Source organism: Brachypodium distachyon, chromosome 1 (assembly GCF_000005505.3).
Source record: "Brachypodium distachyon strain Bd21 chromosome 1, Brachypodium_distachyon_v3.0, whole genome shotgun sequence".
In the NCBI taxonomy this organism is placed as follows: Eukaryota; Viridiplantae; Streptophyta; class Magnoliopsida; order Poales; family Poaceae; genus Brachypodium; species Brachypodium distachyon.
The window spans coordinates 10,292,093-10,362,636 of record NC_016131.3 but is presented as its reverse complement, the minus strand read 5'-3'; the positions used below and the strand labels follow the sequence as shown (position 1 = coordinate 10,362,636).

General features: G+C 46.4%; 4 protein-coding genes and 2 long non-coding RNA genes across 10 annotated transcripts; 5 read left to right on the top strand and 1 right to left on the bottom strand.

The window, feature by feature from the left end:
* The first annotated feature begins 21,626 nt into the window (after positions 1–21,626).
* On the top strand, positions 21,627–25,226 carry LOC104582804. 3 transcript variants are annotated; one of them, XR_730826.2, is made up of 5 exons: positions 21,627–21,804; positions 21,904–21,961; positions 23,782–24,516; positions 24,637–24,700; positions 24,788–25,226. It is a non-coding gene; the product is annotated as an uncharacterized LOC104582804 (long non-coding RNA). The 3 variants fall into 3 exon arrangements; XR_730825.2 differs by having other exon boundaries at positions 24,637–24,897; positions 25,001–25,226; XR_730824.2 differs by having other exon boundaries at positions 24,637–25,226.
* Positions 25,227–25,229: 3 nt separating this feature from the next.
* LOC100821149 lies at positions 25,230–26,763 on the top strand. Its single transcript, XM_010233701.3, has 3 exons — positions 25,230–25,572; positions 25,648–25,863; positions 25,969–26,763. Exons 1-3 carry the CDS (start codon positions 25,337–25,339, stop codon positions 26,582–26,584), a joined length of 1,068 nt encoding a protein of 355 aa, XP_010232003.1. The 5' UTR covers positions 25,230–25,336; the 3' UTR covers positions 26,585–26,763.
* Positions 26,764–42,226: 15,463 nt separating this feature from the next.
* Positions 42,227–45,802, top strand: LOC100820847 (myosin-binding protein 7). Its single transcript, XM_003559581.4, has 3 exons — positions 42,227–43,663; positions 45,163–45,212; positions 45,326–45,802. Exons 1-3 carry the CDS (start codon positions 42,368–42,370, stop codon positions 45,417–45,419), a joined length of 1,440 nt encoding a protein of 479 aa, XP_003559629.1. The 5' UTR covers positions 42,227–42,367; the 3' UTR covers positions 45,420–45,802.
* A 2,150-nt stretch (positions 45,803–47,952) lies between these two features.
* LOC100833458 (probable E3 ubiquitin-protein ligase BAH1-like 1) lies at positions 47,953–53,581 on the bottom strand. 3 transcript variants are annotated; one of them, XM_010233681.3, is made up of 7 exons: positions 53,254–53,581; positions 51,137–51,364; positions 50,190–50,434; positions 49,848–50,111; positions 48,725–48,874; positions 48,499–48,557; positions 47,953–48,404 (listed from the first exon to the last, which is right to left on the bottom strand). In XM_010233681.3, exons 2-7 carry the CDS (start codon positions 51,345–51,347, stop codon positions 48,299–48,301), a joined length of 1,035 nt encoding a protein of 344 aa, XP_010231983.1. In that variant the 5' UTR covers positions 51,348–51,364; positions 53,254–53,581; the 3' UTR covers positions 47,953–48,298. The 3 variants fall into 3 exon arrangements, with proteins under 3 accessions (XP_010231983.1, XP_010231979.1, XP_003561716.1); XM_010233677.3 differs by having other exon boundaries at positions 51,137–51,352; positions 53,254–53,579; XM_003561668.4 differs by having other exon boundaries at positions 48,265–48,404; positions 48,725–48,862; positions 51,137–51,352; positions 53,254–53,573.
* A 2,416-nt stretch (positions 53,582–55,997) lies between these two features.
* Positions 55,998–59,397, top strand: LOC100831916 (glutamyl-tRNA(Gln) amidotransferase subunit C, chloroplastic/mitochondrial). The gene is made up of 5 exons (XM_003561665.4): positions 55,998–56,304; positions 56,406–56,446; positions 56,834–56,889; positions 58,971–59,025; positions 59,115–59,397. Exons 1-5 carry the CDS (start codon positions 56,101–56,103, stop codon positions 59,188–59,190), a joined length of 432 nt encoding a protein of 143 aa, XP_003561713.1. The 5' UTR covers positions 55,998–56,100; the 3' UTR covers positions 59,191–59,397.
* On the top strand, positions 56,892–58,198 carry LOC112270102. The gene is made up of 2 exons (XR_002962429.1): positions 56,892–56,998; positions 57,570–58,198. It is a non-coding gene; the product is annotated as an uncharacterized LOC112270102 (long non-coding RNA).
* Positions 59,398–70,544: the final 11,147 nt, after the last annotated feature.

The window sequence follows — 70,544 nt, the reverse complement described above, 5'->3', positions numbered from 1 at the left end:
GCTTTGAGATTTTGAGATGTTATGCGACGTCAGGTCCATTTCTATGGGTCCCTCTGAGTCGAGTCTCCGTGGATTCGGAGATGGATCGTCCATGGACGTCTCTTCCGTGGATTCGGGGAGTGCTTGCGTCGCAAATGTGGAATGCCATCTGGGTATCAGAGACTAGACTAGTTTCCTGTTTAGTAGCTTCCAGTACAAAGACAAGCTAAATGGGCTCTGGCTGGATGGAGTAATTAAGAAATGTGAACCCAGATCCGAGGGATTGTACTGAGGTAGTTGTGTAGGTGGGAGCGCGGGTCCCTCAGGTGGTCTGGGCAAATATGTTCTGAAAATTCTTGAAGTCGATGCCGTTGCTACTCCCCTGGGAGGACAGCAAGGGATTAACACGTCGATTTCTTGTGGGGAAGGTGTACAACCTCTCGAGAGTGTCAAACTAAGTACTTAGCCGTGTCCCCGGTTACGGACAATTATGAGCAACTAGATATTGGGGTTGTAAGGAAAGTCTCACTCATTCCAACTTCTTAAATAAAATGAATGGTTTGAACAGGATAGGGGCACTTGATGTTTCTACTCAATGTGCTCTAGGTTAATAGGAGCATGGGTGTTTCTACCCCGTGTCCATTAGTTAACTATGTTTTGCTACCACGCCATAAAGCCTGAACCCCACTATACCTCAATTGCATATACTTGGTAGGATCTGTTATAACTTCCAGGTGAACTTGCCAATACATTCAAATGTATTGACCACGTAGTGGCTGAAATTAACAATGCAGAATCTGACGAAGAGTGAGGTTCGTCGATGTTATTTGGGTCATGTGCTTACATTCCAACATGCTCTCTCCTCTTGGAGTAGATGAGGCCCTTTTGCTCTACCTTTTCTCCGCAGTTTTATGATACAATGTTATCATGGTTTTGAAACAATATTTGTTTATGCTGGCCTAAGTGGTCATGCAAGTTTGTAAGTACAATTTAAGTTCTGGATGATAAGATGTAATAAAGTACTTTTGACTTTTATATCTTGGTATTACATCTTGAACTGTGTGTGCTAGTGAGACGATCCAGGGACTAGCACAAATAAGCACAGAGATCGAACCCTGGTAAGGGGGCGGTCGCTTCAGATGGTATCAGAGCAATGTGTTGCCTGTAGGAACGTGACCCTAGTTTGGATTAGTATAAGACAGACCAAGACCAAACCTTAGGAGTATTTCTTATCCCTATCTGGTCTATATATGTATACATATAATTTATTCCTTACCCTTATTCATCTAAACCTTTGCATTTATATCTTACAAATGCATGACATATTTATTGTTTTTATTCCACATATACACCAAATACTTTGCTTTATACCACATATGCATGTTTATTATATTATACCACAGATGCATATTTTATTTATTTTATGACACCATACACCCCGTAATCATGTTGCCATGTTACCCACATAATATTATGCATCCAATTTTATATTGACATTTCCACCCTAATACTAATGTTTATTACTTCATTCCCACTTTACTACATTTACCTTATTTTATTTTATTTTATTTCATACATCCGACCATTTGATCATGTCACTGATACTCCCTTATCTACTTTCTTTGTTTCTATAGATGGGAAGCCCAACACCGTTTGGCAATGTACCGTCGTTCACCCGAGTCTACTACCCCTCCACGGACGACGACCAGTTGTTCAGTGCCCCTTTGGCGGCACTGTGTGCGTCTCTTGACCTGCCACCACCCAGGTTCAAAGGCCGAGTTGAGACCGCCGCACCCGAGGGATGGCAGCCCCGGTGGGAGATTGAGGCAAAGATCCGCGGGCGTGAGATCGCGCCTGCCACACAGGATATCACCTTCATCACCCGCTACCCCACCTTCGAGCAAGGCCTTCAGTTCGCCATGCAGTGCGCCTTCGCGCAGGTGTGCCGGGACTATCGACACGAGTTTCCTGAGGACTCCCCCTTCCTCCCTTTTGGAAGGCGGAACCATGCATGCTCGGCAGTGGCTACGACCAACGACGAAGATGCCACCCCAGTGACAACCCACTTTGAGAACATGGAGATTAACACCGTGGACTTGGAGTCTTGCCTCGAGCACGAGATGACTAGGGCCGACCTAGCCGAGGAGCAGATCGGTAATCTGTTGGGAGAGAAGACTCAGTGGCAAGAGGACAAGGCATTGTTGCAGAACATTGCCATTAATATGGAAGGAGTCATCAATCAGTTGCTGTATGAGAGGGACCAAGCTCGTTTCTACTGCAAGAAGTTCAACACGTTCCTCGAGGCCGCCACCCCGGCCGAACCCACAGATCCGAGAGAGCAGGCCCGCTGCTACAGCGAGTGGTTTAAGGCTTTCATGGTAGCCGAAGCCCCAGCAGCCGCAGAGCCAGCCCCAGCTGCCGCACCGGCACCAGACCAGGCCCCACCTCCACCACAGGATCAGGAGGTGGTACCTCAGGAGGAGGAGCCCCAGGACGTCCACGAGATGGACACCCCTGCCACCAACACCCGCTCCAAGAGGAAGAGGGTGAATGGAGCCGCGACATCAGCCCCACCTCCTTAGTCTCGATGCCTGCCAGACTTTATCATCTATTTTAGTTATCAGCTTTGCGAGTTAGTCATTGACCATACAACCTATGTGTATGGCAATGTAGATCGATTGCATTTTTTCGTACTTTCATGGCAGTACCCATCATGAACGAGTGTGTTTTTGCTATGATTTCCAAAACCTTTTATGATTGATTGAGTGCATGATTGGAATATGTTTGTGTTATATCTTGTTTTGGGGTTTAGACATCCTTAGCTCTATTCTGTCTATTATTCCTCATCTATGTTATCCTAAACAGATGCCTTCGAGACGCCAGAACCCTGCCAACAACACCGAGGCTAACAATGCCGAAACAGAGGGGAATGGTGCAACCATGCAGCAACTGTTGGCCGCCCAGACCCAATTTTTCTAGCTGATCACTCAGCAAATGGCCAACAACAACGCCACCCACCAGCAGAACCCCAACAACAACCAGCAACACCACCCTCCACAGGTGGATATGCTAACCAGGTTTCTGCGCTTGCGCCCACCCACTTTCTCCAGCTCACCAGAGCCAATCGTGGCAGACGACTAGCTCCGCTCTGTGAATAAGAACCTAGTGACTATCAACTACACCGAGGAGGAAAAGGTTCGGTTTGCAGCCCATCTGTTGGAAGGACCAGCAGCATCCTGGTGGGAGAACTACCAGATCACCACCCCCATTGAACATGTCACCTGGGATATGTTCCAAGAAGCTTTCCGCACCGCCCACATCTCAGCAGGGGTGCTTAATTTGAAGAAGAAAGAGTTTCTGCGGCTCAGACTGGGGAGCCGTACAGTGGTCGAGTTCATCGACCAGTTCAACAGCCTTGCCCGCTATGCGCCGGACGAGGTGAACACGGATGCCAAGCACCGAGAGAGATTCTTGGATGCGCGAACGATGAACTCTCTGTGCAACTGGCTATTGCTTACACTCCTACCTACCAATCGCTCATTGATAAGGCGATTGTATTGGAGAACAAGCTCCACCAGATGGAGAACCGAAAGAGGAGACTCCACCAAGGAGGCTCTCACGCGGGGCCACATCAGAAGCCTCGCATCATTCAGGACGGCAGTGGCAGTTCGTCTGTGCACAGGGCCGGGGGCCACAACGACAGACGCAGTGGAGGGTATGGCCATCAGAACCGCCATACCGGGAACAATAGCAGCAGCAAGCACCAGCACCAGCACCAACAGCAGAACCACCAGCAGCATCGCCCGAGGCACCACAACGGAAATGGTAACCACAATGGAGGTGGAAACCATATTGGAAATGGAAAGGGCCTCACCAACGGCAACCCTGGCAAGGACATGAGCCAGGTGGAGTGCTTCAAGTGCCACAAGATGGGGCACTACTCCAACGACTGCCCGGAGAGGTTGACTGGGAATGTGGTTAAACCAAACCCATTCCAGAAGGTCAATGTGAACCACATCGACGTGGAAGAGATCACCGAGGAGCAAGGTATAGTCATCAGTACATTTAGCATTAATTCATTTAAAGCTTTAGTACTGTTTGATACCGGTGCATCCCATTCATTCATATCAAGAGGATTTGTGCATCAAAATGGATTACCTGTTAGCACATTAGCCAACCCCATGAAAGTAAACTCGCCAGGGGGAGAATTGATAGCTTCCTATGACTGTCGTGGACTAAGTTTGGAAATAGGGAAGCACACCTTCCCCACGGACCTCATAATAATAGGGTCCAAGGGTTTGGATGTCATCCTAGGAATGGATTGGCTGGCCAAGTACGAAGGACTCATAGATTGTGTCAGAAGAACCATCACCCTCACCCCCCCAGAGAATAAGAGAATCCGTTTCAAGTCTGCTTTTGAACTTAAGAGACCTAAGGTCAATTCTCTTAAGGGGGTTAGCCTCGACGAGGTTCCAGTAGTGAATGAGTACCCGGATGTTTTTTCGGAAGAGTTGCCAGGTATGCCACCAGACCGTGATGTAGAGTTTCTCATCGAGTTGATGCCTGTAAGTGGACCCATAGCCAAGAGACCATATAAGATGGCTATGGATGAGTTGAAGGAGTTGAAGAAGCAGCTAGCTGAACAGTTAGCGAAAGGTTTCATCCGCCCCAGTTCATCATCATGGGGAGCACCTGTCCTGTTTGTGGAAAAGAAGGACAAGAGCCAGCGGATGTGCATCGATCACCGGTCACTAAATGAAGTGACGATAAAGAATAAATACCCCTTACCTATCATCAATGATCTTTTCGACCAATTAGAAGGAGCCTGTGTGTTCTCAAAGATCGATCTGCGATCAGGGTATTTTCAGTTGAAAATCCGAGAGATGGATATACCCAAGACAGCAGTCACCACTAGGTATGGACTGTATGAGTATACCGTGATGCCATTCGGTTTGACCAACGCACCAACATACTTCATGAACATGATGAACAAGGTGTTCATGGAATTCTTGGACAAGTTTGTCGTGGTGTTCATCGATGACATTTTGATCTACTCCAAGAGCAAGGAAGAGCATGAGCAGCATCTATGCATGGTTTTAGAGAAGCTGAGAGCGCACAAGTTATACGCCAAGTTCAGCAAGTGCGACTTTTGGTTGTCAGAAGTTAGCTTCCTCGGACACATCGTGTCGGGAGCAGGAGTAGCTGTTGACCCAGCTAAGGGATGCCACAGGTGAGCCGGCGTGGAGCCGCGCGCCTTACTCCTTGCCCCGGTGGGGCCACGCACCCCACACTCGCCACGCGCCCGCGCGGCGCTGTTGGCCTGTCTTCTGGGCCCCACGCTTGGGGCGGGGGCGTGCGCCCAGGACCCTCTGCCCCGGCAAGTCCGCAAGTCCCTTCCGGGCAGGTAGCTTGCCGGGCTGCTCATAGACACTCCCCGGGATGAGACCTTCCCGAGGACTCGGGAGCGGGGCCCACGCGTCGCGCAGCGGTGGTACCCCGGGTGCCACTGGTGCGACAGCAACCCTCGGGCGTGGGCCGGCATCACCTGTTCCCGGATGAGTCTTCTCCATGGTCAGTTGCCGGGCTACGCCCTTAACCGACGCGTGGGCCCCGACCAGTCGCGGGCCCGCATCCCTTCGCTGCCCCGTGTACGAAGCCGTTACAAACGGAGTAGTGGACGCGTGATTTCCGCCCTACCTCCCCCCCCCCCCCCCCAAATAGGGAAGTTAAGGCCACTCCACGCATTACTCCTAATGATCAGGAGTTATCCCCGCGCACCCGTAGGATACGGAACCGGCCGTTACCAAACGGCCGGACGTTATAAAGCCATTACTGTTGCCAAAAGGGGAACAGGGCTCTGCCCCCATTGCCTTCATCCTCATCCTCTTCCGCATCTTGAGTCCTTGCGCTCCTGCTAGCCTCCGCCCTCGCTTCCCATGGCGCCTCCCACCACCAGAAAGGGGAAGGAGGTCCAAACCTCGAAGAGGGCCTCAATAAGCAAGAGTGAGGCGGCAATCAAGGCGGCCGCCGCCAAGGATCAAAAGAGGCGGGAGATGCGCGCCACAGTCGCCTTCTTCCGCCCCGGCTATAATGGCGAGGCGCTGGGGAAGCTCCGGGGTGCCGTCGCCTCTAGCTTCAACAAGCACGGGGAGACGCAGATCTTCCTGGCGGGCGTCGAGCGCCAGGACAACGTTTTTCGGGTGTTCGCGCGCTTCCTCCTCTGCGGCATGGTGCCGCCCTTCTCTCTCTTCCTCCACGCACTGATGGAGTCCTACCAGCTTCGGGTGGCGCAGCTCCACCCCACGTCGTTGTTCCTCCTCGCCACCTTCCAGTTCCTCTGCGAAGCGTTCGTGGGGGTGATGCCGTCGGTGGGACTCTTCCGCCACTATTTCTACCCCCACATCGACAACGCGAAGGCAATGTCGTCGAGGGTGGTCTTCCGCGCCCGTGACCAGATGAAGTCCGAGTTCATCGTCCGGTCGGGGAAGAAGATCGAAAAAGAATGGCGGGGCGACTGGTGCTGCGTCCGGGTGGAGGCCCCCCAGGAGTTCATCCAGCCGCCGACGGAGTTGCCGCTACCCCAGAACGGTTGGCAAGACAGATACCATCGCGATGCCGACCTTTTCCCCATCGTGAAGAAGATCAAGGCGCGGCGGCTAGCGGGGCTCACCGATGTGGACGTGGCACGCACCTTTGTCAATCGGCGCATAGCCCCGCTGCAGCGGCGCTCTTGGGCCGCGTGGATGTACACGGGCTCCGGAGACAGGACACGCCTCCAGCGGGACGGCATGGACTTCGAGCCCTCAGGACGTGGGTGAGGGGAATCTCCGGCGAGACCTTCCAGTCAACGTAGTTCCCGCCGGGGGTTTCCACCCTCCATGCCGGTGTCCCTGGGCTCAGCGACATCGTCGGAGCCTACCCGCCCTGCAACGAAGGGGGGTTGATGGACGACACCCCCACCCGGGCTCCGCGCGCTCCCCCGCGGCCACCCCGCGAGAAGCAAGTGCTCGAGGAGAGCGGGGGCGGGTCCGAGCCTAGCTGGCCCTCTCTTCAGTCGCTGGACGACGAGGCGGGCCAGGTGGCGGTGCCTCCGGAGGTGGTCGCCGTGGACGACGACGACGACGAAAGCGGCGACAGCACACCCTTGATCGTGTGGAGATCGAGGGCGTTTACAGCGGCCGCAACCCTCTCCTCGACGGCTATGTCCGCCCCAGCAGAGGCCCCAACCCGGCGGCGGCGGCTGTGTCAGCGGTGCCTGCTGGCACCTCGACAGCATCCGCAGCAACTGGGGCCGCGGGTGTCTCAGCCATGGCTTCCGCCTCAGCGACAGCCACCAGCACTGCGGCGGCAACCGGTCCCGGGGCGTCCGCCGGTACCCCGGCAGCGCCAAAGCCTGCGGGGTTGCCGGTGCCCCGGCAACGGCCTTCGCCCCGGTAGCGGGGACCTCCGCGAGTTCGGCCTCCGGCGCCGCGGCGGCCTTCCCGTCGACACCGGAGTTCTCCGGGTCACGACGACTCCACGGGCGCCCACGGCACCACCTGCCCGGGGGCTCTTCCGGGGCTTCGCGCTCTGGCGCAACCCCCCAAAATCCTCCTCACCGGCGGGTGCCAGCAAGAGGGCGAGGAGCGATTCCCTGCCCAGCACACCAAGCAAGAAGGTGCGCGCCAATGCCAGCGGCGCCGCTGATCCTACTGGAGCGGGGGTCGGCAGCGACACGGGCGTGCCCCTTGGCGAAATTGCCCCGACGGAGGCAGGGCCGGTAGCTGGTATGTCTCTGTCACCTCTCGGCAATAGCAATTTTCGTTAGCTAAACTCATGGGCGTACCTTACCTTTTATTTCTGCAGTGAGCAGTAGCCCGCCCGCGGCAAGCCCCTTGGGCGCTCCCACCGATATAGGCGAGGCAAGGGAGGCTTCCCCGGCAAGCCAAGCGGCCGCACAAGGTAACCTTGCTGGTCTCCCTTGCGTGTCTTCAATAGCGCCATCCTCCGCCGATCCTCATGCTCTTCGTTGTTGCAGGCACAAGTGCGCCCCTAACAGAAGCGAGCGCGACCATGGTCGATCTTGACCCGGTCGCCGAGGCCATGGTGGCAGAGGTGGAGCCAGAACCGGCTCTCACTTCCAGCCCCGCCACGGCGGACGCAGCGGCAGCAGTGGACACCGCCGCTGCCGTGACTACGCCCGACGCCACGCCCGCAACCGCGGGTGCGGCCGGCGCGGGCTCACCCGTTGCCCTGCAGGAGGCAGCCCCCGCTGGAAGCAGGGGGCCTTCTCCTGTGCCGGGGTCCTCAGGCACAGGCGCAGGGGAAGTTGCCGGGGGAGGACAACAGGACCCCCGGGAGCAAGCTGGCGACCCCGCGCCCAGCCCCAGTTCGGCAGGAGGGGCTTCATCCTCCTCGGCGGCACTCCCCGGTACTGACCTCGGCACCCTCGCCGGGGTCGCTTGGAACCCCCTCACTTGGGATCCGAGCATCTTCGAGCGGGGGCACCGGTTCCTGGACGCCGTCAGGGACCAGCAATTGGCCTTCGTCACCTCCTTCAACGAGGTGAGGGAGCACCATACCGCCGCCAAGAATCAGCTAGGCGAGGTGCGGGAAGCCGTGGAGAGAGAACGGCGCGAACTCTCCCGGCTGCACGAGGAGACGCGCCTCGCTGAAGAAGAAGCGCGGCTGGCCCGGCAAGCCCTGGAGGACGCCCGGGAACCAGTGGTCCCGGAGGCCGAGCTTCATCGGCGATTGGAGGCCCAGCGCGTGCAGCTTCATGGGGAGCTTGACTCGATGTCGGCCACCCTTGAAGCGACCAGGAAGGAGCACGCCGAGGTGGTGGCGGGGGCCCAGGCCTGACTGGACGAAAAAAGCGTCCTGATTGCCAAGTACCGCGGCGAAATCCAAGGCCTCCACGTCATGCTGAAGGTGCAGGTCAAGTCCACCGAGGAAGCGGCGGGGGCGGCGGCCCGGCACGAGACCGAGCTCCACTCCGCCAAGGACAGGGCTGTTGGAGATATGCCCTAGAGGCAATCATGTGATGATGTTATTTTCTATGTATTCATGAGTTATTTGTCCTTGAACATCATCACTGATATGTATCAATAAATACGTGATTTGTTTGTGAAACTATGTATTCTATGATGTTGTTCTAATGGTCCCTGGTCATTGAGGTTATGCGGACACATAACCTAGACTAGCAATGTGAATCAGTGTGATGACTATGTTTCACAAGTCATAGGGCAAGGTGTTGCCGACTGATAGCATGGACTCGACAATGAGATTGTTGAATCGGACAGACCCGCACTGAAACACAACGAGATGATTGTCATTTGTTAGTCTCAAGTACGATGTATATGCCAGTCCTAGACCTGAGGTCATCGTATGAGCTTGGGATGTGAATCGGCCTACTTAGGGGTTGCCAAACGCTACTCCGTAACTGGGTGGTTATAAAGGTAGCTTTCGGGTTTGCTGAGAAGCATGCTGCGAGTCATGGTTGATCAAGATGGGATTTGCCCCTCCTGTTCGGAGAGATATCTCTGGGCCCTCTCGAGTGATCAGATTCGGAAAGCATGGCCATGCGACTTGGGTTAAGTGTTAACCCGTTCGGGAATCTGTATCACAGGAACGAGAAGAGATTCGAGCTATCCACAAGGATGACACGCACTCGCCTTGAGCTCGACACACATATCGCGAGGCAAAAGGAATGTTGCATATGACACATTGTATGGTTCGTCAATATACCTTGTGGTTACTCGGGAGTTGGCACGTGCTGCTAGGCGCCGCTACCAACTATCGACTTGAGTCGGTGCCAGTGGACGAGCAAGGTGTTACTCGGGCCCGCAGTCCGAGCTCGTAGTCGTGGCCGACTGACCGCGAACCTGAAGGGTCACACGCTTAAGGGGTGGGAACCGAGTTGGATCGGATCCAACTCGTATCGGGCTTAGACTCCTAATGGGCCTCAAGTGTTGAGCCCACTAGGGACGTCTATATAAGTGGAGGAGACCAACCCGTCTAGGGTTAACTCCAGTTCAGACGCGAGTTAGACTCGGCCGTCGCACCTCCACGCCCAAAGCCTTGCGATCGGATCTAGCAGTCCGCCGCACGGAGTTCCTCCCTGTACGTGTGGATACCTCGGAGGCGCTGCACCTGCGGCGCTTGGACGAACTGTTCGTGGGATCGGCGAGGAGGAGCAGGCTGTTCGACTACTCGGCATCGACGCGCTACATCGACTCTACTTCCGCTACGGGTCTGCGCGTCTAGTGGTAATCTCGTGATCCATTATCTACAGCATTGATCCGGGCGGAAGCGGTAGAATTTTTTTTTTTGTGCTAGCGTAGCATACCGCGTTCCCCAACAGTGGTATCAGAGCCGATGCTGTCTGTTTTGGATTCGAATTGCGTGCATAAGTGTTATGCGGTTAGTAGTAGATGTGATCTATTGCTATCTTGGTGGTCGATCTAAGTGTTAGATCGGTTTTGTACTCAATCGAAGTGATCGATTGTACTCGGGGATCATGGATATTCGATTCTGATAATCGTGATGTAGAAGGTCGTGACACAACATACTCCTACCGGTCGGATTTCCGCCATCGGAGTAGACAGTGAAACATAAATCCGGATACAATTCATGAGATCAATTCGGAATAGAAATCCATGGGACCGCCGTGCTATCTATTCATAGCGCCTTAGTTGTCGTTGCGAGTTCACATCAATTCGGTAGAATAGGTTTGTACGCTTAACTTGTTTTTGCAGGATTGATGTGAATAGTATGGCTCATATGTATGTGATGCATGTGTGTAATATTTGCATGACCTGCGTGTCATGAGTTTGTCAGCCAGGCTGGAGCCAAGGTGCTGTCTTTATAATTGTATAACGACCTGCGTGTCGACATTTGATGTCATTCTCCATGTAAATTCTTTGCTAGATACTAGGTGTAGTCATTTAGTATGAATTGGACGACGTGTGCACCATGGCGGCTTGATGAACAGGTTCATGGAGATGGAGATCACCATGAAGAACAGAGCCATACTATTTCACATGTTAATTTGATTATCTGTGATGGTTATTGCTTTGTTTACTCCTATGCATGTTATTGTGTTAGAGTAGAATGATCCCTCAAAGAATGTCAAGTTTATTTACCTCCCCAATAGCTGCAACACCACAAGACAAGTACATTTGGTGATGGGCTCATGAAATTGGGGTATCACCATTTTTCCTTGTCGTTGGTGATGTTCGTGTCGGACACTTACATGCGAAGCTTTGGTTAACTTGACGGGGCTATCAAAACGGTTTTGGGCCTCGAGGTGAAAGGAGTCGGAGCCGGGGCAAGTGTTGCCTACCGACTAACAAGAGTCGTATAGAGATACGATTGGCAAGAGTTGCCTACCGAGTGATTCAATCGGCTAGCAGTGATGCTAAAGCTCACTAGATGATTGGTTGATCTTGGATCTTGAATCACTAATGATCAATGGAGGGATGTTGATTTTAGTGGGAGTATATTTCTATTAAATTGTTTAATATGAATTACTCTTCATGAATACTTGTCTTAGTGTTTTTGCATTTTCTGTTGTAGATCAATGGCACCACCTCAATTGTCCAGTTTTGCTTTGAGATCTGTTCTTGAGAAAGATAAACTAAATGGAACTAACTTCACCAACTGGTATCGGAACCTGAGAATCGTTCTCAGGCACGATAAGAAAGAACATGTCATAGAGAACCCACTTCCAGAGGAGCCGGCTGATAATGCCACTGCTGCTGTTAGAAACGCCTATCAACGCTCATGTGATGAGTCGATTGAGATCAGCTGTCTGATGCTTGCCTATATGGAGCCCGAACTGCAGCAGCAGTTTGAGAATGTTGAGGCTTTCGATATGATCGAGACTCTCAAAGGCATGTTTCAGACTCAGGCTAGGACCGAAAGATTTAATGTCTGGAGGTCCTTCCTGGAGACTAAGCTGAAAGAAGGCGAACCCTTGAGCCCACATGTAATCAAGTTGGTTGGTTACACGCAAAGCTTGGAGAAGCTGGGCTTTCCGCTGAGCCAAGAGTTGGCCACGGATACAATTCTGGCATCTCTTCCGCCAAGCTATGCGCAGTTCGTTCAGAACTACCATATGCATGGCATGGAAAAGAAAGTCACTGAATTGCATGGGATGCTTAAAACAGCAGAGGAGGATATCAAGAAAAATACCAAGCAAGTGTTGCTGGTACAGGGAAAGCCAAAGTTCAAGAAGAATTCTTGGGCTAAGAAGAAGGCAAAGAAGGGAAAGGCTAAGGATGTGATCCCGACCCCTGCCCCTGCTGCGCCTAAGGCTGGACCGGACTCAGAGACCGTATGCTTTTTCTGCAAAGGCACCGGTCATTGGAAGAGGAACTGCAGCAAGTACCAGGCCCACGTGGCAAAGAAGGGTGGAAGTGTGACTTCTACTTCAGGTACGGTTGTTGTATATGTTATAGACATTTATCTTGCTGATGCACCTAACAGCTCTTGGGTATTGGATACCGGATCGGTTGTTCACATTTGCAACTCGATGCAGGGGCTGGCAAGGACTAGGAGCGTCGCAAGTGGAGAGGTTGACATAAGGGTTGGCAATAAAGCAAGAGTTGCAGCGTTGGCCGCCGGGACTATGCAACTTCATTTACCTTCTGGATTTGTTATGGAATTAGATAATTGTTATTATGTTCCTGCTTTAAGTCGAAACATTATATCTGTCTCAAAGTTGTTGAGTCACGGTTATGAATTCAATATTAAGGGCAATGGTTGTTCTTTTTATTTGAAGGATATGTTTTACGGCTTTGCACCTGTTGCGAACGGGTTATTCATCCTTAATCTTGAAGGAGAATCTGTCTATAACATTAATGTCAAGAGGCGCAAGCCTAACGATCTGAATCAAACCTATTTTTGGCATTGTCGTTTGGGTCACATAAGTGACAAACGCATGAAGAAGCTCCATGGAGATGGACTTTTAACATCGTTTGATTATGAATCATTCGAGACATGCGAGTCTTGTCTACTAGGCAAGATGACCAAATCGCCTTTTGCAAAGAGTTGCGAGAGGGCGACCGACTTGTTGGAACTCATACATACTGATGTGTGTGGACCAATGAGCACGACAGCTAGAGGAGGTTATCAATACTTCATAACATTCACTGATGATTTGAGTAGATATGGATATGTCTACTTAATGAAACATAAGTCGGAAACCTTTGAAAAGTTCAAGGAGTTCCAGAATGAAGTAGAGAACCAACGTGGCAAGAAAATAAAGCTTCTACGATCTGATCGTGGAGGCGAGTACTTGAGTCACGAGTTCGACGATCATCTGAAGAGTTGTGGAATTGTTCCACAGCTCACACCGCCGGGTACACCACAAAGAAATGGTGTGTCGGAAAGGCGGAACCGGACCTTGTTGGACATGGTTCGGTCGATGATGAGTCAGTCAGATCTTCCCTTGTCATTTTGGGGTTATGCTCTAGAAACCGCAGCGTTCACACTAAACAGAGTACCATCCAAGTCCGTAGATAAGACACCATATCAGATATGGACTGGAAAGCGTCCCAGTTTGTCTTTTCTAAAGATTTGGGGCTGTGATGCATTTGTCAAACGACTTCAGTCGGACAAGCTCACTCCCAAATCAGACAAGTGCATATTCGTGGGATATCCAAGGGAAACCTTAGGATATTACTTCTACAACCGGGCAGAGGGCAAAGTGTTTGTCGCTCGAAACGGTGTCTTCCTTGAGAAAGAGTTTCTCAGTCGGGAGGCAAGTGGGAGGTCAGTGCAACTCGAAGAAGTTCGAGATGAGCCAGTAGGGGATAACTTGACAGGTGATGTCAGTGTGACTGAGCCAGTCATCGTACCCACGGCCAATACAGCACCGTATCCACGAAGGTCGGAAAGACTACGTAATATACGCAATGTGTTGTTGCTAGACAATGACGAGCCGACTAATTATGCAGAAGCGATGGTGGGTCCAGAGTCCGAGTTATGGCTTGAGGCCATGAGATCCGAATTAAAGTCCATGGATGAAAACCGAGTTTGGAACTTGGTAGATCCGCCAGAGGGTGTAAAAACCATTGAGTGCAAATGGATATTTAAAAGAAAAACTGATATGGATGGAAATGTTCAAATCCATAAAGCTCGACTTGTCGCAAAGGGTTTTCGACAAGTTCAAGGAGTTGACTACGACGAGACTTTCTCGCCGGTAGCGATGCTTAAATCAGTTCGGATCATTCTAGCTATTGCTGCATATTTCGATTACGAGATATGGCAAATGGATGTCAAAACGGCTTTCCTTAACGGAAATTTAACCGAGGACGTGTATATGATACAGCCCGAGGGTTTTGTCGATCCAAAGAATGCTGGAAAAATATGCAAACTTCAGAAATCCATCTATGGATTGAAGCAAGCATCTCGGAGCTGGAACATTCGTTTTGATGAAGTAGTCAAAGGGTTTGGCTTCATCAAAAATGAAGAAGAACCTTGTGTATACAAGAAGTTTAGTGCAAACTCAGTCGTATTTCTAATCTTATATGTGGATGACATATTATTGATTGGAAATGACATTCCGATGCTAGAAGCCGCCAAGGACTCATTGAAGAAAAGTTTTTCAATGAAGGACTTGGGAGAAGCGGCTTATATTTTGGGAATCAGGATCTATAGAGATAGATCAAGGAGGCTTATTGGTTTAAGCCAGAGTACATATGTTGACAAAGTGTTGAAGAGGTTCAACATGAATGACGCAAAGAAAGGGTTCTTGCCCATGTCGCATGGTATAACTCTAAGCAAGACTCAGAGTCCTTCGACTTCTGATGAGCGAAGTCGGATGAGTGCGATTCCGTATGCTTCGGCGGTCGGATCCATCATGTACGCCATGTTATGTACTCGACCGGATGTTTCCTATGCTCTAAGTGTTACGAGCAGGTATCAGGCTGACCCCGGTGAGAGTCACTGGACAGCGGTGAAGAATATCCTTAAGTACTTGAGAAGGACTAAGGATATGTTTTTGGTTTACGGTGGTGAGGATGAGCTCGTTGTAAAGGGTTACACCGATGCTAGTTTCCAAACCGACAAGGACGATTATCGATCACAATCTGGATACGTGTTCGTCTTGAACGGAGGTGCGGTGAGCTGGAAGAGCTCTAAGCAAGAAACGGTGGCCGACTCTACAACAGAAGCTGAGTATATCGCGGCTTCGGAAGCCGCGAAAGAAGGCGTTTGGATCAGAAAGTTTGTTTCTGAGCTTGGAGTGGTTCAGGGCGCGTCCAATCCCATGGACCTCTACTGTGACAACAGTGGTGCTATCGCACAAGCCAAAGAACCACGACATCACCAAAAATCCAAACACATACTCAGGCGTTACCATCTCATACGGGAATTCGTGGAGAGAGGTGACGTTAAGATATGCAAGGTACACACGGATCTCAATATTGCCGATCCGTTGACAAAGCCTCTCCCGCAACCAAAGCATGAGGCGCACACACGAGCCATGGGTATGCGATACTTGGATGATCGACTCTAGTGCAAGTGGGAGACTGTTGGAGATATGCCCTAGAGGCAATCATGTGATGATGTTATTTCCTATGTATTCATGAGTTATTTGTCCTTGAACATCATCACTGATATGTATCAATAAATACGTGATTTGTTTGTGAAACTATGTATTCTATGATGTTGTTCTAATGGTCCCTGGTCATTGAGGTTATGCGGACACATAACCTAGACTAGCAATGTGAATCAGTGTGATGACTATGTTTCACAAGTCATAGGGCAAGGTGTTGCCGACTGATAGCATGGACTCGACAATGAGATTGTTGAATCGGACAGACCCGCACTGAGACACAACGAGATGATTGTCATTTGTTAGTCTCAAGTACGATGTATATGCCAGTCCTAGACCTGAGGTCATCGTATGAGCTTGGGATGTGAATCGGCCTACTTAGGGGTTGCCAAACGCTACTCCGTAACTGGGTGGTTATAAAGGTAGCTTTCGGGTTTGCTGAGAAGCATGCTGCGAGTCATGGTTGATCAAGATGGGATTTGCCCCTCCTGTTCGGAGAGATATCTCTGGGCCCTCTCGAGTGATCAGATTCGGAAAGCATGGCCATGCGACTTGGGTTAAGTGTTAACCCGTTCGGGAATCTGTATCACAGGAACGAGAAGAGATTCGAGCTATCCACAAGGATGACACGCACTCGCCTTGAGCTCGACACACATATCGCGAGGCAAAAGGAATGTTGCATATGACACATTGTATGGTTCGTCAATATACCTTGTGGTTACTCGGGAGTTGGCACGTGCTGCTAGGCGCCGCTACCAACTATCGACTTGAGTCGGTGCCAGTGGACGAGCAAGGTGTTACTCGGGCCCGCAGTCCGAGCTCGTAGTCGTGGCCGACTGACCGCGAACCTGAAGGGTCACACGCTTAAGGGGTGGGAACCGAGTTGGATCGGATCCAACTCGTATCGGGCTTAGACTCCTAATGGGCCTCAAGTGTTGAGCCCACTAGGGACGTCTATATAAGTGGAGGAGACCAACCCGTCTAGGGTTAACTCCAGTTCAGACGCGAGTTAGACTCGGCCGTCGCACCTCCACGCCCAAAGCCTTGCGATCGGATCTAGCAGTCCGCCGCACGGAGTTCCTCCCTGTACGTGTGGATACCTCGGAGGCGCTGCACCTGCGGCGCTTGGACGAACTGTTCGTGGGATCGGCGAGGAGGAGCAGGCTGTTCGACTATTCGGCATCGACGCGCTACATCGACTCTACTTCCGCTACGGGTCTGCGCGTCTAGTGGTAATCTCGTGATCCATTATCTACAGCATTGATCCGGGCGGAAGCGGTAGAAAATTTTATTTTGTGCTAGCGTAGCATACCGCGTTCCCCAACAAGGGCGGCCAGGCTCGAGGTCGAGCTGGCCGCCGCCCGGGAGGAGCTCGCCAAAGCCGGCAACGAGATCGCGGCGAAGACCGCGGAGCTTGCGGCGATGGAAGGCAACTTCCGCAAGGCCAAGAAGGCCGCGCACGACGCCCGACTCCATCATGGCACGTTGATCGGGCAGCGGGGGATCGAGACGGAGAAGCTGACGAAGATCGCCCAGTCACTGCGCGACCTGCTACCCAAGTTCGAGCTGCAGGCAGCGGAAGTGGACGGGACAGACGTCAATACGCTGATCCCCTTCTTCTCCGACTTAGTGGGGAAGCTTGGGGCGCTCAACGTCGGGATCGCCAAGAATGGCGCCAACGAAGTTGCCAACTGCACTTGGGAGGTTGCCGGGACCATCCTCCCGCGAATTCATCTCCGGGACCCGACAACGAGGACGAGCCCACGCACACCCAAGCAGTGTGCGAGTTCGTCGACGAGGTCGTCGAGCGGATGCAGATGAAGCCGGAGCCTGATCTCCCCGCCGAGCCCCCGGCTGAAGGCGGCGACAACTAGTTGCCGTAGCCCCTAGTCGTGCTTGTTGTTCCCACTGTGGCTTCCCTAGTTTGCTTTCTTGCAAGTATGGCGCTTAGCGCCGTTTGAACAATCACTTTTTGATTAGTCCATGTAATCATTCAGCACTCAGTTAATCAAGCTCTTTAAATTGCTTAATTTTTGTTCCTTGTTCCCGGAGCTGCTTCGCGGGGCGGTTCCTTTAGCCTTTGCGTGTTGTGCCTTGTGTTGCCGGGCACTCGCGCACGCCTCACCCTTCACCAGACCAGGAACCCGGGACGGACCCGCGGTGCCGACCTGGGGCCAAGCGGTAGCGGGGAGCCCCTCCACTTGCGGGGTAACTTCTCCAAGCCGTGCCCTTCCGGGACGGACCCGCGAAGCCACACGGGGAGCGCACTCCCCCCGCAAGCGTCCTTTTAACACCCCGGCTACGCGCAGGATCTGGGGCCACGCCCAACGAGACAGTGCTCAATTTCGTTCGGTTCTTAGTGAATTCAGCGTTCATGTTCAAATACTTAGCTTTTTCGTTCAGTCCAATGCCTCGTGACGCTTCTCGGAAAGGTGCGGCTGGGGCACCGCCTTGGCAGGAACCTACCCTGGGTACCTGTTCAAGGGAAGCGGTTTCTGAGGGATGCGGCAGGATCGCCACCAGCGGCATCCGCCGACGGCGATGCTACCACCACGCTCATGCGGCAACCCTCGCCTTCAGGAAGAAATCCGGGCTTAGGAGGACTCCACCCCGGGAGCAGCCGCAAGACGGCTGTAACGTCCTCGCCGCCGGTCGCGCACCACGCCGAGCAGCGGGCACGGGTAGCGAGGAAGTTATAGCCTCCCGGCGACGGCCCCCGCAACCGGGGAGACCTGGTTTTTTCCGGGGAGCTTGTTCCAAGGGATGTGAAAGCCCTTGTTGCCCGGGAGCAAAACTGCTCAAGGGCCGTGGCAGGGACGCAGTGATGGGCCGGAACAAGCAGCGGGCGCCGGCACCGGCGCCATCACAGCGTCCTCACAACGACCCGCGCCCGAAAAAAGGCTTTCTCGAGGGGAATGCGGCCGGGTCTCTATTATAGTGCACCCGTCGGCGCATGGCACGGATGGCATGCACTACCATCGAGTCTCCGTGGCAGCCCCTGCTCCTCGCGGAGGTGTCCCATGGAGGGGCGCGGCAAGGGCACTGCGGCAATGCACCCCGTCAGCGCCGGACGCTGATGGGATGCACCCCCACAGTGCCTCCGCGGCGACCCTCGCCCAGGAGCCACCTACTTGAGGGAGCGCGGCAGTAGCACAGCGGCAGTGCACCCGTCGGCGCAGGACGCTGATGGCATGCACTCCCACCGTGCCTCTGCGACGCCCCTCGGGGCAGGCTCGATGGGGTGATGCGGCAGGGGCGCGATGGCAGCGCACCCGTCGGCGCTAGGCACTGATGGGATGCACCACCATCGCGCCTCCGCGACACCACCCGCCTTACAGCCCCGGACCCGGCTTCGCTCTGAGCCATTCCATGGTCGGGGCGCGCCTTTTATAGGCGCGGGAGGGGGATCTGCCACCGCACACGTCGGGCTCGCGCCGCACCCGTGGCACCCCTTCCTCGAAACGCGGTACAATCTCCACCGCTGTGTTTACCAGGCAACTGTGGCACACGTGGCGGCGTCCTCCCGAGTCAGAAGCCTCGGAGTGCGGTAAGCCCCTTGTATTGCGGTCATCCCGCACCGCAAGGCACTGGCGCATAGTGCAACCCGTGGGCAGCCCACGGGCATCATAGTGCACAAAACTCCGCTCTTTCCTACAGGTTAGATTCTTACAAGGCCTGAGGTGCTGCAAAATTTTCAAAATTTACAAAAATACACAAAGCAACACTGACAATTTCCTCCTGCCTCCCAGCCCCCGGGCACAAAGAGGTCGATGCCAAACTTGGGTGTGAGCATTTCATTCCTTGCGGGGAGCCTGGCAACTGCACGTCCAGTGATGCGCGTTGCGGGAAGCCCGGCAACCGCATCTCCCGTGCCGGAACGATCCGGCGACGGGTTAACGTTTTCGAGGCTCCAACAGCCCCCTGCTCACAACCAAATATGGAAAGACACCTTTGTGCACTCAAGGCAGGAGACAGAAGAGAGAGGAACATGCAAATAGATAGGGGAAACTCAAAGCTTGGGTGCAAAACACTTATCTTTTATTCACAATAACTAGTGGTTTACACACGGGGGCTGCCCGGCTACACTAGTTCGAGAGGTATGCGTTGGCGGCATCACCTGAGGGTCGGGCTCCGCCGCTTCATGGGCAGAACTTGCGCAAGTGCTCAATATTCCAACTATTGGGCACCGGCAAGCCGTCTTCGGTTTCCAGCCGGACAGCCCCCGGCCTGGTCACCTGCACTACCTGGAAGGGGCCCTCCCATTTCGGAGTCAACTTGTTCCCGGCCTTCGTTCCTTGTATCCGGCGCAGGACAAGGTCTCCGTTCTCGAGCCCCCGGGGACGGACCCGCCTGTCGTGATAACGGCGGAGTCCCTGCTGGTAGCCCGCGGCTCGCACAGCAGCCCGGCATCGAAGCTCTTTGATGAAGTTTAGATCGTCGACCCTTTGCTCGCGTTGGCTGGTGTCGCCGTACGCGCGTACTCGGGGAGATCCGTGCTTGAGCTCTAGGGGCCGCACCGCTTCTGCCCCGTAGACAAGGGCGAAAGGAGTTTCGCCCGTTGCCCGACTAGGTGTGGTCCGGATGGACCACAGCACGGGCTGGAGTTCTTCGACCCAGTGTTTCCCGTGCCCTTTGAGCTTGTCAAAGGTTCTCGTCTTGAGCCCTCGCAGCACCTCTGCGTTGGCTCGCTCTGCCTGCCCGTTACTCCTCGGGTGAGCAACGGACGCGAAGCGCAGCTTGGTGCCCATGCCTTCGCAATAGGCTTGAAACGCCGCGCTCGTGAATTGAGTGCCATTGTCGGTGATGATGCTGTTAGGCACACCAAACCGGCACACAATGCCTCTGAAGAACTTGATGGCCGCCTGGGCGGTCACCTTCCGCACTGGTTCCACCTCCACCCACTTGGAGAACTTGTCAATGGCCACGAACAAATATTCGTAACCGCCAACCGCCCTCGGTAGCTTGCCGACGATGTCGAGCCCCCAGACCGCGAACGGCCATGAGGACGGGATGACATGCAGGGCCTGCGCCGGCTGGTTGCTCTTTTTGGAATGGAACTGGCACGCTTCACACGTCCTCACCAACTGCTGCGCGTCAGCCAAGGCCGTGGGCCAGTAGAAGCCATGCCGAAATGCCTTGCCGGCTAAAGCCCAGGAAGCCACATGGTGCGAACATGTGCCCCCGTGTATGCCCTCCAGCAGTGCGAGCCCTTCATCCTGTGGGACGTAGATAAGCTTGACACCGTTCGCACGCCTGCGGTAGAGGTTCCCATCTATCACAATGTACATCTTGGCTTGCCGTGCTACCCGCTCCTCGGCGACGTCGTCTTCCGGAAGAGCTTCCCCCTTCAAGTAGCGGGCGATTTCTTCCGCCCAGGGGGAAATCTCCCTGCCAACGCATGCTGCCATGTCAGCGGCATGGACCCTCGCTAACGTAGGGGTTCCTTCGGATGCTGGAGGGGCGTCCCCGGCAGCCAGCTGGGGGGCGACCGAAGGAGCCACTTGCTTCTGACAGAACACCCCCGCCGGAGGCTTCCGGCGCTCTGATGCCATCTTGGCCAGCTCGTCAGCGGCGAAGTTATCCTTCCGCTTGACGTCTTCGAAGCGCAAGCCTTTGAACTTTCATTCTAGCTTGCGGACCTCCTCCACGTACGGCGCCATTTGAGGGCAGTCGTAGTCTTTGTTGACCTGGTTGATCACGAGCTGGGAATCGCCGCGAACAACGAGGCGATTAATGCCGAGGGCTACCGCCGCCCGCAACCCGGCGAGTAGGCCCTCGTACTCCACCGTGTTGTTGGTGGAGTTAGCGAAGTCGAGTTGGACAGCGCACGTCAATTGGTCCCCTGTCGGTGACACGATGACGACTCCAGCGCCCGCTCCTTAAAGACTGAACGCTCCGTCGAAGTAGAGGACCCAGTGGTCCTCGTCCAGCTTGCCGGGCAGGCTAGTCTCCGGTTCACTTTCTTCTACGCCCGTGGACGTCCATTCCGCAACAAAGTCTGCCAAGGCCGTGCTCTTAATGCTCTTGGAGTTGGCGAAGTGGAGGTCGAACTCTGACAATTCCATTCTCCATTCTGCCAAGGCCGTGCTCTTAATACTCTGCAGAAAAACACGTGCTCCGAAGGTGTGGCGTGTAGCATGTGAAATCCCTTCATAGATAGCATATGTGTATGTTCCACGTTTAGGAATTAGGATTGGCAATCATGGCGACCGAGGAACAAGTATGTGGATTTTGGAATTTGTGCTGCAAGACAACATCTTCCTTTTGTTTGTCCACAACAGCAGGTGGGTACCGTTTGGCAATTTTATGTGCTTCAGCGTCATGGTTTGTGCATCTTCATTGTGATTTGACCTACTGCCTGGTTTGCCTTTTCTTTCTTGCAGGAATCTCTTTACGTTGCTGTTGCGGAGCTTAAGGACATACCGCGCCTCGGCTCTAAATGTAAGTTTCACCTTCCTGTTGTGGTGCTGATTCTTGCTTCCTGAGCTTCGATATGCGTGTGTTTCCGTGTGCTTCTCACTAAGGATGGCAGTAAGATTAATGCCCATGCCCGCCCCGCTAGTCCATTGGTACCAGGGATATACTCCCTCCATTTCACAAAGGTTGGCATATTTTGTTTCGTTAAGACAAGGCTTTGATCAATAAAAACTCTATTGATATGTATATTTTCATACATGAAATTTATATCAACGGATTCGTCTTTAACAGTTCTTGCTAATGATCATGGTTTCGTATCATATAACTTACACATTAATAGAGTAATTCTTAGTCAAATGCTTGTCTTAACGAAACGAAATACGCCAACCTTTGTGAAATGGAGGGAGTAATTATTTGAGAGAAGGATTTGCCATGCCTCCTTACTATGCAAATAGATAATAATAAAAATTGCAGATTAGCTATACTGTACTTCAAGTTTTCTTCTGTTGGAAATCATTGGCTCTCCTATTTCTTCTTCTGAACTGTTCGCAGAGATGCGACTCAGTTTTCCTTTTTGTTCTTTTTTTACATAGGAGCTCCTTCAGCTACTACATTGAACTTTACAAAGCTATGAATATGCTTGCTTGATGCGGTTTGTTGTGCAGCATTTGATTTAGAGGAACCATGTTCTTCATTTATTTGGTGATGTTGGTAATAGATGAACAACAAAGATTTGTGCAAACGATGGTCGTTACTCATTAGTACTTCAGCTGTACAAGCCGACAGATTAAGTCTATGTGGTTATGCTCTATGCTTTTAGGAGATAAACGTTCCAAATGAAACATTGGTTCAACAAACGAAAATTGCTATAGTGTGTAATTAAGCTATGCTGCTACGAGATAACTGTTTTACTTGGGTTTCATTAAGACTTATGAATTATGATTGCCCTCTGAGAAGAAAAGCTCCAGGAAGAAATATGATAGACTGCCATACTTATAATTTCTTCCATGAATTATTCTCCTCCTATTTTTTGGCCGTCCTCCAGTGCACTAGTTAAACATCTTTGATGATTAAATCCTGGCATTTATAATTCCTTTAGTATCCTTTTTTTCGTTCATAGGAAAAAATGTTTGGTTCTTTGTTTAGTTTGGAGCTATAAAACTACAGTCGTATTTTAAGTGTACTCCAAAAGCTTTAGGTGGTCCAATTGAGTGGGATGTGAAATCTTAATTTTGTTCCGAGTTTATTACCATCAGTTTGTTTAAAAAACTGTATTTTTTATCTTAAATGTCTGGAAAAAGATAAACAAACAATTCATTTTACTGCATCTGAGGATAGTCACGGTACCTCACCAAGGGCACAGCACAGCAATGCAAATGAGACTTCAGAGTCAATATTTCAGGGAAGATGTAAAAGTGTAAAACCAGTTGTCAGTATGATGCAATGAACACTGGCAGCATCCAAAATCCTAAATGTATCAATATTATTTGATTTGAGTAGGAAAAAAGACAGAAGTGTTGGATTGAAGTAGTTGGATGAACATTCCATGTGGCTTGTTTGAAGTAGTTTGATGAACTTCTGCGTTTTCTCAAGAAAAAAAAACTAAATGTATTGCAAGTCGCATGACTATTGAAGTTGTTTGAATTGAAAAATGACACTTTAAGACATTAGGTAACAGAGTTATTTGAATTGTGCTTGTTATTATTTACCAGATAAGATTTCTACATCTGCTGGGCAACTGATAGTATTCTGCATTCTTCTAATAATTTTCTCTCTCTGATGTTACTAACTCATATGCATTTGTGCATTACCATCTGACATAATGTAATATTTTTTTGTTGCAGATCTTTGGCTTTGTATATGGTGGCCCATTTGGGCATTTCCTTCACAGTGCTTGGGCTTTATCTGTAAATACAAGGAACCAAAACTGTAGCTGAGATGATATAACTTTTATCATCTGACAATCAACGCCATATCGGTTACTTCTTTCCCTGCGGGCGCTTTATATATAATTTAATTTAATAGTTCTTACGGGAAACATATGTACAATACCACAGTAGATCTTGATCTTATAAAGAATTGACTAGCACATAAATAATGGACCAGCAATGTACTATGGTTATGTATGTTGTTCTATTTCTAGCAAAATTCCTTAAATTATGATTGAAGTCAAACTAGCACTGGCCGAAAGTGTGTGTGATAGCATGTCCGAATACATGAAGATCTCCATGAAAATACCGTTATCTTATTCTACTATTGTTCAGGGTAAGCATGTAATTTGTCAAAATAGTTTATTTCATGATGCTTTACTGATTGGCATTAAGCGCCAGTGATAATTTTGAAATTGCGTTACCGATGTTTAAACAAAAGAAATGTTCTTCTAGTTTTTTTTTCTTTTTCTCAGCCATACTTTTGGTTCAAAATGTTCTTCCAGTAACCAGTTGTTTTATTTTTATCAGCCGGACTTTTGGGTTAAATTGTGCTTCGAGGTCATGAATCCGCAGCAATGGATTGTGCCAGTGGGTGCAAGGCATCATCTGGTGAGAAGAATGCACACCATGCTCTAGCATGATAATAAGGTGAATACTGAATGCAGTGTAGTGTACTTAGCCCTTAATACACACAAGTTGGTTGTCTCTAGAAGTTTGTTGCTCAAATCTAGGCAATCAACATGAAGTTGCTCCCTTTCTGCGCTGCAGGTAAGGGTAATACATTACTTCGCCTGCTGCCAGTTCTACTGTGATTTGCTCTTCTCAGTCTTCTGTGAGTTTTATCCTTTCTCTTCATGCATGCGTGATATATGTGAAACCTTGCTTTATTGTGTTAAAAGGCAGTGATATGTTTGCGTAGAGTTGAACTCAACTTCTTTGCCCGATGCCATCTTAATTACTACTATGTAATGCTGATGTTGAAAGACCAATCATATACTGTCGGTTCGTTTGGCTTATTTTTGGGACAAGGTAATTCCTGACTATGCCATCTTGTAATGATCAGTTCTTCTAGCAAAACCAAAACAGTAGGGCAACGCAATATGGCTTGTGACACGTGAAATTTCATTATTAGAAAGTAAAAGTAAGAAGCATTACGAAAGGGGTCTAGGACTGGTTTCTTCAATCTTTATTTATCACATCGGTACACTTCAGTCCAGTTCAAGCAGTCTTCCAACAGTGCACCATCAGGCAAGCATAAGTCTATTACTCCAGAAGCTGGTGATATTTTCCTTCAAAAAAGACTCGCCTTGTATCTTTGTTGAACTAGTACATGCAGGCTACAAAGATACTGTCATGTGAACAGTCCCGCTGCGTCTGCAAGGACTGGCGCGCCATCATCGACGCGAGGCGCCTCCTGCGCGCCGACCTGCTGCCGCTCTCCTTGGCAAGCATCATCATCTCTTTCGACATGCTCGATCTCTCAGACTTCTTCGATCGCCCCTCCTCCACGGGCCGGCCCGCGATCAGCGCCAGGATCCACGACTGCTTGCCGTCCACCGCCGAGAAATCTCCTGTCCGGGATCACTGCAACGGGCTCCTCTTACTCCACAACGGCTGGGTCGTTAACCCCGCGACACGGTGGGCGGTGCTCTTGCCCCCCTGCCCGGCCCGGTGCACTACGACGGAGGCAGATTTCTACCACAGGTACCTTGTTTATGATCCCACGGTATCAACCCACTTTGAGGTGTTCAGGGTTCCTGGTTTTTATTATTACCATAGACATGTAGACCATGTATTAGAGGAATCAGAATGGCCTCCATCTTTGTACACCATGCATGTCTACTCGTCGAGGTCAGGTCACTGGGAGGAGCGGTCTTTTGTTCGAGAAGGAGACGCAGCAGGGACCGTCTCTGATTCGCGCTTGCATGGGAGGAAATGCTACGCCGTATGCTGGCAAGGGGCACTTTATGTGGACTGCCTGAATCATTTTCTTAGGTATACACTTCTTATTAATTTTTTACTCTATTCTATATTGTTGAAATGCCTCCCCGCTTCTTTTAACTGATGTATTTTGCGTGCATGATTTGGTATCGCGCGCAGGATATCCTTGTCAAACAGTAAATACCAAGTAATTAAACCACCGGTTGGACTTGGATCAGGATGGGCAGTCGATCAAGAAAAATATCTAGGAAAATCAGAGAAGGGAGTGTACTATGCATCACTAGGCGATAATAGTTTCCTCAGTATTTGGATCCTTACCGAATCGTCCAATCAGATGGAGTGGGTATTGAAGCTCAATAACCTTGACACACGGAGTCTTAACTGTTACAGTCAAGATCATGGACCCTGGGTATCGCAGGATATTAACTATGAATCTTATTTTCCAAATGATGAGAAGAAAGCACAAGTCGAAGAGAATTTCGAATGGAGCTCTGACGATGATGATGCTCTTAACAATGAAAATAGGGTGAAAAAATACGACCCGGCAGGAATTGGAATACTCGGGTTTCATCCTCGTAAGGAAATTATCTTCTTGAGTAAATCCGTGCAGACGGGATATGCCTATCATTTGAAGAGCTCAAGGATTCAAACCTTGGGCAACATATACCCAACGCGTTATCAAGATATTTTATTGCCACATGAACACAACATACGAGAGTCTTTTCCATACACGCCCTGTTGGATGAGAGGGTTCCCTGAAAAAAAATTAGCTTAGACGGCCGCCTAGAAAATTTAGCATGCCTGAACCCTGTTTTTATAATTTATATATACGTGAAAATGAATAGCTGCTAGACGAATATATTTTCCATTCTTTGTATCTCATTTTCTTGTAATGAAGTTTGGATGATTCCCTGGTTTGGTCCCAAGAGAATTTAATATATTTGTCCAATTATCTGATTGAGCATTATTTCATTTTATTTTGAGATATACGGAGACAAGCTGGTGTCACGGTGTATAGATATCAAGTATTTTCAACTTAGATAGCTACTATTAAGACGAAGTACAGAATGATCCTTGGCGGAAGTTTAGAAATCATCTAGTGAGCAATCTCCGCCAGTAATAGCACAATTTCTTGCTGGGGGTTAATCTGAGATACTACATTTTTGTTGCCATATATATTACAAGAAAACTAAACAATATCACCACCATGGCCCAATCACAGCCATCCTCCTCTATGAAACCAACGAAATTTCAGCAGCGTGCTTGGGAAGGCATTTACGGTTTCATCTCATACGTACTATGCTTAGAGCAACTCGATCTAGCAGTTACCAAAAAATCTGACCCGAAAAAACGCGTATCTTGTCTTCCGAATCAGTGTTTTTCGGATCCGTTTTTAAGCGGCCGGAACAGAATCCGAAAATTGACCCAAAAACGAGGTATGCAGTATCTGTTCTGCCCGAGTCCGCGCAAAACCGAAAAATAGGTACCGAAACGTAAATCGACAGTTCGACAGATAAAAATCGACAGTTCGACAGAAACATGAAACGGCAGTTCGACACATACAGTCCTCCAAATTGCGCAAGAAAATACTCCCTCCATTTCACAAAGAATATATGGCGCACGTGCATTTTGAGTTCAAACTTTGACCAACAATTAGACCATTGATATGTACATTATATGTTAATATATTTTCTATCGTTGGAAAGGTTTTTTAAATATGAATCTAATGATGTAACTTTTGTAGCACATAATCCTCATATCATTAGTCTAAATGTTGGTCAAAGTAAAATCTTGAAATGTGTGCGTGCCATTCTTTGTGAAAAGGAGGGAGTAGAAAGGATAAATCAATCAAACATGAAATTCGTCTCCTTGGCCATCACTATTCGCCACAGCATCTCCATTTCCGCCGTCGTCGTCATGCCCGGCTGCCATTGGGGCTGCATCTGCCGCTGCCGCCTTTTCCTTCTCGGCCGTAGGTTGGCGACGCCGCATGAAAATGTCCTTTCTTTGGAGCTCCCACCACTCCCTTTGCAAGTGGATCATGGCCACTCGGATCCATGAGCATTATCTTGTTCTTCTCCGCAAGCACTAGGGTCGCTGCCTTTTCCTCCTCAATTTTGGCCTTGCGGCGTGTCGACATTGATCTTTTGGAGCTCCACCTCACAAACAGTTTCCATTTTTGCAATTTTGGTTCGTGCTTCTTCTCGGCATTGATCTTTTTGAGCTCCAATTTGGCGGCCGAAGCGATCTCTTTGGACTTGATCAATTCATCGAACTTGTCCTTCAAACTGGAGGACTCGGCTTGCTTCTTAATCTCTCTTTCTCCTTCTTCCTTCCATCCAGCCTCTTGCTGTTATGACCACTCTTTGGTGCTCATCATCATCATCATCATCCAATTGGACGAAAGCCCTTTCTTCGATGCTTCTTCTTGGTCCCTCAGACGCCATTTCTCACTATACTACAACACCTTCCAACAATGTTGAAGTGTAAATGACCTTCCCTTGGAACCCGGCATGCTTTTGTACCTTTCCATTGCAATTTTTTCCTACAAAGCAAAGATTATAGCAACAATGAACAATTGAATCCACAATTGAATCTACAATACTTCCAATTCGGGCAAAATTGAACTCACATAATCATCAATTGTGCATCCACTCGGCGGCGCATTCCTCAGTTGCTCCAGACATCCACTCCAACGGCTACAACAAGATTTGATAGTCTCGAATCAACCTTGCAGTGACCTTAAAGTGCGCGAGAAAAAGTGAAGCGACCGCCCCCGTACACGGGTTCGATCTCTGTGCTTTTAGTGCTAGTCCCTGGATCGACTCACTAGCACACACAGTTGCAAGATGTAATATTATAAAACAAAGGTCTCAATATTACAACGCATCATCCAGAATTTAAAAGTACTTACAAACTCGCATAACCCCATGGGTTAGCTAGAAATAAAACAACTGTTTAGCAACGGAAAACGGAAGATACAAGGGCTACATCAACACCACAGTGAGAGTGTGTTGGAATATAGGCCCGTAACCCATACAAGCAGAACGTACTCTTACTCGTCGTCGAAGCTTCCTGCATCATTAAACGATGCAGCCACCAGGGTCAATACATTGAATGTATTGGCAAGATTCACTTGGAGTTATATCAGAACTTACCAAGTATATGCATAATGTGACAAAGTGGGGTTCAAGGCTATTTGCATAAAAGCTTAGTCGTTTAGTCCTATCTTTTAATCAAATAGAATTTGACCACTATTGGGCATGGGGTAGACACACCCATGCTCCTATTAAACTAAGGACAATGAGTAGACGCATAATTGCTCCTAAACCCAAGTTCAAACCATTCACTTTATTAGGAAATTAGAATGAGTGAGACTTTCTTTACAGCTCCACATCTAGTTGCTCAAATTGTCCATTGCCAGGGATACGGCTAAGTACTTAGTTTTGACGCTCTCGAGAGTTTGTACACATTTCCCAACAGAAACCGACGGGTTAATCCCTTGCTGTCCTCAGGATAGAGTAGCAACGACGTCGATTACGACATTTTCAGAGGTAATTCCCTAAACCACGAGAGAATCACGCTCCCCCTACACATTCTACCTCAGTACAATTTCTCGGGTCTAGGTTCATACAACTTACTCTTGTCTCGCCAGAGCCCATATAGCATTGTGGTTGTACTGAAAGCTGCTAAATAGGAAACTAGTCCAGTCTCGGTTACCCCAGGTAGCATTTCATAGTTGCAACGTAGGCGCTCCCCGAATCCACGGGAGAGACGTCCATGGACGATCCCTTTCCGAATCCACGGGAAGTCGACTCAGAGAGACCCATAGAAATGGATCTGACGCCGCTAATCCTCAAAATCCTCAAAGCAGCTCACCCAGGATGGTTCATTGAATTAACAGTTTTTGCCTTACATCTAATAAAACATTTCATATCTCCATAGGCATAACAATATCATAATGTAGTAATTTTTCCCCACGATACTACCATAGCCTAGCATTCAACTACAATCGATGGCAATTTGGTAGCAAGGTAATGGCAAGGGTAAAAACTATACTACCTGAGATTTATAGCTAGCATAGAGGTATGAGTAATATTCCTAATGCATCTAACAAAACAACTAGTGCATAGTAAAAATATTTGGGAAATGATCAAAGTGAACTTGCCTTGTCCAAGGTTGTGGTAGTTCTTGCACTCTTCGCAACAACAAGGTTCACAATCCACACAATGTAAAATAAAAAAAAGCATACACACAATAAACACGACATTCAATACAAAAACATGCTATGATGCATATGCCATGATGATGCACACTTAGGATTACTTCTTAATGTAACATGTTTAGTTTCTATTTTGGAAAGCTTCACAAAAGATTTGGACAGATTAATACAATAATAAAGAGGTAATTACTTTGTAAAAAACAAGGATGGGCTTTAATTCAAAGCTTATTTGATTTTTGTAAAGCATAGAGCAAAATTAAATTTGTGTGGCAATATCATTTACAAAATAATTTCTCTTCTGGTCCTAATGGACAAGAGCATACCCAAATAATTTTCCAGCAAGCTAACATGCTCAAAACTAGTTTGAAATAATTCATTTGAATTATAAACCATAATTAAGCATTATGTAATTTGCTTCTAGTAAAGTTGTTCAAAACTGAAATTAAACTATGCCAAAAGATTCTAAAGGTTTGAGGATTCCAGAAAGGTATAAAACTTCAAATTTGGCCAAACGGTTTGAAAGATATGAAGGTTTGAAGTTCCAGGGGCTTTTCTGCAAAGTTATAGTTTAATTCGGCCGGGAATTAAGTTTTAATAAAATGAGGGACACGTGGCAGCATACGGTTGGCCGGTACCGGTTCGGTTCAAGATTAAAAGAGGGCCCTCGGATTTAAAGAGAGATGGACGGACGAGATGAACCCGTGCCCTTTCACTTAAGTGATTTAACTTGGGCCCTTAGATGAAGATCCAACTGACGGGATTCACCTACCTCAACTCCGGCCGGTTAGGGTTCCGGCGTGGATTCCGGCGAGTCGGGGGGGGGGCGGGGGTCGGCGGCGGCGTTCCGGCGAAGCGGGGAGCTCAGAAGATGGCGGGGTCGGAGCGGCTTCGCGAGGCGGTCACAGTAGCGGCGACGGCTTCCTCCGGGGACGCTCGAGATGGCGCCTAGGATGAGGGAAAACGGCCGACGGCGGCGGGGCTTCAGGCGGCGATGCTCTGGCGACTGCGGTGCGAGAGAGACGATTTCGTGCGCATCACGGGGTGTGCAAGCAAACAAGAAAGAAAAGGGTAGCAACCAATTGGGGCTTTTCGCTCATCGGTTAACCGGCATCGACGAAGAACGGCGGCTGCATCCGCGGGATTCCGGCGACAAAGCCTGGCGGCGAGATTTTGGTCGGGCGAGAGGGGGAAACTGCTGCAGCGGGCGAGGGCTGTAAAGTGACGCGGAGGGTGGGGAGGATGGGGTCGTGGGCGAGTCGGACGCGGAGGGGGCGTCGTGCGCGTCGCGGCCGGGGAAAACAGAGGCGGTTGGAGGAAGAAGAAGATGACAGGTGGGGCCAAATCGGGTGCGCGGCGGGGCCGGGATTAGTTCGGCCGGCGCGGGCGGTTAACAGGCCGGTTCGGCCCATTTCGCCGGGCCAGCCTCGGTTTTTCTTTTTTTTCTTCTTCTTTCCTTTTTCTTTTCCTATTTTCTGTTTTTGAACCCCAAATTTGATTCAAGGCTCCAAATCACTCCAAATAAATTGCAACAAAATTTGTAAAATCATATCTTCATATGATCTAACTTTTGGGACAATAATTTCCTCAAAATAAAATATTTAAAAATACTTTTGCCTATAAAATAGCCTTTAGGGCCTTTTAGACTATCAAAACAAATTGTTTTTCAAAACAATTTCAAAAGCCAAATTATGGGATAGCTTAATATATGAATTAAATCCCTTTTTATGCCAAAACCCTCATGGATTAAAATGCAATTATTGAAAAGCAAGAACAAAGCCCAAATTCAAATAAAAGCATTTTTGTATAGGGGTTTTCTGGGTTAATTTTAGGGTTTTCAAATGTGATCAAAAGCAAGGGTGACATGATGCTTATGAAATGCAATGCATATGAAGAGTTTTGAAAATTTGAGATGTTACAAAAAGTTTGGCGGTATCAGCCAGTAAAATTTGTCCTCAGTTTGCTGCCAATATTTTTTCTGGTTTGATCATTGCCGATCACCGCATCGAGTAAGACGCTCTCACATGCCCGAAACAACTAATGTCTTCTAGGTCACTGTAATTGGGTTGCCCTTCTTGGTTGTTTTGGTTGGGTTCCATCGAACACGCTCTCTTCAATTTCTTCCAAATCGTTTTCTTCTGCACCCTCCGCCCCCTCCGCCACCATGCCGGCATCAAAATCCTCAAGCGGTGCCGAATCAATGTTGAACACATTCTCGGCCAACAATTCTGCATACGATGAAAGGAAGCGAATCATAGTTGAAGTTACAAGAACATAAGAAAGCAATCTCATCGAATCATCCTAAATTTCGCCGGAACCAAGTCGGAGAGCTGAGAAATTTACCTCTCAGACGTATTGTCAAACATTTGAAGGCGACCGACCAGCGGCCGTCGGAGCAGATGGACGAGGGGGTGTGCCTCTGGCTGCCACCATCTTCCGCTGCCGCGTGGCCATCATCTTCACCCGCCCTCCATTCGCGTCGCGCTTGGCGGAAGGAGCAGCCGCTTGACGCGTGACGGTAGGGGCCCTTGCGGCCGAGGCTTGTCCCCGCACCGCCTGGTTTCCCTGCCGCTTCTGTTTGGAAGCCGCCAAAACAGGGTTGCTGACGGATGAGGGGAAGGCGCCGCCGGAACCCGTGGGATGAAGATGAGCCGCGGGAGGGTTGTCGCCATCGGGAACCGCCGTCAAACCGTAGTAGGGCGCTTTGGGGTACTCCATTCCGGACTTTGTGGGGTGGTGCTAGGCCGGACGGAGCTCGGGTGAGTAGATCGGCGGCGGCGATGGCGAGTGGTTGGAGCTCGGACGCGCAGCGAAATTCCCTCCTACGAACGTGTGCAGCTGTGTTTCGGTTCCGCGCGAATCCGATCTCCACCCCGCGTATATTGAGATTTCTTACCCGGGAGATCGGATCCCCGAAAACTTTTTTCGGTTCAGGATCCGTTTTCGGTATCTAGTTGGGTCCTTTTTTTTGCCACCGAAACCGTAAAGCGACGGTTATTATTACGGATTTGGGGTGTATTTCTGCTAGAGTTGCTCTTATATCGATAGACAAAGACGGTTTGGTGGGATCTGCGGAGAAAGGGGTGCGATGGGTTGAGACGGACGACAGTTTTGCGTACGATTCACGTCCGACGTTTCATATCGGCCATCGATATCGTTTTATCACGTGGGCCAATAACGCAGCAGATGATATCGTTTCGCCGTCGTACGCAGATCGGATGAAAAACTGTCGTACGTGAGTCAATTCCGTTGCGGAGGGATATCGTACTCAGCATACGATGAATTAGCATCCGAGGAGTGTACGATACCATGGCCAGCCACACGATGATTTTCTGGATGGCTGATGTGTTGTGTCGTACACGAATCAGATAGGAAATTGTCGTACGTATAGCCCAACTTGGATGAATCGGATGGCTGATGTGATGTGTTGGCCCAACTTCGATTAATCACCAACATTGAGGGAAACCTCGTAGGGCTCCTATGGGGACTCGTATCATATACGGAGTACTCCGTAGTAGAAAACTTGCTAATCACGCATCTTGGGGACATATATATAGTCGGTACGTTTGACGAGAGGAGGAACAAGCTAGCATCATAGCAGCGGCAGCAAGCTACATCTTTGGCTCCTCTCCCGTTCGATTCGATCTGCTGAGCCTGAGCTCAAACCCACCAATCGTAATGGCGAGATGGGCAGTCGTCGCGCTGGTCGTGGTCGCCATGGCGCTGGGCACGGCGCAGGCCAATCTCTTCACCTTTACCGAGGAGGACATTGCGTCGGAGGATTCCATGTGGGCCTTGTACGAGCGCTGGGTCGCGCACCATGAGGAGGTGCGCGACCACGATGAGATGACCAGGCGCTTCCCGGTCTTCAAGAAGAACGCGCGCTGGATCCACGACTATAAGCCGCAATTGCCCCCCTTCAAGAAGAACACGCTCCGGATCCCCGGCAACGGCAAGATGGTCCTCAACATCTTCGGCGATATGAGCCACGAGGAGTTGGCAAACATGACCAACTGCTGTATCGAGAAAGACTTGGAATTTCTCCTCCCTCGTCCCCTTCCTCTCTGATTTCTGTGATCAATAGAGAATTTGTTTTTGCTCTTTCTTTCTTTTTTACAATACTGCAACTTTAATGGATATTATTATTAGTAATGGAATTTGTGCTACAAGACAACATATTCCTTTTGTGTGTCCAGAAAAGCAGATGGGTACCGTTTGGCAATTTTCGGTGCTTCAGCGTCGTGGTTTGTGCATCTTCATTGTGATTTGGCCTCCTGCCTGGTTTGCCTTTTCTTTCTTGCAGGAATCTCTTTACGTTGCTGTTGCGGAGCTTAAGGATATACCGCGCATTGGCTCTAAATGTAAGTTTCACCTTCCTGTTGTGGTGCTGATTCTTGCTTCCTGAGCTTCGATATGCGTGTGTTTCGGTGTGCTTCTCACTAAGGATGGCAGCCCGCCCGGCTAGTCCATTGGTACCAGGGATATAATTATTTGAGAGAAGGATTTGTCATGCCTCCTTATTATGCAAATTGAGATAATAATAAAAATTGCAGATTAGATATACTGTACTTCAATGTTTCTTCTGTTGGAAATCATTGGCTCTCCTATTTCTTCTTCTGAACTGTTCGCAGAGATGCGACTCCGTTTTCCTTTTCTTTTCTTTTTTACATTAGAGCTTCTTCAGCTACTACATTGAACTTTACAAAGCTACGAATATGCTTGCTTGATGCGGTTTGTTGTGCAGCATTGATTTCGAGGAACCATGTTCTTCATTTATTTGGTGATGTTGGTAATAGATGAACTACAAATATTTGTGCAAACGATGTTGGTAATAGATGAACTCCAAGTTGAAGAGAATTTCAAACGGAGCTCCGACAATGAAGATGCTCTTAAAAATGAAAATATAGTGAAAAAATATTACCTAGGAGATATTGAAATAATCGGGTTTCATCCTCATAAGGAAATTATCTTCTTGAGTGATTCTGTGGAGACAGGATACGCCTATCATTTGAAGAGCTCAAAGATTCAAGTCTTGGGCAACTTACACCCAACGCGTTATAGAAGTATTGTATTACCAAATGAACACAACGAGTCTTTTCCATACACGCCCTGTTGGATGAGAGGGTTCCCTGAAAAAAATTAGCTTTAGATGGCCACCTACAAAATTTAGCATATTATCCATTTGTCTGAACCAATGTTTCATTACAGCTGCTTGACAAATATATTTTCTATTCTTTGTATCTTGTTTTCTTGTAAATATTTCTCCCTAGTTTGGTCCCAAGAGAATATTAATATGTCCTTTGTTTCAGTTTGTCCAATTATCTGATTGATCCTTATTTCATTTTATTTTGAGATATATGGAGACAAGTTGGTGTCATTGTGTATATAAATATCAAGTATTTTCAACTTGATAGCTAATTTTGTTTGCTTGATGATATCTGAGAAAACTAGTGCCTGATCCGAAGGAGTTCAAGAAGAGAAAAATATCAGGTACTTGGACTGTAATGAGCTCCGGTAATTTTGACAGCTTAACGAATAATCTTTAAATTGTCTATTATCTGTACATACAACTCCGATCCATTTGCAGACTGCGATGATTGACCGGAATAATTGGGCTGCCTCAAATTGTGTGCCAATTCTGAGCTAATATGTCAGTGGGGATCATGTTTTCACAAAAGAAATTTGAAAGCACTGAGCTGTGTAGGTGTGAACAGATTGTAGAATGAGACCATACATAATGCTTCATGTTTGTAAGTTGTAGCTAAGGAGGTCCCAAATAGAATGTTCAGCTTGCAGAATCAAACTAATATATGGTGGTTGCTCCGATCCGGTCTCCCACTTTGACTGATTGATCTGCTTTCTGAACTGTTTTTCATGCATGTGTTTTTCTCTGCTTCTGACGGAACCGGTTACTGATTTGCTTAGTGCAGATTTATACTCCTCTGTTCCTAAATTCTTGTCGTTGTTTTAATACAAATTTGAACTAAAACAACGATAAGAATTTAGGAACGGAGGAAGTATTTAGCAATTCGTAGCAACGATAAAAAAAACTGTGTAAGCTGGAATGGTTGAGATTATACATACCAAATACATTGTTGATGTTTGCCCATTAGATTTTATCTCATTGTAAAAAACACCGTAGGCTTTTTTTTAGGTTATTGCTTAACTGATTATGTCTTCTCCCTTTATATTCTTATATAGCAGATCTAGACCACACAGTAGGACTGGAGGAGTTCTCAGTAGGACTGGAGGAGGTCTTTATGTCGTGGATGATGGCATGTCGTCTGTGAGAATTTTCTTTAAATTATACAAAGCAGATTCTTAAAAAATGTGATCTTTCACATGATTTCTTATCTTACTAAGATGAATTAAGTTTCTTGATTTCTATCCCCGAGAGATGAAGCTTCTGACATTTTTGCTTGGTGATGAAGAGGTACTTCGGACACAACATGGTAGCAACCGAAACAAATCTGTCAACTGGGATCTCTTGAATATTTCAGTCCAAGCAAGAGCCGACGCTAGCCTTTTTGGATTGTAGGTTAGAGACTTGTTGGATAGCATATTTTAGCCGAAACATAATGTGTCATTCTAGCTGTTATTCATCAATTTCAGTTGTATATATGACATTACTTATGAAAAAGATGATTGTGTGTACTGCATACTTGCACCACTTACTACTACACATTTCCAATAACAGGGTTCACCGCTTGCCCCATAGGCTGAGAACGGTCAGATGTCTTCCCTTTACACTATAATTGCTATGCACTGCCGAATATGTGAACTTGTTGGATGGCGATGGATCACACGAGCAAACTCACGAGTTTGACTTGACCCCTTCATTTCTTCAGAAAAGAAATCAATTTTGTGAAGAAAGGAATACAATTATGTTGGAAAGGGAACATAAAACAAGAGTAAAAAAATATTAAAATGGCACGACATTTTGCAAGAGGAGCAAAAGAAAAGGTAATAGAAGGAAAAAAAAACTGTGAGAAGCAACAGAAAATTATGCACCAAGAAACACAAAAATCTACAAAGAAAAAACTTGGCACAATATTCTGATAAGTGAAACAGGAAAGCACAGAAGAGGACCACAAATTTGTTAAAAGAAAAGTACAATTATGAACGGATATAAAAACAAGATCAAGAAAATTTTGTGAAGAGAGAAACACAATTATATGGAAACTGAATTCTTCTGGGTCATATTCGGTGAAGTCGCTGTATAACACGCTTATTAATAATGATTGCCAATTTCGACATAAAGTTATTTGAAAGCTTAAAGTTCCTCTTAAAATAATTTATTTTGCTTGGTACTTATATCCTGGGGTGGTGCTTACTAAGGATAATTTGGCCAAAAGAAATTGGGGTGGTAGCAAGAAATGTGTTTTTTGTGATCAAGATGAGACCATTCAACATTTATTTTTTCTGTGTCCGATGGCACGTTTGGTGTGGCGAACCGTCTTTGTGACATTTAATTTACCACCGCCATCTTGTGTTACTAATATGTTTGGGCGGTGGCTTAGGGGTGTTGAGAATTTTTTTGCCTCGCTCATCTTTGTAGGGACTTGTGCAAGATGTTGGTCTATATGGAATTGCAGAAATGATTTGGTTTTTCATAACAAGAGAGTGGCTAATTTCTTGCAGGTCGTTCTTCGGGCGTCCCATTGGCTCTGTACGTGGTCCCTACTTCTTCGGACGGAGGCTCAGGAATGTATGAAATCTGGGTGCAACCATTTGGAGACGGTTGCACGGGAGTTATTCAGCCGGTTTGGATGGCGCGCGGGTCTTAGGCTGGAAGGAGTTTGATGTTTTCCTTTCACTTTATGTAATTTTCCTTTTGTAACCGGCAACTTGTACTTTGGATGATTTTAGTAACCTACGGCTGTGTGCATCGATCGATGCAGAGGCCGGGGGCTATCCTCCTTTTCGAAAAAAATTATGGTTAAAAATTAACAAAAAAAAGGTTTTTCCTTCTCCTCGTGTACTTACTTTAGCAGTCAAGATCATTTTCATCAATTTGCCACAGATAGAAGAAGAACAAATGTGTGGATAGAGAAACACAATTATGTTGAAAAGTGAATAAAAATGAGAGCAAGGAGAAATATTTAAATATGTAACATCATTTTGCAAGAGGAACACAAAAAGGTAAACGGAGTGATAAGAAAATTATGAAAATGAAAGAAAAATTAAGCACTAAGAAACACCGAAATCTACGAGAAGAAATGTCGGTATGGCCAATTACTATGGGGAATCACCGAGAAAGAGGAAGTGTCGGTATGGCCAATGACTACGTCTGGACTCGGTGAGGCGTGCTCCTAGATAATTTTGAATAGTAAGTAGCAATATCTTTCTGTGATTGGCATTTTAAAATAAGTTGCGACTTTTTGGCTTTGAAATGCACTAGATATTTTTTTTAGAATTCTCAGGTAAAGCACATTTTATTTTCCGGTTGCGTTTATGAACCCACGTTCCATTTAGCGGCCACAATAAAACTCGCTTGTGAAGTAAAATTGTCCTTTTAAGACTCTCTTGTCTTTAAATTAAATTGGGCCCTTTCGTTCTTGTTGCCGGCGTCTCTGCACCAGAACAAGAAAACGTTGTCAAACACCTAAAACTCCCAAGAAGGGGAAGAAAGGCAAGGTAAAGCATGCAGTTTTTTTTTTGGCAGCGGACGACGTCACAGGGGTTGATCGCACGCAGAGGGCAATAGCTACATATTTTTGGCATAATTTTGAGGGAAAAAAAATACCTTTCACCTAATGACTGGACTTGGTCTCATGGGCCAATTTGCTAGTACCTCGTCTGGCCAGATTCGATAGGAGAGACTGAAGAGAGAATACGCCAGGAATGCGACCAAATCCCCGGCGTGAACAAAATTCACTTCCACATAACGTAAAACCGCTGCAAGTTATATGCTGGATTAGGCGTGTCTGGCTGGTCCGGCAGAAACAACCCTCGTATGGTCATTTGCTGGCCATGGGATCGATGCAGGCAGCATGTGCCCCGCCCGAATGATAACCCAATCTGACCCAACAGCCCTTCGTGCGATCGACGTTGCCAGTTGGATCCGGTGCATGCACGTCGTCGGTCGCTCTAACTCGACCTCCAAACAGTTTGGTGGCCCCGTGGGTTCGGTCTGAAGCCTGGAGGAGAGGAGGTGTGTCGCTGCTGGATTGATAGCTACCCGTACGTCTTTCCTTTTCCCCTTTTCCCCATAGGGTACCTGTATTTCTTGGCTGAAAGCAGGGATTCCGTTTTTCGTTTCATCATTGGAGACTTGCAGCTTGTCTTTGGGAGCAATTTGTAGAGGAAGAAGCGGGCAGGCAAACCAATTAGGTCAGCCTGGTGATATCCCGAATCTCCTCGTGCAGTGGCCGTCCTGGGGTCTCGAACATGCGTGGGCGGGTACAGAGAAATGCGCTGCAGGTGATCCCATCAGAAGTTCAGAACCATGCTTCCATTGGGTACTCATGTAGTTAATGTGTCGTACGTCCAAGTGTTCGTTGTGGAATGTCACAGGAACATAACGACTGATCATGTGCCCCAATAATAATCCGTTCCATTGGCCGAGAAAAGATCCCATGGATCGGGTACGTGCTGGTTCTGGGACGTACGCGGCTGACCCACATATATTACGAATTAAGAAGATAATTGAGCACAAGGACATGCGCCTCCGGTCACGCACGCGACGATCGCCATCCCTCTGTGTTGCCGGTACGTGTCCGTTTCAAATGATCTCTCCCCCCCATGACTAGGCGACGTGCAGGGCCCAACTCAACGGCTGTGCAGTGTAAAAGTAATAAAAACATTGACAGCTGCATGCTGCTCGTTTATGCACACATTCCAACTTGTTTGGACCTGGGCAGAGAAGGAGACTCGGTCAGATTATGTTCGATCGCTATCGTCAGTAATGTGATGCTCGGTTTCCATGTTGAAATGGTATATCTTCTTCTTTCTTTGCAGCAAAAAATTAAGATGGTTAATTATATGCAAATCAGCTTATTCTCTAGATATAGTAGTGAGTAATAACTCCTCCAAAATCTTCTAAGAAACTATTGCTTATCTCAAAATCAATTGGTGATACAATATATTCCACGTGAGTGCTAGCTGGTGAGGATAAGATCGTAAGATATGTGCTAATAATAAACAGCTTGGACCATAGAAATGAATTAACAATAAATTATAGCCCAAGCAACCAATACTTATCTCTTACTTATCGCCTCAAATTAGCCAAATCAGATTTCCTAAAATGCCAAACAGGACCAACACTTATCGGAATACAATACTCCATCCGATCCATATTAATTGTCACTAATTTAGTATAAGTAAATCAGCAACAGTTAATATAGATTTTAGGGAGTAACATATTTACTCTTTAGTTTTCTCCTCACCGTCGGGGTCGAACTTTTAACCCTTCATGAAACAAAACGAAGTTTTAACCTTCACGGTGGATCATACTGAGAGAAGATACAAAACAACGAAAACAAAGTTACTTCCTCTGTACTTTTATAAAACACGTACATTCAAATTTTACTTTGAGTATAAATTATATAAAAATTTTTGGTCAGTCACATCTAAGTTATATAAACAAGATCGGTGCTCTTTTGCATTTCATCCTCTGGCATCCAACTCCTAAATTTCTGAGTGCACCGCTGCCCTCTTCTATTTTAGGCAGAACTACGATTTGAAGAAAAGAGGCAAAAATAAGTCCTCCAACTTAACATCCCTTACATTCAGCTCAAGTTACGATGAGAAACACTTTATATTATCCACTTAATCTCTGTGTGTGTTGTGTGGTATGAAAATTATACCATTGAAAACTATTTTTAAATACAAATGCAATGGTATAAATTTTATGGCACACAAACTGCATATTATGAATCTAATTAAATCAGCAGTCAAATCAAATTTTAAAATGCATGTACCCCCAATATAACATGACGGATGGAGTAACAATGAAACATGTCAAGTAGTTCAACCACTTTGGATTATTGTACGTAATACATGTTGCTACTCCCTGCATCCATAAATATGTCAAAACAACATCGTTATCGACCATCAATGTGTCATCCTCTGCAGGTCCAAACATTGCTCACGCAATTTAACATCGACCATGTCGATTGCCATACCATTGGGAAAAGAAATCTAAGACACCAATGGAACCAGCCTACCCAGATTCAAGTCCCAGACTTGACATGGGTGCTCGCATTTTCTGGATTTATTTCAGGATTTAACCGGTGTTGTGTTCTCAGTGGGCGTGACATACCCGTTAACTATGAGGCGCATGTGGTGACTTCGTCAATCTCAAGATGATCGGCCGGCCCATCTTTCGGAGGTGCTCACAGGGGTAGGGTGAGTGTGCGTGTGTTTTTGTGATCATCTGCGTGGTACTGTGTTTTCTAAAAAAAAAATCTAAGACACCATTACGAACGTAAAATGATTATGTTGCATTTCAATCATCCATTGGATTACCCAAATACTATTTTTGGCTTAAAGAAATTACCAGAGTTTCAAGTCTTTTCGAATGATGTACCACACATCCACACCTAAACTATCTAGCCATGGGGTAAAATGATCATTAGCAAATTTTGTTGTAGGTTGGCGCCTTTTTCTTTATATTTCATATAGACGGTGGCTACCGCCCGCAATCAGGCTTTTTAGTTAGTGTCTCTCAATTTGGTTAGATGCGTGCGTATACACATACCCCCTCCATATTTTGGTGGATGACACGTTTTTATGGAGTCGTAGTCACTTTCTTTTAACCGATGCAAACACATACAAAAAAATGTCATCTCCCTTTCTCCCTCCCTGATGCTCCCGCATTGCATGCATTTGCTCTTATGATTTTTCTTGCCTGCCTCATTTCCATCGGTACACTTCTCGCCTAGTGATGCTATCATCGGGTACCGCGATGTACTCTTCTGAGATCGCAAATGAAACATCATTACCATGTACGCAGAGTTGTGCATCTAATCATGGAAGAGATAAAAAAAGAAGAGGAAATGCGGAACCATGGACTATCTAATATGCCATCCATTCCTTTTAGATTTGGCGAGCACTAACTAGGCGTAAGGTGATTATCATTCATTTCTAGCATTTGTTAAAAAAGGAGAGTGAAATACTACCAGTAGTGATAAAAGTATGAAATACAAATAACCCTATCGGGTCCCAACATTCTTCGTTGTCTCCTCTTCGAGCCCCACCCTTCACGAAAAGAAGACGAAACGCCACGCATCACCAAACACACCATCGCCGATTCCCCCAAATCGAAACACACACGAAACAAAGAGAAGGGACTGCGATTTGCTCCTCCCAAACCCTCGCACTCGGTCGCCGCCCGGCATGGAGGACGACGACCACGAGTGCGACCCCGCCGCCACCGCCGCAGCGGGTGCCGGCCCGTGCCCCTGCTGCTTCTCGCCGTCTTCGGTGGTCAAGTGGCGGCGCACCGTGAAGCGGAAGCTGGACGGGGAGAAGCGGGACGTGGATGGGGAAGAGGGGGCCGTGGGGATGGCGCGGGTCGAGGCCGAGGAGGAGACCGCGGCGCTGCGGGAGGCTTTGGCGGCGGCGCAGGACACCGCCGTGCTGCTGCGTGGTGAGGTGGAGGAGGAGCGCCTCGCCGCGGCCAGCGCCGCCAGCGAGGCCATGGCCATGATGCTGCGCCTGCAGAGGGAGAAGGCCGAGGTCCAGATGGAGCTCCGCCAGTTCCGCCGCTTCGCGGACGAGAAGATGGCGCTCGACGCCGCGGAGATCGATCACCTCCGCGCCCTCGTTGCTCGCCGGGCGCGGCACCTCGCGCGCGTTCGCACCAGTCTCCGCGACTACCGACAGACGTGCCTCCGTCTCGGCATCCCTCTCCCCGAAGGTGATGAAGGCGAGGAGCAGGATCATGAGGACGACCTCTTCCTCGATGGCGACGAGGACGGTTACTACCCCGAGCTTCGCTGCTACAACGGGGAGTACTACTACGATGATGGGCAGGAGGAGAGCGAGGAGGATGCGGTGGTCGTGGATCTGGAGCACCGGATCTGCCTGCTCGAGCACGACCAAGGTAGGCACTTGCCTGAACCGTCCCTGGAAGAGGAGGAAGGAGCCCACCTCTATGCAGATGATGCATTGCCGGAGTCTTGTGCTGATGAGGTGTTACCTGAGGAGACTGCGCAAAAAAGGAGCTACCTCAGTAATGATGATCATGAGTTGCCAGAGTTTCCGATTGCTGGATGCAGTGTTGAAGAGGGAGGTAGTGATAGCGAAGGTGTTGGCAGTGGCAGCGACAGGGTCTACATGATTGACAAGGTGCATCAAGGTGTGGCAGCTCCTGCAGCCAGGGTCCTGGAGAATGAGGCGGGAGAGCCAGACATTAAGAAGCTATACACGAGACTGGAGGCGTTGGAGGCCGATCGGGAATCAATGCGGCTGGCACTGGTGGGAATGCGCACTGAGAAGGCTCAGCTTATGCTTCTTCGGGAGATTGCGCAACAGCTAGCCAAAGATGCCTCTCCAGTTGGTACTGGGGGGTTTGCTCCAGTTGTGCGCCATTTGCCTGGAAAGCAAGCCCTGGGGGTCGCAGATAGTAGGGTTAGGGAGGACAAGAAGGTAGCACTAATCAGGACATTCTACACAGCCGCGTTGTTTAAGGTATGATTATCTTTTGCGCTGATAGGACACTTATGTTGTCATTCAGTGCATGCCGATTGTTACCTATATAAATTCTTGCAGAATCAGCCGAGTCATGAACATTGCTTTGGTCTGATTGGTTCAAGCGTTAGAAAACTTATATGTTATTGAAGCATTGGGGGTTCTTTCTATAATTGATGTGGGCATCTGTGCAGATTCATTGATTAAATAGAGCAAGATTCACATATGAAATACTATCCATCGGAAATCTTGCAACGGTCAGGCATATAGGTTTGGAATGATTGTTTTTGGATGTTGCTGCGTGATTAGTTGCTATTAATGTTCTGTCCTAGTGCTGGTTCTAGCTGATTTTGGTACTGTTCTGTATGAGATCTTGTTAGTTGATATTATTAGAAACTAAATATAGCAAAAATCAAAGTTTTGGCTATTGAGTAATTCTGTTCACTACTGAATATTTTACAAACTCAAAGAGTTTTGGCAACTGTGTTTCAGATTGGTACGGAGCCAAAATAGGCTAGAAGTATTGAGCCTTTGCATGAGTGAATGCTTATCCGTGGAAATAGGGTTTTTAAAGATATTTTTACCATGCATTTGCTTCACATTAGAATTACACCAAAAAAATCATTAAAAAGGGGGAACCCTAACCTCCAGATCCCATTGGCATCTAGTTTTGGCCAACTCTTGCAGGACAACATGGTACAAGCAAGCTACTGACAACATAATTCACAAATCTGCACCTTAGGAAAGGAGATCTCAAATTTTGTGTGAGGACACTGGTATAGTCATAGTTATCTGATTCACGATTTGCTCGGTCCGCGATTGAAATTCGTTACCCCATACGGATCGAGTTCACTAGGGAGTATACATCTCCGATTCGCGAACTTGGTATTTCTGGTTTGAAATACGCTAGGAGAGGGCTAGGAGCAAATCCCAGACCAATACCATAAAAGGAAAAAGAAGTAGAAAAGGTATGTTAGTTCGGCATCAGCAACGGCCACAGAGCAGCAGTGCGCATTGAAATAAGCGAGCTGTGGCAGCACTAGGGCTACAGCCACATGGACAGGGGGTGAGGCGAATAGGCAGCATTATAAGTTCTTGATGTCCTGTCCAAGTCCTAGCCGATTTCTAGTTGATCTTGGTAGATGATTAACTCTGCTAACTTCTCAATAGTCGTGTGCAATTATTTTCAAAGTCCCACATCAGTATGAAGCGAAAATGGAGCGTAGAACCTCTAGATAGGTGAAGGTTTTTCTATGAGGATTTTTATTGTGTGTTCTTGCGCAGCAGCATGTGCGGCTCTATTACTTCGACTACTTTTTCTGTTCTCTATTTTAATAACAATACTAGTATTTTGCACCTTGAATGAATGTGCTTTGTTGTGATCCTTGTGAACTCAAGATATACTAGTCTTACAGTCTTGCTCCATGTCCATTCTTCTTGAGGATGATAAAGTAGCTTCTTGCCTGAGCCTAACTGCTTGTTATCATTATCTTTTGCAGTGGGTCATCACTTTATTTTGCTCTCAGAAAAAAAAGCGATCACAAAGCAGGTAAAGAGGCTTCAGCGGGAATTCAGTTCATGATACATGTTTATTTTAATGATACGTGTTTATTTTGTCTATAAAGCATGGCGATATTGACTGCTTATCTACTTGGTTGATAGGTACACATTTGGTTTATCAAGTAATAACGTCGGTTTGCTCATACTGCTGGACAAGTGCCCCCGGATTCAGAAAACTCTCAAGAGAACACAGTAAAACCTGTCTGAAGAAGCAGCTCCTGCCTAATGTAAATAACATAGCCATTGGTTGGGAAGTTTGCATCGAATTGCATTTTCTTATTTGAAGGTTGGTGGAGCCAGTGTTGTTTAAATTCTATAGTTGTTGATTTAGCCTTTTCCCCAGGTGGATGGGGATTCTTATGCGATGATCCAGCAACTGCTGATGTGTTTTTTTTTGGAGATGCTTTTGCTTATTTCTTCAGCAGCAAAAGCTATATGCTTGTATAGCGTTCGTATAATGCGCACTGATCGTTGGTTGTTTTGTTTGTTTCCAAACCGTTACTGACCGTTGAGTTAATGTCGAGGGTTTTAGCTGCACCTTTGTGCAAACTGTAACTAGTATTGTTCCCTTTTACTACACTCCTAGTCTCATATTAAGTGTCAGAAATTTTGTCTGGATATGCATGTATTCTGGATCTACACATGCCTATCTAAACAAAGTTGAGCCACTTATGGTGGCAGTACATAATCTGTCTATGTTGATCGTTGGTCGTTGAATCTGGGCATATCGCTTAACGCTCTCTGGTAACGGTTGGTTGAACAGAATTTCAGTGCGCTGAGTGTCATTTGTTCTGAGCGCCTGTTTGTCTTGTCTTGAGCTTCAGCTTATGTTGCTTCTGGCCATCTAGAAGCACAAGCCTAAACAAACAAAGTTTTTTTTAAGTGCTTCTACAAAGCGCTTCTCAACTTATTATACTACAAGCAGCAGAGCACGTCGGGAGGAGCTTCTTGGTAACGGGAGCAATCGCTTTCGCGTTTTGGTAATAGTTGGTTGAACGTAATATCAGTGCGCCTAGTGTCATTATTTGTTATAAACACGGGAGCAATATTTGGGATGATCCATGGATCCCGAGTAGTTCATCGAGGAAGATTATGACTAGGAGAGGTAATATTTTGGTTACAAAAGAATAACAGTTGATTGATGTGGAAAATCGTTGTTGGGATGAGCAGATGTTACACAATTTATTCTGGCCCGTGGATGTGCAACGAATTTTGAAGATCCCGATTGCTAGAACTGGCATGGAGGATTTTGTCTCATGGCAGTACTCCAAGCTCGGGATTTTTACGGTTAAATCATCTTATCATCTGGAGTGGGATCATCAACACGGAAGGAAGCTGAGAAGAACAGCCACACACGATACTTCTAATTCTCCTATCTGGAAGATATTGTGGTCTTTGAACGTTCCAGCTAAAATCAAAATCCACTGTTGGAGATCGCTGCTGGGTGCTATTCCTTGTTTTGGTGTTCTTGCTAACCGCAATATGCAGAATTTCTCTCAGTGCCCAATCTGCCAGGTGGATTGTGAGAGTATTGGACACGTCTTCTTTAAATGCCAGCGAGCAAAGCAAATTTGGGAGCACCTGGGTCTTGCACCGGCCATTGCTGCTGCTTGTGACTTGGAATCGGAAGGGGTCGTGGCCTTGGGATCTCTGCTGCTCCAACCTCAGGAGAAAGCTCCTATGCTCCCAGATGTACTACGCAATGATTTAATTGCTACTGCTATTTGGTATATTGGTGGGAGCGTCGTCAGGCTACACATGGAGAGAAAATTCAAACTCTGGCTAGGTCGGCACAGGCTATTTCGATTCTTGCCTCTAATTATTCGAGGGCAAAGAAGAAGGGGTCTGTGGGTATAGAGAGGCACGGATGGCAGAAGTCTAAGGAAGATTTTGTCAAATTAAATGTCGATGCGGCTTATGATGTCGATACAAGGGGTGGTGGTACATGCGCCATTATCCGCGAGGACCGTGGTTTCTTTGTGGCGGCTGCGAAATGCCAATTCCAATTTGTTGAGGACGCGGCCACTGCGGAGGCGATAGCCCTTCAGGATGGTCTAGCTCTCGTGGAGTCTGTTGGGTGCAACTGAATTGTCGTCAACTTAGACTACATGAAGGTGATTGAAGTGATGAAGAGAGGTGGTAATTCGCTTGGCCCTGCGGCGGCCATCTTTAAAGATTGTTTCTTTACTTGTCTTAATTTTGAGTCGGTGTGTTTTGAGCATTGTCCTAGAGAGTCTAACAGGGCAACGCATCTTGTTGCTAGTAGGGCCGTTGGTCCTGTAGAGTGTGCTTGGCAGTCGGACCCTCCCGACTTCCTCTTGGATGTAATCACGGATGACGTAACTATTTTTGCAAAGCAATAAAATCAGCCATGATGGCATTCCTTAAAAAAAAATGTCGGTGTCATATTTGAGCAAATGAGCATTGTCCTAGGGATTTTGTAGCTCGGCTAAATGCCATTTTGAGAGTATTTATTACTTTAGCTCATACGGTAGGATCCCCTGATTTTATTACTCCCTCTAATCCATATTACTCCATGTATCTAGACGCCTTTTAGACAAATTTAAGACAAATAATATGAGTCGAAGAGAGCAGTAAGTGTTCATGTCTTTTTCAAGTCCTACGGTTAAGAACACGGTGAAATGGATTGTGGGTTTTCAAAAATAATTCAATACAGATAAGCAGCTAGCTGGAGGGCTGAAAAACAGCAGCATAGACAGGCACGAAAAGCAACAAAAAAGTAGGCAACTGTGCATCATTCCAAACAAGTACAGCGGAAGGAACAAAGGAATTCGTGGGATTCAGTTCTTTCCAGATCCAACGAGGTGCACAATGAAATAAAACAATGGAATTTGCTTCCTTAATAGCTACCTCAGCAGTGTTGATAATCTCTGCTAGCCTTCGGTAGGTTTCTCCTTGGTTGGTACTACCCGGTAGAAGAGTAGCAGATAATATGCGGTCAAAAAAAAAAGAGTAGCAGACAATACTAAATAAATTTTGCTTAAGAGGATTCTTCACGCTTGAGATTCGACGGCCATCAGTGTAAGCAATGATACATGTTTGTATGTCAAGGATTCAGATCCCCATTGACAGCATCGCCTGGGAATCCCAGTATTCTTTAGATTGCTTCACCATCTCAGTCCGTTCTTCCCGCAGTCTGCCTCTCCAGTAATCTTTGCACCTGGTCAAGCCATAGATGCAAATCAGAACTAGAAAAAGGTGGTTTATTTCCCGGAATTCTGATTGGACAAGAGGGGTTGGTTAAGTTTTAGTACCTTGTTTTGATGAGCAAGTCAAGTTCATTCATATGCACAGCATGAGCAAAGACGCCAACCTGAAGGTCATCAAATACAAACAATTACCATGGAAGTTGAAGCCATGTAAGCCACAATGCATTCTTATTTAAGAAGTTGTATTATGGAATAAAATAGAAACATAAATCGAGAGCAAAAGGAGACAGATCAGAATGATACATGCAGGAATATAGGATTGCTCACATACCGCTCGACATACAGGACACTTGGCCTCTGGAGGTGCGGTCTTAACACCCTGGAAGATATACACAGATGCAGCACCACATGCACAGCCTTTGCAGAAGAGATGACCACAGCTAAGTGCATATGGGTTGAACAAAGTGTCCTGTGCAGACAACTATTAAAACATACTTAACAGAGTTGTAGAAAAGTAGAATAAGTGTCATCCTGCACAATGTGTTTCGATATTTGGATGAGTTTCATGCTCCGTGAACATAGCCACCAAAATTACCATCACCAGCTCACCGCTTTTTGGTGCCTAAATTGATTACTAACCCCACCCTATGCTGGCTTTATCCAGTGTGAACTTGATGAAATATATGTGTTTATTTTGGAAACTCTCTTCCAAGAATGTTTGAAGCAGGCTATAAAACAGAAAATTATATTTTCAGCAATCTTTCTTGTATGTACAAACCAGAGGCTCCTCCAGACCAGAAGCCCCCACATTACCGAGAGCAGGATGAGCTCTATATTACCACTTAAATTGGAAAAAATATACCTATAAATTACCGATTAAATTGTAAGGGAAACATTTATTTATACATTAGGATTACTGTGAACTGGAAATTTCAAAATGAGAAAGAGGAAACTGTAACTGAAATTTTGTAATCAGCATATATTATCAATAAAAAGAATTATTTGCACTTCTATGAGCTTTTAAGATGCGCAAATAACTAAACCCTAAAGTCGAGCACCCACCCTTGCATGTACAAAATCCACTCTCTTTAAATAAGATATAATTTTGCTATCATTGTTTACACAAAGTAATAAAAAATATTAATAGTAATATATACACATTCTGCTCATGCAGATGTTTGTGTCGACAGCATGTAATACTAAGTTTTATACCAATTGGCAATAGTCATGTCAAAATCCTATTTCTACAGTTTAAGGATCATTTAGACAAAACTTGTACTATGTTGTAGCAATGACGTTGGGTACTCAACAAATATGTACTGCTGGTGCAAGCAACTGCTAAAGATAATGCCTGCTGTTATTTTAAAAAATTACTAGGTTAGCTATGGCCATTTTTATACATAGTATAAGATAATTAAAAGAATAAGGTGGAAAATTTAAGAAAAACATCTCACCAAGCAAATCGGACAAGTTAGACTGTACTCATACTTCATAGTTTCAGAAATGGCCATAGTCATTACTGGCAGTGTTCCTATCAAGTCACAAGAAAAATTCTTGAAGAATCCATTCTTGAAGAACCCTACAGGTTCATCAATATCCGAACTATCACAGTTCAGATGGAAAGCGCCCAGTTCTATCAGCCAAGGTGACTGCAACAGTTCAATATGATCAGTTTGCATCTTGCTCTTGAAATCTCTACCACTCACAGAACCATGTATCTGCAATTTCAACAACACATTAGCAGGAAGATCTCAAAGATGTATAATGACAATTGGGAAATGAACTACTTAACTTACTTTGTCATATTTCTTGAGAATTTTGCGGATAGCAATAGCATTCATGGTCACATAATTGATTAGAATTCTCCCTTCTTGAACCATGATTTGTTGATCATCTATGAAGCATTGCCGTACACGCCATATATACCGTTGTAATCCTGAAGGAACATGAAGATGTAGAAGGCGCTGTACTCTAGAGCTGAAACAGCCAGCTATATCTGAAGCCTCCTTGTTCAGTTCTGTAAAGAACATTTGATCACACACTGAACAAAAAGTATAACAAGTCAGGATATCAGTAGCACAAGCAGTTCCGTACCAAAAAAAATACTCCCTCCGTCCCAAAATAAGTGACTTGGATTTGTATAAGAATCTTATACAAATCCAAGTCACTTATTTTGGGATGGAGGGAGTATAAAACAGTGAAGAGTAATATAAAAAAATTCAATGGAAACAAATGATTTCAGTCAAGATAACTAGTTCTGCATGTAAAACTAAATCACCAGTATTTTCCTTCACGGTATATCATATGGATGACCAGACTTCAAAACCTATAAAGTTTGAAAAACAGAGAACGCATTCTACAGAATGAAATTAAATTCTCCCGATCTTTCACAGAAAGTACGAGTGATATAAACGTAGAACACCAGTTTGTACAAATGAAAATTAGACTCCTAATCTTTGATAGAAGGAAGAATGACTATTGGATCGTGTGTTTATAACTTGTATAGGTTATATAACATAAGCTTAACGTTTTCAAAAGGAGAGTATGGTTTCAAAAGCCATACTCTGCTTTTGAAGACGTTAAGCTTATGTTAAAAAATAAAGATTTGGAGTTCTGTGATATAGAGCACAAAGGGAAAAATGGCATAACTGGTAACCATGACGGTAACATCAGCTCACAAGAAAGATGAAAGCACAACACAATGATCCATAGTCTATATATTTTGTCTAGAGACTGAGCATACATGTGCAGGAATTGCATTCGCAAATGTCTGAAGAATCGTCGCTCCCGTCCTGCAGTTGGTCGCCATTGGTGACATCTGCTTGCAACGAGCGATCAACTCGACATCGCTTCAGTACCTTCTTGAGGCGTTTGTACTCTACATGGGAGCATTTTGCTAGATATTTGTCCTGCTCTGCCCTGAGGTACTCCTCATACATTGAACCAAACTTCATCTTGCCTACAGAGAAACCTGAAAAATTAGCTCAATCCAGTTGTTCTTGAGGATATAAAAACACTATGTTTGGAAAGCTAAAGTACAAAATAAACAATGAGTAAATCATACTGTACAACATACACAGAATATAGTTTGTTGCAAATTGCAATATCATCTGTATTTACCAATGCAGTAACCATTTAATTGAATATTTTGATTCCCAAATCCAACTAACCAAATGAAAACATGCTTGCTCAGGAAAAATAAAAACCATTTTAACAAGGAAGCACACCCTATTCAGGAATAGCACACTGATGACAGAAACACAGACTTGCATGCATTGACTGAGACAGGTTATGGTAATACAGAGAAAGCTTACCTGATTTAGCAGCCATATTGTAATGGCCATAAACAGTAACTAACAAAATAGTAAAACTATGTGTGTAAAGATGTAAAAATTCTGATCCTATTCAATACCCGGAATCACTGCACGTACGACATTTCAGTGTCCAAACCGTGTACGATAGTTGCATCGACGGCTGGAGCCTGCTTAACTAAAGCGATGGATGGCTGCTGTTTGTTGTATGAACATCGTACATGGAACAAATAATTGAACCTGCGGCGACTTAGCCACAAGCATACCCTCATAGTGATAGCATTGCTGCATCTACTACCTTAGCTAGTCATCTACCACCAACACCAACCAGCACCAGGCATCAGTCGGCCTTCAGGTAATATAGGTGCGTCCATATCATCATACTATATATGTTGCCCTCAACAGTCAGTATCACTGCCACACTATTGTTGCTACCAACTGCCAAGTGTCAACAGTTGAGCTTTCAGTTGCAGTTCGTGTTTTTTCTCCATTTTCTTTAGAGATTATGCAATGTTGCTGATAACATAGCCATAATCCCCATTGGAGCTGGGAAGGCGACAAAATGCTACTCCCTCTGATCCATAATAAGTGCCTCATATTTAGTACAAAGTTAGTTGTACTAGAAAACAAAGGCTAGTGGACAACTGTTCTTAAACAAATTGCACTCGCGCATGGATTTTCTGAGGATAGATCCGATTGGCATATCGGGATGTGATCAGATATGTAATTCACTTTTTCTAAATGGCATGCCAATAGTCCTTCATAGGAAAAAGAAAAAAAAATCCAAAATATCACCAAGTGGATCAGAGCGCTGACTTTGAATCTAAAAATAAAAATAGAAATTATCTAGCCAGCCATATCGTGCAAACCCATCGCTCCGAGAATGAAATATAAATTAACATGGTCTCGGAAAAGAATATTTCAAGTTAACTGGATAAGAAGCAAGGCATTTGACTTTTTTGAGAGGTTGAGTAGCTTAACCCACAATAAAACAAGAATAGTCCCTCGACGAAATTGTTTCATATTCCTCATCCTTGGTATTGCAATAGATTGGTAGCTTGCAACACGACTGGCAATGGATTAACGGCTTGCAACATGACAGAGACTGAAAGGCTACCAAATACATAGAAAGAGAACAAACAAATGGGATGGGACATGCATGGCAATGCGACATGGACCAAGCGAATATATCCATGCAACAAAAGAGGTTGAGAACATTAAATTGTACTACAAAAAGGAACATGATTTTCATTCCAGTAGAGACCATGAACATAACGGAGTATTTTCTGGTAACGCAGACCATGAACATACTGGATTCGGCCATTCGGGAGAGCAACACCTGAAACCTATAGGGACGATTCAAAAAGCAAGGACAATGGGTTTCCTGATCGCTGACGCCGAATCACAAAAATCCTACTAGATCAAATAAACACCGAAGAGAAACGACCGACAAAATAGCAAACGCAGAAGCGCACGGATGGCGCAATCCCCAACCAAAACCAAACATGGATGCGATGGAGCGGTAGTGGAGCACGGCGGAGAACAGTACCTGCATGAGTCGGCGGGCTGGGGAGGATCGATGCGCCAAGGCGGCGGCCACCGCGAGGAGGAGACGTAAAACCCAGCCGCCGCGTGGAGGAGACAGCAAAACCCCTCCCCAGGTGATTCACGGACGAGAGGGGGGCGAGCAGGGAAGGGCGGGGGTGGAGAAGGAGGAGGAGGAGGAGGAGTCCCTCCGCTTTTAATGGCGGGGGGCGGCGGCGGCAGAGGCGATCGGGAAGCGCGCTTCGTCGGTCCCGGATGGGCTCCGCTGTCCGTTCCGCGTTTGCACGGGATTTTATTTCCACCCACACACGGCTCTTTATTACTCGCTTTTCCTGAGATTTGGATAGATATGTGCTCTGCTCGGCTGCTGCCGTTTCGTTGCCTGTTTCGCTTCGCTTCGCTTCTCCTTCTTCTTTGGTTTCCGTCCTTCTTTACGCACGCGCAACGCGAGACAGATTTGTTGGCTTATTATTGTGGCGGCTGTCATCCAACCATCCAAAATCCAAAAATGTGCCGCGGGCGGGATCGAGCTAGTACTAGGTTTTTTTTCTCTCTCTCTTTTTTAACAAGAGGAGCTAGTAGTACCAGCAGTAAGAAAATGTGGCTACAAGCCTACAACAGCACTCTGGGCGTGATGGTTGGTTATCATTAGTGGCCAACAAAATCATCATTAGCAGCATGCATGCAGGGAGAACGGACGGACGCCGACGCACGGTGACAGACGTGGGCGGAGCACTCACTCACGACGGTCTTCAAACACGTGTGGTGTGTACGGTACAGATCCCAATGCATGCGTTATCCTCCGTATTCTCCATGGATCAGCAAAGAGTACGTGTACGTGTACGTAGGACCTGTCACATCAGCTTATTCTTGGTTGGTTCTTTTGGTTTGGGGATCGCTAGATCATCCCTTAGCTTGTGTCACGCGGGTATTCTTGGTTCTTTCTGTTGTAGAGCTGTCTTTTTTTTTGAAGTGACAAAGCTTCAAGATAGTCTATTATCATGCGTCTCTTTCTCTATCCATGGTGTATCTCCTACCGCTCGATAAATAACGAGTGTGGGGAGATTTTTTGATAACCTTTTTGGCCGCGTTGTTTATTGCGCGTTCCACAGAGATCTCTAGTGTCATCGCGTGTACATATATGCATTTTCTTTTGTTTTGTTTTGTGGTCAGAAAATCTCGAATAAACATGTAGAATCATGTGTACAAAAGTCCATGCCTGTAGATAGGTAGCAAGTGAGTACAACCTTATACATTGTTTAATATGTACTCCCTCCATTTTTAGATATAAAATGTTCTAGCTTTGTCCTAAGGCAAAAAGTCTATTTTTGAATCTGTCATTATAAATATATATAGATCTCAGTAGTAATACTTATTTCATATACATTTTTCAATAAATTTGGTTAGATGTTTGACATACGACGAAGTTAGGACATCCTATATTCTGTAACGAAGATACTCCCTCCATTTAATAAGAATATTGACACGGTTTTGAACTATCTTTAGTTCAAACCCGTGCCAAACTTTATGAAACGGAGAAAGTATTACATATTGTAGTTAAAGTATAACTAGGGTGCTAAAAAAGTATTCTCTCCGTGTCATAATTCTTGTCTCAAATTTGTCCAAAAATGGATGTATCTGTTCCTAAAGAGTGTCTAAATATATATAATATTTCGACAAGAATTATGGAACGGAGCGAGTATCAACAATTGTTCCACTTTTGACGTGACACGATATAGTTAGTTGCTCTGCATGTAATAATTTGTGCTTCCATTATCCAATCAATCTGTGTCATGATGGTCCACTGACAGCTAAAGTGTCATCCTGTACAGGCCAGACAAGTCGAATGCGATTCATTGATTCATGTCTTTCGTGGCAGCAGCAAAGTATTTTTGGTTGGTGCCGAACGCACGCTTGATCAGCAATCATTACAAAGAATTTTTGAAACATGATATAGAGTTCTCTTCGGGTTCGAATATGGATTTATCTCAACGAAATTATTTTGATTCTTGGATCCATAGCATCTACCGCGCCCTGCTCCTCTGACGTTGCCACCTTGGTCTCATTGAGCCGGCCCAAGCGCCACTCGTCCTTGCAGTTCGTCTTGAGTATTTATTTGGTTTAGTTGGATTCTATGTTATGTCTGAATTTTGAAATCGAAAAATTAAAATGTTGGAAAGTAATCATACCACGTATGGAAAGGAGCATACCACACTAATGCACTATATATGTCGTATAACAAGCCGCATAGCCCTAGGGGGTATGATTTTGACCTAATCAATTCCAGTTGCGCACGCGTCGATTTGACATTTCTTAGAACCGCGGATGCATCCACACGCATACTCATTGGTTGACAAGCATGGAGAGACACTCAACTTGTATCTTTAATCAGGGGCTGAGCCGTAATATTTCATCGTGTCAATTGACACCGATGATTTTGGTTCAAACCCTCATACCTAAAACCTAAAATAAAAATTAAATGACACCATCTAAAACAACAACAAACAACTTCAACTAAACCCCGGTTATTTATTTTTGGGTTCGCCCCCACCTTTAACAAAGACGTGTGGATCGGTAACGAGCTTAACGAGTCTCAAACAGGCCAAGCTGATCTGAAGTTTGGTGTAGCACGTTATTATGCTTAACGAGCCCGACCATGACGCCCTGCCACCTTCTCCTGGCCTTCCAGTCCCCAATTCAGCTCAGATGGCCTCTGGTCTAGATCCGACGGGGCATATTATTGGAAGGGGAGCACAGTAGCTGTGGATAATCAGATCAGATCGCCTCTGGTCCAAAGTCCAAACCCAACTCCCCCCGATAAGCCCCTCTCTTAAAAGCAACGACGGCGGCCATGCTCTCCGCCGCCGCCTCGGGCATCCCCAGGCTCCGCTGGGCTGCGCCGCCGCGGCACACTTTGGCGAGGACCCAATGGTTGCTCCTCTCCTCCTCCCCAACTAGAACGCCCGCCCCGGCGGCGGCGGGGCCGGGGGGACTGGAGCCGCCGGACCTTCCCCGCCTCGCCAAGTCTGCCCGTATATCTCTCTCACCGGAAGAGGTCACCACGCTTCTCTCTCACTCCATGAGAACTCTTTAGAATTTTTCAGGCGCTGTGGTTGAGTCTGATGCTTTGCTGTTGTCTCTCCGTTCGACCCCTAGGCCGAGGAGTTCTCCCCCAAGATTCAGCAGGTGGTTGATTGGTAATTTCTGATTTCCTTTCCCAATTTTCTCTCTCTGCGCGATTTCATACATTGGACTCCAGTACATGTAAATTTGAACCCATGGAGTCTAGTCTGTAACAAGTGTCCATTAGGCTGATGGTAGTTGGAATATCGTGTGGTTCATGCTAAACTTTTTTTTTGTTGTTGCGAAGATTCATGTTCATGCTAAACAGAAGTCTCCTGTACTGTAATGCAGTTACCATTCGCTTTCGTGAATGACTTGTGGCTAGCAAATTATGATTCCTTGTGTTGGTTCATGTTTGGGTTGACTGCAAGAAACCATGCTTGTTTGGGCGACTGAACATATGTCTATGCATTCCATCAGACACTGTTACAAATGCTTATTCTTTCTTCTTGTCAATACAGGTTTGGGCAACTTCAAGCGGTTGATCTTGAATGCATTGAACCTTCACTTAGAGCTGGTATTCATTCATGTGAACTCTTCGCATTTTCATCCAGGACGGTTGCTTATTAGTCCAAAGAACGCTTGTGGTGATTCATGTGAATAAGTTACTAAGCCTTAATCCTGCCGTATGTTATACTCTATCTAAGTTGCCTATTTTCTAGTGTTTTAACTGCTCCTTGGTATACAAGATTTTGCTAATACGACCTATAAATTGGGATGGAGGGAGTACCAATATCTCAGTGGCGAAGCTAGAAAACCAGACCATTGGGTTCATCAACCTCATTTATGGTGTAATTTTTCACTAATGAGAAAAACAAAGACTAGATGAATGAAGGATTTATTTATGTTTATTTATTTTATTGGCTTCATTTGAACCCAATGGTTGTATACCAGCTCCGCCAATATGCCTCAGAATAATCTCTACTAGCTATGAAAAAGTAGAGGGCTTTGTAGAGGTTAACAATTACTTACGTGTTTTCCTTAGAATTGGCTTAACTCTGTTTCTGTAATTGCCCAAGTCAATGTTAAATTGTTAAGAATATCGCTGATCGGTTGACCGGGGATCAGGGATTACTTGTCTAGTTGGAAGATTAACTGAACTAATTGGTCAACATTAATCGGTTTGTCAAGTGGGAATATATCTAGATTTTGATGTATTCTAGCAATGTAATATACTAAAATAGCAAATTGGAGCAGAGGAGAGGATTGGCATGCAAAATTGCAAATTGGAGCAGAGGAGCAAAGGATCAATGTAGCAGTGCGGTATGTGTTGTCCTTGCTGGTGGAGCTGCTAGCAGAGGTGGCGTCCTGTGGGCTGGGAGGCGGGAGTATTTGCTGCCTGGTGGGCTGGTGGCAGAGCTCGACTGTGTGGTTATTGTTCTTGTGGGCTGGGAGGTGGGTTGTAGTCCCAGGAGGTGTCACGCAGTTGCTGGTAGACGAGATCTACGGCCATCGGCACAGGGCATACTGGGCAGGAGCATGCGCTAAAGCCCCAAATCCTAGTCGATTTGGCTCAGTGACTGGGAGGGGTTCATGGGGCCAATTTTTTGGGTAGGTTTATATACCCTCTGATATACAGTTAAATACAGTTAATCGCCGGCTACCAATTGGTTGTCTTGTTAGAGCGATTAATTGGTCTGCCCAAATTGGTGGTCAACCAAATCATATTATTTTTTGTATGTTGATTAGCAGCTCAATGCCGCTTACTAGTGGTTGTTATATGCATAACCTTTTGAATCTTGATACATTTGTGGTCCTTGTGGATGCTTTGTTCGACTGCTTAAATTAATCAATGAGTAGCAGCTCAATGCAGCTTACTATTGTTATACACATAACCTTTTGAATCTTGATACATTTGTGGATTCTTTGTTCGACTGCACCAAACTTCACAGCACACATGGTCTAGGAACATTGTATATCCAGACAAGATCTGAAACTGACTGCGTAACTTGCAAAGCGACTCTGTTGATTTAACTTGAATTAACATTGTATGTCTTAGGGAACAGAACACACTGAAGGATCAAAGAATAAGGATGATAGTCTATGAATTAGTTATGTCTTAAACAATAATTTTGATTTTTGAATGATAATATGTAGCAGCGCAGGAGCAGTGGGCCTCCTGAATTGCGAGAGATCTTTTTGCCTTCTTGTTTGATCAATTTTATTCATCATTTCTAACTTTCTATGTTTTATATTTAGTGCAAAACCTTGTGAACGCATGTAACAATTGTGCAGCAGGCAACCGAGTTGGTGGTGCCTGGGGTCCCGTGCAAATGGCAGTGGAAAGGGAAACACAGCCTTGGCCACGCCGCACAGATAGGGCGTTCTTTGACCGAATTTTGCGTTTGCTCGCTAGATTATTGGTTTGGCAAAATATATTGCCTTCGTCTACATACTTTTCTTTTGCTTGGAAAACTACAATCTTGCTTCCTTCTGTTGCATTTGTTGTGCAAAACATACGGAGTACATTTTTTCTAGAGCTCTTGGAGTTCTTAGAAGCTTCGCTAAGCAATTGCGTCTGCAGTACCTTTGTTCTCATGTTCTGTCTACCCACCACATTTTACTACTCTTTTTCATGTTTGGCTATCTGCTTCGCAGGTACTGCAGCGGGTAGTTCTTTGAGAGAAGATAGGCCAGAACCATTTGCTAACAGGTAGGCATTACTCTTCTGTCATGTCTTTATTGAACTATTGTTTTGCTTTGCAGTAAAATGCCGAGTATATTCTGTTTTCATGAATGCAGAGATGCCATAATTGAGGCTCTTCCGAGTTATGATGATCCATACATCAAAGTACCGCGAGTGCTCAACAAAGAATGACCTGTAATCTGTAGATCAAAATTCTGATAAGTTAAAATTCCTCTGTACAAGAAGGCATGTTGAAACAACGGAACCTGCGAAACATTGAGTGAGCAATCAGCAAGCTGAGTTAAGTTCGGCATTCTTTCGACTTAATGGTATGATTCAAGGATTCAAATAACATATTTGGAATAGTTGCAGCAGAAAATCCATGTTTTAATGCGCTAATATCCTTTCAGACCAAATGCATATCTCTTTTCTTTTTTACGAGTGAGAGGGAAAGGTAGAGTGACCGATCTTCTACTGGTGCGCCTGAAAATTTCAGGAGTTGAAGTTCTATGTTTGTGTATAATCTTGCTGTTCGTCTTTCACATCTTGAGTACTGATCTGGTTTTGTCTGCATCGAAATCGATAGGGAAAAAGCCAGCAACCTCATCTGACCACGAATCCAATCTAGGTACTCCTACCTGGCTACCTGCAAAACCTTATAAGTCTCAGGCAATGACTACCTGTTAGGGCATTCTCAACAATCCATTACTAAGGTTGATATTTAGAGGAGAGAGAATAACTGAAATCAAAGATAGTACCAACCTATCCAATAAGTGGTTTCTAAAAGTTCAAAAATCTATACCAATATATTAAATTGGAGTTGGTGGTGATGTTACGGGCGTCGCTGTACGTCATTTCACCGAAATTACGAATCTGCCATCGATGTCCCCACGTGTCTTTTAATCCCGGCTCTCGTAGTTCTCAAGCGCAGAAAAAACACGTACCACGCAAAAAAGAAAAAAAGAAACCAACAGAGCCCTCCTCGCTCTTCCTCCTCTCCTACGAATCTCACCCTCACCCCTTGCCCGATCCGGATCTTGCCGCCGCCGCTCTTGTCACCTCCATCAGCTCGTGCGCGTCGGCGGCATTCGTGTGCAGAAGGCTGCTGCGGACCCGCTACTCCGTCGCGCGCTCCGACCGCCGCCTCCATCGGCTCGTGCGCGCCGGTGGCTCCCAGCGGGACTTGGACGGCGATGGGATGAGTTTGAGGCTGGGATGGCGGTGGCCTTGCGCAAGGCAACAGGGACCGCATCGGCACGAGCCATCGGTGGCCCTCCGGACGGGTAGTGGCTTGCGACGACCATTGACCGGACGCGATGTGTGAACGGCGCACAGGCGTACCTGGCGGCAAGTGGGAGTAGACGGCGTGCGGGAGTGGACGGGCGGCGGGAGTGCGCACAAGCGGGCGGCCGCACATGGCGGCGTGATGTTCGGTGGCGGGATGAATCGGGACGGGAAGAGGAGTAGTTTGCACTCAGGGTGAATGGAGAGGATAGTCAGAGAGAGAGCGAAAAGTTGGGAGAAGAGATTTGAGAAATAAAGTACGGAGTAGAAGTAATAGGAGAGCAGGCAAGGAGAAATATAGAAATAAGACATGTGAAAAAGAAAAAAAAAGACCAGGGTATAGCCCACGAAAATAAACATATCATAATGGCTATATACATATGTACTCATGAAACACATCAATATTTAATTAGACGTTTTGATACAATTTTCCGTTGTTCCGTAGCAACGCACGGGTTCTTTTGCTAGTATCTATAGTTTATCAAAAATTGTGATGCACGCACGTTCGAGCGCGTACGCCTGGCTACCGCTGTTGTGCTACTCGGTTACCGCTGTTGTGCTAGCAAGCTGTTGCTGCTCTAGCTGCATGCATGCATTTTTTTCCTATGAAAATTATAACGAAAACATGTTCGCACACTCTCGTGGCCTCGTTTCTTGTGCACTATGCCCGCCTCCTCTTGCCGCTGCGCCCTGTCGCTTGCCTCTGCGTGCCGTCCTGAACCGTGCCCGCCTCCGCGCGCCATCCTGAACCGTGCCGGTTGCCTCGCACTGCCCCGCCACCGCCTTGAGCCGTCCTAGCCTCTCCACGCCGCTCGCCGCCACGAGCAGTGCTTGTCGCTGCCAGCGCGGTAGCCGTCCGTGATGTGGCTGCTTTTGTCCTATATGACGGTTGTGGTGGTGAAATAATGTTGTACCCGTTTCTTCAGGGGGCTGCTTGTCTGCAAATCGTAATCGAGGGGTGGATCGAGTGCTGGTGCCTCTCCCGCAAGGCTTGCATCAGGGAGGAGCTTTGACACTCACTGCACCCCGGTGAGATTCAGGGTCGCGACTACGGAATCAACCAGATATAGCTAGCGGTGAGCGCTAGATTTTGATCAAAATAGAAAGACGTATAATGGTTAAATGTGTTTATTAGGGTGTGACAATTTGTGTTCAGCAAAAGTGACAATTTATCTGCATTATGTGTGGCAATTATGTTCATGAGAGGTGGCAATTTGTTTGCATTAAAGGTGACAATTTTTGTTCATCAAAGGTGGCAATGAGTGTGCGCTAGGATGGCAATTTACGTTCATCAGAAGCTGACAATTTATGTGCATTAGGGGGGGCAATTTATGTGCATTAGGAATGACATGGGGATCGGTTTGTGTGGGTCGTCTTAAAGGAAGGTGATAGCTCAATTTGGAGTGGAGTAAATGTGAGATGCAATGGTGGGTGCTAGACTTTAACCGAAATGGATAGACTTACTTGGTTATTTGTGTTTATTAGGGGCGACAATTTATGTGTGTTAGTGATGGTAATTGTTGGGTTCGTTGCATAGGAAACAAAAGTTTTCCTACGAGAAGTGCGGAAGAAACCCAAGAATATATATACTAGATGTATGTAACGAGAGGGATCATGAACACCATACCCTCGTAGACCGCTAAGCGTTACGATCACGAGATCGTTGTTGGTGTAGTGGAACTTTCAATGAGATCAATCTCAGTGCCGAACGGACAGCACCTCCTTGGTATCCACACGTTCAGCTTCACGTTGTCTCCTCCTTCCTCGATCCAGCAAGCGAGAGGGAGAGGTAGACGAGATCCCGGCAGCACGACGGCATGGTGACTATGGTGAATATTCTCACGGGCAGGGCTACGCCGTGCGCGTGAGAAGAGGAGGAGAGGAGGGCTCAGGGGAGAGAGATCCAACTGAAAGCTTGGGGTGTCCCTCTCCCTTGCCCCCCCTTCTATTTATATAGGGGTAGAGGAGGCGTGGCCGGCCAGGACTCTCCGGCGGCCAGGACTCTCATGCGGCCAGGACTCTCCGGCGGCCAGGACTCTCCCGCGGCCAGGACTCTCCTCCTGGCCGCATGGGCCCTGTGGGCTAGCCCCTCGGCCCATTAAGGCCAGGGTGCTCCCTCACAGGCCCATTTAGCCCAGGGATAGGTGGGCCTCAAGGTGGAACCCTCCGGATCCCTCCGGAACCTTCTAGAAGCTTCCCGGTCAAAACCGGGAAATATTCCAAACTTTCCAGAACCCTGAAAACAACTTTCCATATATAAATCTTTATCTCCGGAACATTCCGGAGCTCCTCGTTGCGTCTAGGATCCCATCCAAGACTCCGAATCATAATTCGATATCATCATCATTTATCTCATCTAACCCAAGCAACATGAAACGTTAAGTGTGTGACCCTATGGGTTCGAGAACATGTGGACATGATCAAATATCAATAACCAATAGCGGGACCTGGATGTCCATAATAGTTCCCACATATTCCACGAAGATCTCATCGGTTGAACCACTATGTCGAGGATTCAATTAATCCAGTATCCAATTCTCTTTGTCTCGCGATATATTACTTGCCCGAGATTTGATCGTCGATATCGCCATACCTAGTTTAATCTCGTTACCGGCAAGTTCTCTTTACTCGTTCCGTAATATAATACCCCCGCAACTAAACACATTAGTTGCATGCTTGCAAGCTCATTAGGATGTTATATTACCGAGAGGGCCCAGAGATATCTCTCCGTCACAAGGAGTGACAAATCCCAGTCTTGATCCATACAACCCAACAAGCACCTTCTGGGATACCTGAAAAACACCTTTATGATCACCCAGTTACGAGATGACGGTTGATGCCCACAAAGTATTCTTCCGGTACTAGGGAGTGGCATGATCTCATGGTCTAAAGAAATAATACTTGACATAATAAAACATAAGCAACTTAAACTTAAGTGACACGATCAAAAGGTATGTTTAGGTTTGGGTCTGTCCATCACATCATTCTCCTAATGATATGACCTCGTTATTAAATGACAACACATGTCTATGGTTAGGAAACCTTAACCATCTTTAATCAACGAGCTAATCTAGTAGAGGCGTATTAGGGACACGGTATTTGTTTATTTATCCACACATGTATTTGAGTTTCCAATCAATACAATTATAGCATGGGCAATAAACATTTATCAAGAACAATGAAATATGATAATAACAAATTTATTATTGCCTCTAGGGCATATTTCCAACAGTCTCCCACTTGCACTAGAGTCAATAATCTAGTTTACATTGTAATAAATCTAACACCCATGGAGTCTTGGTGTTGATCATGTTTTGCTCGTGGAAGAGGTTTAGTCAACGGGTCTGCGACATTCAGATCCGTATGTACTTTGCAAATCTTTATGTCACCATCCTTGACATATTCACGAATAGTGTGAAACCGGCGTTTAATATGCTTGGAATTCTTGTGAGACCTCGGCTCCTTGGCGTTGGCTATGGCACCAGTGTTGTCACAATAGATGTCCATGGGATCCAATGCACTCGGAACCACACCAAGTTCAGATATGAACTCCTTCATCCAAACTCCTTCCTGTGCCGCTTCTGAAGCAGCCACATATTCCGCTTCAGTTGTTGATGCTGCCACAACGCTCTGCTTGGAACTCCTCCAGCTAACTGCACCACCATTCAAAATAAATACGTATCCGGATTGAGACTTAGAGTCATCCGGATCAGTGTCAAAACTAGCATCGACGTAACCCTTTACGACGAGCTGTTCGTCACCTCCATAAACGAGAAACATTTCTTTAGTCCTTTTTAGGTACTTAAGGATATTCTTAACTGCTGTCCAGTGTTCCACTCCTGGATCACTTTGGTACCTGCTAGTCAAACTAACAGCATGACACACGTCTGGTCTAGTACACAGCATGGCATACATAATAGAGCCTATGGCTGAGGCATAGGGGATACTATTCATCTTTTCTCTATCTTCTGCCGAAGCTGGACACTGAGTCTTACTCAATATCTTACCTTGCAACATGGGCAAGAACCCTTTCTTTGCTTGATCCATTTTGAACCTTTTCAAAACTTTGTCAAGGTATGTACTTTGTGTAAGTCCTATCAGGCGTCTTGATCTATCTCTATAAATCTTGATGCCTAATATGTAAGCTGCTTCACCAAGGTCTTTCATTGAAAAACTTTTATTCAAATAGCCTTTAACACTTTTAAGAAGTTCTATATCATTCCCAATCAGCAATATGTCATCCACATACAGTATTAGAAATGCTACAGAGCTCCCACTCACTTTCTTGTAAATACAAGCTTCTCCGTGAGTTTGGACAAATCCAAACCCTTTGATCACCTTATCAAAACGGAGATTCCAACTCCGAGATGCTTGCTTCAGCCCATAAATGGAACGCTGAAGTTTGCATACCTTATTAGCATCCTTAGGATCGACAAAACCTTTGGGCTGAACCATGTATAACTCTTCCTCAATGTGACCATTAAGGAACGCGGTTTTGACATCCATCTGCCAGATTTCGTAATCGAAAAATGCAGCAATTGCTAACATAATCCGAACAGACTTTAGCATCGCTACGGGTGAGAAAGTCTCATCGTAGTCAACTCCTTGAATTTGTCGAAAACCTTTTGCGACAAGTCGAGCTTTATAGACGGTAACATTTCCATCAGCATCTGTTTTCTTCTTGAAAATCCATTTGTTCTCAACGGCCTTTCGGTCATTCGGTAAGTCTACCAAAGTCCATACTTGGTTTTCATACATGGATCCCATTTCGGATTTCATGGCTTCTAACCATTTTTCGGAGTCTGGGCTCATCATCGCTTCCTCATAATTCGCAGGTTCATCGTTGTCCAACAACATGACATTCATGACACGAACATTGTACCACTCAGGAGTATTACGTGTTCTCGTCGACCTGCGAAGTTCAGTAGTTGTCTCATTCAAAACTTTATGATCATTATCATTAGCTTCCTCTCTAGCTGATGCAGGATGCACGGGAACAGTTTCTGGTGCTGCGCTACACTCAAATTCGAGAGAAGGTTCAATAACCTCATCGAGCTCTACCTTCCTCCCACTCACTTCTTTCGAGAGAAACTCCTTCTCTAGAAAGGACCCGTTCTTAGCGACAAACACTTTTCCTTCGGATCTGTGATAGAAGGTGTACCCAATTGTTTCTTTAGGGTATCCTATGAAGACGCATTTTTCCGACTTGGGTTCGAGCTTATCAGGTTGTAGCCTTTTTACATAAGCTTCGCATCCCCAAACTTTAAGAAAGGACAGCTTAGGTTTCTTGCCAAACCATAATTCATACGGTGTCGTTTCAACGGATTTAGATGGTGCCCTATTTAAAGTGAATGCGGCTGTCTCTAATGCATAACCCCAAAACGACAGTGGCAAATCAGTAAGAGACATCATAGACCGTACCATATCCAATAAAGTACGATTACGACGTTCGGACACACCATTGCGTTGTGGTGTTCCAGGCGGCGTAAGTTGTGAAACAATTCCACATTGTCTTAAATGCGTGCCAAACTCATAACTCAAATATTCACCTCCACGATCCGATCGTAGAAATTTAATTTTCTTGTTACGATGATTCTCCACTTCATTCTGAAATTCCTTGAATTTTTCAAATGTCTCAGACTTGTTTTTCATTAAGTAAATATACCCATATCTACTCAAGTCATCTGTGAAGGTTAGGAAGTAACGATATCCACCGCACGTTGTAACACTCATTGGTCCGCACACATCAGTATGTATGATCTCCAACAAGTCACTGGCCCGTTCCATTAAGCCTGGAAACGGGGTTCTAGTCATCTTACCCATGAGGCATGGTTCACATGTATCAAATGATTCAAAATCAAGTGATTCAAGTAGTCCATCAGAATGGAGTTTCTTCATGCGTTTTATACCAATATGACCTAGACGGCAGTGCCACAAATATATTGAACTATCATTATCCACTTTGCACCTTTTGGCATTAACATTATGAATATGTGTGTCACTACTATCGAGACTTAATAGAAATAAACCATTCACAAGTGGTGCATGACCATAAAAGATATTACTCATATAAATCGAACAACCATTATTCTCTGATTTAAATGAATAACCGTCTTGCATTAAACAAGATCCTGATATAATGTTCATGCTCAACGCAGGCACCAAATAACAATTACTAAGGTTTAAAACTAATCCCGAAGATAAATGTAGAGGGAGCGTGCCGACGGCGATCACATCAACTTTTGATCCATTCCCGACGCGCATAGTCACCTCATCTCTTGCTAGTCTTCGTTTATTCTGTAGCTCCTGTTTCGAGTTACAAATGTGAGCAACTGAACCAGTATCAAATACCCAGGTGCTACTACGAGTACTAGTAAGGTACACATCAATAACATGTATATCAAATATACCTTTGACGTTGCCAGCCTTCTTATCTGCCAAGTACTTGGGGCAGTTACGCTTCCAGTGGCCAGTCCCCTTGCAGTAGAAGCACTCAGTATCCGGCTTAGGTCCAGATTTGGGCTTCTTCGCGGGAGTGGCAACAGTTTTGCCACCCTTCTTGAAATTTCCCTTCTTACCCTTTGCCTTCTTGAAACTGGTGGTCTTATTGACCATCAACACTTGATGCTCCTTTTTGATTTCCACCTCCGCGGTTTTTAACATCGCGAGGAGCTGAGGAAGTGTCCTATCCATCCCTTGCATATTGTAGTTCACCACAAAACTTTTATAGCTAGGTGGTAGTGACTGAAGAACCCGGTCAATGCCTAATTCATTAGGAATCTCAATTCCCAGTTGTCTCAGGCGGTCGGCGTACCCAGACATTCTGAGCACGTGCTCGCTAACGGAGCTGTTCTCCTCCATCTTGCAGTTAAAGAACCTTTCGGAGGCATCATACCTCTCCGCACGGGCTTGGGTCTGAAATAAAGTATTCAGTTCCCCAATCATAGCATATGCCGAGTGGTGCTCAAAACGCTTTTGGAGCTCAGGTTCCATACCAAGCAAGAGGCCGCACCTAACTACATTGTGGTCCTCAGATTGAGTCAGCCAAACGTTCCTAACGTCAGCAGACTCAGTTGCTGCGGGTTCTGCACCAAGCGCTGCATCAAAAACATAAGCCTTTTTGGCAGCTTCGAGGATAATCCTCACATTCCGGAACCAGTCCGTAAAGTTGCTTCCATTGGACTTCAGTTTATCTTTCTCTAGGAGAGTATTCATATTGAACGTAGTACGAGCCATTGATCTACAGCATATTTGCAAAGGCAATTAGACTAAGTTCATGATAATAAGTTCAATCTAATCAAATTACTAATGAACTCCCACTAAAATCAACATCCCTCGGGTTGTTTAGTGACACATGATCCAAATCCACTACACCAAGTCCGATCATCACGTGAGATGGAGTAGCTTCAATGGTAAACATCAGCATGTTGATCACATCATTCATATGACTCATGTTTAACCTTTCGGTTCCTTGTGTTCCGAGGCCATGTCTGTACATGCTAGGCTCGTCAAGTTAACCAAAGTATTCCTGCATGTGTAAAACTGGCTTACACCCGTTGTATGCGAACGTAGAGTTTATAACACCCGATCATCACGTGGTGCTTCAAAACGACGAACTTTTGCAACGGCGCATACTAAGGGAGAACACATTATTATCTTGATATTAACAATGAGGGATCATCTTATAATGCTACCGTCAACTAAGCAAAATAAGATGCATAAAAGGGATAAACATCACATGCATAAATAATGTGACATGATATGGCCTTCTCTTCGTGTGCCTTTGATCTCCATCTTCAAAGCACGGGCATGATCTCCATCATCACCAGCATGGCGCCTAGGTCCTCGGGCGTCATGTATAGTTGCCTCCACCAACTATTGCTACTACTAGCGATAAAGTAAAGCAATTACATGGCGATTAAATCATTGACACGAAGGTCATACAATAATTAATGAGACAACCATACGGCTCCTGCCGGTTGCCAAACTCATCGACATGCAAGTCGTGAAATATTACAAAACATGATCATCTCATACATCAAATATATTATATTATATCTTGGCCATACCACATCACATGCCCCTGCAAAAACAAGTTAGACGCTTCTACTTTGTTGTTGCATGTTTTACGTGGCTTTAGGGGCTGCACTAAAAGAACCCTTCTTACTTACGCAAAAGCCACAACGGTGATATACAAATTGCTTATTAACCATATAGGCCTCCCATTGCAAATCAGATTTCAACTATAGTGGGAGAGACAGACACCCGCCAGCCGCCTTATGCAATACAAGTTGCATGTTAATTGCGGAACCGGTCTCTTGTGCGAAGACAAGTAAGGTTGGTCCGAGCCGCTTCATCCCACTATCCCGCAAAATCCGATAGTGCACAAAGGAGGTAGCAATATGAACATCAACGCCCACAACTAAATTGTGTTCTACTCGTACAAAACATCTACGCATAGATCTAGCTCTGATACCACTGTTGGGTTCGTTTGTTCATCAAAGGTGGCAATGAGTGTGCGCTAGGATGGCAATTTACGTTCATCAGAAGCTGACAATTTATGTGCATTAGGGGGGGCAATTTATGTGCATTAGGAATGACATGGGGATCGGTTTGTGTGGGTCGTCTTAAAGGAAGGTGATAGCTCAATTTGGAGTGGAGTAAATGTGAGATGCAATGGTGGGTGCTAGACTTTAACCGAAATGGATAGACTTACTTGGTTATTTGTGTTTATTAGGGGCGACAATTTATGTGTGTTAGTGATGGTAATTGTTGGGTTCGTTGCATAGGAAACAAAAGTTTTCCTACGAGAAGTGCGGAAGAAACCCAAGAATATATATACTAGATGTATGTAACGAGAGGGATCATGAACACCATACCCTCGTAGACCGCTAAGCGTTACGATCACGAGATCGTTGTTGGTGTAGTGGAACTTTCAATGAGATCAATCTCAGTGCCGAACGGACAGCACCTCCTTGGTATCCACACGTTCAGCTTCACGTTGTCTCCTCCTTCCTCGATCCAGCAAGCGAGAGGGAGAGGTAGACGAGATCCCGGCAGCACGACGGCATGGTGACTATGGTGAATATTCTCACGGGCAGGGCTACGCCGTGCGCGTGAGAAGAGGAGGAGAGGAGGGCTCAGGGGAGAGAGATCCAACTGAAAGCTTGGGGTGTCCCTCTCCCTTGCCCCCCCTTCTATTTATATAGGGGTAGAGGAGGCGTGGCCGGCCAGGACTCTCCGGCGGCCAGGACTCTCATGCGGCCAGGACTCTCCGGCGGCCAGGACTCTCCCGCGGCTCCCGCGGCCAGGACTCTCCTCCTGGCCGCATGGGCCCTGTGGGCTAGCCCCTCGGCCCATTAAGGCCAGGGTGCTCCCTCACAGGCCCATTTAGCCCAGGGATAGGTGGGCCTCAAGGTGGAACCCTCCGGATCCCTCCGGAACCTTCTAGAAGCTTCCCGGTCAAAACCGGGAAATATTCCAAACTTTCCAGAACCCTGAAAACAACTTTCCATATATAAATCTTTATCTCCGGAACATTCCGGAGCTCCTCGTTGCGTCTAGGATCCCATCCAAGACTCCGAATCATAATTCGATATCATCATCATTTATCTCATCTAACCCAAGCAACATGAAACGTTAAGTGTGTGACCCTATGGGTTCGAGAACATGTGGACATGATCAAATATCAATAACCAATAGCGGGACCTGGATGTCCATAATAGTTCCCACATATTCCACGAAGATCTCATCGGTTGAACCACTATGTCGAGGATTCAATTAATCCAGTATCCAATTCTCTTTGTCTCGCGATATATTACTTGCCCGAGATTTGATCGTCGATATCGCCATACCTAGTTTAATCTCGTTACCGGCAAGTTCTCTTTACTCGTTCCGTAATATAATACCCCCGCAACTAAACACATTAGTTGCATGCTTGCAAGCTCATTAGGATGTTATATTACCGAGAGGGCCCAGAGATATCTCTCCGTCACAAGGAGTGACAAATCCCAGTCTTGATCCATACAACCCAACAAGCACCTTCTGGGATACCTGAAAAACACCTTTATGATCACCCAGTTACGAGATGACGGTTGATGCCCACAAAGTATTCTTCCGGTACTAGGGAGTGGCATGATCTCATGGTCTAAAGAAATAATACTTGACATAATAAAACATAAGCAACTTAAACTTAAGTGACACGATCAAAAGGTATGTTTAGGTTTGGGTCTGTCCATCACATCATTCTCCTAATGATATGA

Bases quoted from the DNA above. Each gene is read 5' to 3' on its own strand.
- LOC100833458 (XM_010233681.3), bottom strand. From the start codon at position 51,347: ATGAAGTTTGGTTCAATGTATGAGGAGTACCTCAGGGCAGAGCAGGAC. The intron at 50,112-50,189 runs GTAAGTTAAGTA...TTGAAATTGCAG, and splicing joins TTCTCAAGAAATATGACAAA to ATACATGGTTCTGTGAGTGG. The intron at 48,558-48,724 runs GTATGTGAGCAA...GATGACCTTCAG, and splicing joins AGTGTCCTGTATGTCGAGCG to GTTGGCGTCTTTGCTCATGC.
- LOC100821149 (XM_010233701.3), top strand. From the start codon at position 25,337: ATGCTCGATCTCTCAGACTTCTTCGATCGCCCCTCCTCCACGGGCCGG. The intron at 25,573-25,647 runs GTACCTTGTTTA...TTATTACCATAG, and splicing joins GAGGCAGATTTCTACCACAG to ACATGTAGACCATGTATTAG. The intron at 25,864-25,968 runs GTATACACTTCT...TATCGCGCGCAG, and splicing joins TGCCTGAATCATTTTCTTAG to GATATCCTTGTCAAACAGTA.
- LOC100820847 (XM_003559581.4), top strand. From the start codon at position 42,368: ATGGAGGACGACGACCACGAGTGCGACCCCGCCGCCACCGCCGCAGCG. The intron at 43,664-45,162 runs GTATGATTATCT...TATCTTTTGCAG, and splicing joins ACACAGCCGCGTTGTTTAAG to TGGGTCATCACTTTATTTTG. The intron at 45,213-45,325 runs GTAAAGAGGCTT...CTTGGTTGATAG, and splicing joins AAAAAGCGATCACAAAGCAG to GTACACATTTGGTTTATCAA.
- LOC100831916 (XM_003561665.4), top strand. From the start codon at position 56,101: ATGCTCTCCGCCGCCGCCTCGGGCATCCCCAGGCTCCGCTGGGCTGCG. The intron at 56,890-58,970 runs GTATTCATTCAT...TCTGCTTCGCAG, and splicing joins TGAACCTTCACTTAGAGCTG to GTACTGCAGCGGGTAGTTCT. The intron at 59,026-59,114 runs GTAGGCATTACT...TCATGAATGCAG, and splicing joins CCAGAACCATTTGCTAACAG to AGATGCCATAATTGAGGCTC.